Source organism: Perca fluviatilis, chromosome 12 (genome assembly GCF_010015445.1).
Source record: "Perca fluviatilis chromosome 12, GENO_Pfluv_1.0, whole genome shotgun sequence".
Taxonomy (NCBI): Eukaryota; Metazoa; Chordata; class Actinopteri; order Perciformes; family Percidae; genus Perca; species Perca fluviatilis.
The window spans coordinates 27,951,235-28,022,433 of NC_053123.1; the positions used below are offsets into that span (position 1 = coordinate 27,951,235).

The following is a 71,199-nucleotide window of genomic DNA, read 5'->3' on the forward strand; positions in this document are numbered from 1 at the left end:
AACGGTTTCTCTAAAGCATAACTACTAACTTTCTAACTAAAGCACAGTTAGAAAATGGATGGAGATATCTTTTGCACAGGCAGAAATGTTAACCTGCTCTTGACAGGTCAGTGGGTTTACCAAAAACACTGGGATTCATCTTCTGGGGGCTATGAAAATCCAAAATGGCAGTCGAGGTTTATCTTGTTTTGGACTGACGGATGGATTGATAGCCCGACCACATTTCTTATTTTTGTCAAAACATTTCGAACGTCTTGCTCTTATTATATATATATTTTTTTATTCCACTGATGAAAAAAGAACTGGCAAAACTAGTTTAATTTAATAGATGACACAGCAGATTGGAAAGAAGTTGCAACGTGTACGGAAAGGGAATGCTGTGAACGAAATGTGTGCAAGCAATAGGTCTCTGCAGCCGACGTTGAGAAATGAATACATTCTCATGCACACAGTTACGGTACAGTACCAAACACTTTCCTGTGTTCACATCCTGACACACAGAGACGCCCCACCCCAACAGGAACCCGAGTAATTAGTCAACAGTAAAACAACAATACTCTACATTCAGGTCTCACGGCTGCAGCCCTGTGAGGCCAGCTTAAAGGGGTTTGGCAAATATATCTCTTGCCAAATTTCCGTTGGTTTTTACAGCAGGTTTTATTTCACTCCTCTGTAGTTTGGACTGGCTTTAACAGTGCCAGCAGGGAGGAGGTTTGCCTGCATTGTTTATCATTAGAACAACTCAAAAGCATGGCAACCAAAATAGCTTGCATTTTCTGCCCTTCTCTCCTCACCTGCCTTAAACCATACAAAAGAAAACTTGGCAGCAGTAACATGCTTCATCTTGACTTTATCAAACAACCTTTGTTCCAGTGTTTCCAATTGTGTTTTGCATCTGTAATGCATCTTACAATTGAAAAAATAAGACTAATTGACGTAAAAGATAAACTGGATTTATAATGTGGTGTTGATGGACACTGTTGTTCCACATTGAAGCTTTATATTGTGGAAGATAGATAGATAGATAGATAGATAGATAGATAGATAGATAGATAGATAGATAGATAGATAGATAGATAGATAGATACTTTATTCATCCCGATGGAAATTGTAGGCATCCAGTAGCTTAGACAACCAAACACAAAAGACACACATATATCTCGCATACATAAAAATCACTCACAGAAATGTAAAGAGTTAAAGGTGCTAAGGTGGTAGTGTAAAAGAGAATAGTGTAGGGATTGATCAGTGCAATAGCTTATTATTAAATATTAACTGTGACTATGAAAAGAGAAGAATGTAAACAATGCAATACATTACAATAATAATAATTCTTTGAAATAATGTTTGCTGACTACAGTATTTATGGAGCAGTCTTTCCTAGTTGCAGCTTGGCTGACATCTTCGGGGTCACGCCTTGTATCATCTCCCGTTGTCGTAATTGTTGGTGTACTAACTGGCGAAATGGTGCACTCTCAACGTTAGACCATGTGATGTTACATAAAGTCTCCGTGTGAAAGTGAACAACGCAGGCGAGCAATTTTGCAGAGTTGCGTAATTTTGTGTGTGTGTGTGTGTGTGTGTTAAAGGGTTCATAGCATTTTGCAACAGTCTTTGGGATGCGAGTTATTTTGACTAGCGCTTAAACCATTAATCACTCATTAGTCCACTAACAGAAAATAATTGGTAACTGTTTTGATAATCAATTCATCATTGAAGTCATTTATCAAGCAGAAATGTCAAACATTCTCTGGTTTCAGCATCTTCATTTCCCAGATTTGCAGTGTAGTTCCATTTTCTTAGCAGCAAACCTTTTTAATAGGCACTTTTTGCTATTTTCTCACATTTTATAGACTAAAACAATCAACTGATTAATCAATAATGAAAATGCGGCCCCCAATATTGACACTACCAAAATGTATCTAAATGTTTTTTGGTTTTTTTCACTTATTGCATGTCCATTTCTAGCCTGGTGTTCAACCCTGATGCTAAAGCTTTTGGGAGTATCATCAAATCCCATAAATATGTTTAAGGGTTGTTAAGCAATAAGGAGGCAGTGTGAACCTCTGTGTAATTTTGATGTGCTTTTTGGCACATACAAAATGGCAGCCAGTGATTTAATGTCAATTAGAGGAAGCATGTGGCTGTCTCATAAAAATATGTAATGCCTTCAGATTTTTTTTTTTTTGATCATCACAGTGAAACATTTGTCAGTGTTCACATGCCAATGCAAAAAGTTTTCCCCTTAAGTTTTCCCTTAATGTTAAGTAGCCACATATGGGACACGGGAGGAAAATGGTAAGACCTGAAAGATTGTGTGCTGTATTTGCATATATTTGTTTTGTAATAATATGATATTGTGAAGTAGGGGCAGGACCTAATGAGCTATTTGCTTCTGCCTGCTCCTTCTCAAACTTATACTTTTTAATTATTTAAATTTTTCTTTGGTAAATTCTGATTGTTTGCATTTGAATTTTGGGGTTTTAATAAAAAAAACATTGTTGATTGTTCGAGATAAACAATAAAATGAAATGAAACCCATGACCGCTTGTATGTAATTCCTGTAAAGGTTACTGTTCCAGTGACACCATTTTTTTACTCTAAAAAGTGCATTTCTGCTCTACTTTCTTTTTTTATTTTGACTCCCAAAATATAAACAAAAGACACACAATATTGCTAATGAATCAACATTTAATGAGTCCTGCCATTTCTCACCCCCTCAAACCAGTAACAGCATGCACGCCTCAAACAAAATCAGCCACAGACATTACTTTCATTCAATTTCTTTTTTTCTCTTTCTCTTTCTTTTTGCTCTACTTTCTTCAGTCTCTCTGTCCGGCTGCCCCACCGACCACACAGTAGTAACTTCCATACTCGGCTAATGACATCGCACATGAAACTAATTGACCACACAAGTGCAAATGAACAGGAATCCTGACACTCACAGGGCGCTTTATTATACGACCTTCTCTTCATTTTAATGGCGCCGTGGTTGAGGGTGTAATGGATCACAGTTAGATCCCACCGTGTTAAAAACTACCCTCCTGTCCTTCACACGCGATTCTTCCCTTTCCCAGAGGGCAGCAGTTCTGCTTCATGTCAAGCCTCTGCCTGTTTGAAAAAAGGGACTCTGCAGTCCACAGAGAGAGAGAGCTGATGAGCCGACCGATGCGCCGCTGTTTGCTTCTCCTCCCCTTGTTACTGGCGCAGCATCAACTCTTATGGAAACCCACTCCCACCACCAAAATCAAATACACTAATAAAGTTTGAAAAGCAAAAAACAAAAAAGAAGAAAACTCAAGTTTATTGTAGTAAATCTGAATTATTACTTCATGTTAAGTGCCTCGAAATAAGGAGTTAATATCTGATAATTATGATAATGACTTGGAAATTATGTAGCAGAAATTCAGACACAATGTATTCAATTTTTATTTTTATTTTTTTTTTTTTTTTTTACACTTAATTCATTCAGGGTAGGTTTGCTGACCATGGATGGTGTGGGTACGCGATCTGTGCCGCCTGCCACGATCCGACATGCGCGAGATGTTCGCGCATGAGCAGACGATAATCCTGTTTCGCGCGCTGCACCACCTGTTCCACGCTTGCGCAGCTTTTGCAATGAAGCGCAAAGGGGGAGTGTGGAGGAAACTGACGGTTTGCAGTGACAGAGAGACTCAGACTCCATTCCACATGTAACCAAAACGGCTGTATGTTCATGTTCATGTAACATGTAACCTCTCCCTTATTATTTTGGTTTGGCAACCACGTAAACACCTCGCAATGCATAGCGTGAGCTACGTTTTAAAAACATCGCAACATCCCCACACCACACGTCACAAAAATTACAATGTCGCCAAGGCGTCGTACACGGACGTCGATATGCGGTTGTGGACCAGTGACGATAAGTACTTCATTTAAATATCTTTTATAAAGCAGACCGGCCGTGAACTGCATAATGAATAACATTGAATGTAGCCTACAAAAATATGCCGCCAGTTGTGCCGCCTGGCCCGTCAAGTGTTTCAACGCATGCGTGATACAAATGGTGTGGGGAAACCGTCAGGTTTTCTACTACGCATTTATGCGCATTCGCATATCGGATCGTGCAGGCAGCGCACATCGCGTACCGACCGATGGTAGTCAATTTAACAGTGTCCCGCTCGACACACACTAATTAGGACTAAGGGAGTCCAAATTGGGAGATAGTACCTCATAAACACTTCCTAGTAATATAGAGATATGAAGTCATACATTTGACTAGGAAAGTCATCATTGTTCAAATAAATGATTTTGACTTTGACTTTTATTAGAATTTTTATTGTTGATCATTCCTGACAAATGCGTTCATTTTCCCGGTGTGAATGATCTTCCATACCTCTTGCTCAGAGCAAAAGGAAATAATTAATCACACTGCTCTACAAGTGTGCTGCTCGTTGCCTCAGCTTTAAATACTTTGTCTCTGAGCGCAGCGGACCCCAGGACAAGACTGAACTGTTCGAATGAGGAAATCAAAACCGTAAAAAAACAGTGTTGTAATAAGTTTGAGGGAAGTTATGCAGTGGGTGGAGAACAATAAAAAGGCAGTGAGGTAGCTGGCCTTCCTGAATGGAAACCACTGCTGGCCTGAATAAAACATTGCTCTAAAGTTAGTGAGAAATAAAGACATTGAGCCGGGTGTTGATGGCTGTGCACCGGTGTCTGTCACACAGGAATGCGCCAGGGCCAAATAAACAAGCACCCAGAGTGGATTAAATGCATGGGAACAGTTGCACAGGGCTCACCAGCAACCACAAGCCAAATTCTGTGGCATGGCAGCTGCCATGTTCACATGTCCCCATTTCCCTCAGTGCTCGGCTGCTGTGTTCTCCTGCTCAACGTGTGGGTCTCGGTCCCAGCCCGTGGACCGGTAGGTTACAGCTATAACGAGCTCTCGGGGGAGCGGCCGGCTGGAGATGGCGATGTCAACATCAACTGATTTGACAGTGCTGCAAAAAAAAAAAAATAAACTCACCTCTTTCAAGTTGATTTTTCATGAACAATACTCCACAAAGTCGTGGAGTACTGTACAGTATTCCACAGTATATTATATAGCCTATTGTATTCCTATACTGTATTTTCAACTTCTGAACCATTTTATTATTACCGTTTCATGTCTTGGGTCTCGGATTGACACACATGTTGACACAGGCGTGACGTAGAAGTAGTTCTTCATTTTCGCCAGGCAGGATTGTCATGACTGGATACCAAACGCTACTACATAAAAGACAGAAAAGTAATGTGATTACATGCAGATTACCACTACGCTCATGAGCAATGATGATGGTGTACTGTATGTATCAAATCAATCATCAAAATTGTATTAAAGGGAAAATTGTTTTTTTCTCAACTACTTTCACAGATTCAGTTACTGTAGTATTTAAAAAAAATTTTTTTTGGGGGGGGGGGGAATAAAGCTACAAAGAAGTTCAACCAGGGATGTGCACATTACTACCTCCCCCCCGCCACCCCCTTCAGCCGACTCTTCAAAGATGGAGCTGTTTCCAAAAGAAACCTTACAATTCTGAATAAGTTCTATAATGTACCTTTTTAATTTCTCGTTAACGCACTTTTACTGACTTGGCCCTTTTTATCCGGAACACTTATCCGGTCATTAGGTAGCTGTCTGATTTGTTGAGTGATGCTCGGCATACTCTCCCTCACTCTCTCCACTGGAGCCTCGTGGTAGGGCCTTATCTTGAATAGAATTATTAGAATCATAATGAAGAAACTTATACAGTATACTGTACTGCTCACTGCTAAAAGACATCTGAACACAGACACAAGTGCTGCCAGTTGACCTTTAGACTGTGACTGCAATGATTCTGTTTGAGATAACTTTTTTTATGATTTAGCGCCATAAATATTTGTTTATATATATATATATATATATATATATATATATATATATATATATATATATATATACACACACACACACACACACACACACACACACACACACACACACACACACACACACACACACACACACACACACACACACACACACACACACACAATCAATGTGCAATGACAGATGTAGCTCTTTTTAGATCCAAACTCAAAACCTATTTGTTTAGACTGGCTTTTAATACGCAGTAGTGGTGTGACAATTTCCCTCTCCTCCTCCTGTTTCTATGTTACCTTTTTCTGATTTTACTGTTTTCAATGTTTTCATTCTTTTTATTGTATGATATGTTGTTTTATTCTTGGTTTCTGACGTAAAGCACTTTGGATACCTGCTGGTTGCTGTAAAGTGCTATATATATATATATATATATATATAAATAAATGTTGCTTGATTGATTGTTGACAACAATTAGCCTGTAACCTGTGCACGTCCCTGAGTTCAACACCGGTGATCAGACCAACCCACCGACAAACAAATGCCACAAGGTTAAGCTTTGTTGTTTGCCGACCGTTTCTAAAATGTAACGTCGACAGTTAGTGCCGGAACTCAAAATCAGCAGACTGTAACTATGACTGTGAACAGGTCCTTTTATAGATCATTCGTAGCTATTGCGAGGCAAAGAGTATCCTTCCTCAGAGGACAGAGACATGTCAGTGCTTCCATGTCAAAGCCTCCACCCCGGGCGTCTCTCAGTCATCCAGCAGTCAAACTGTCAAACGCTGCTGAAGTTCCTCGTGAAAGCATGACATGTCTGCTTTTTTTTTTTGTTGCCATGTGTTTGTGTTTTTTCCCTTCTGTTTATTCAGATGCTAATTAGGAAACAACAGTGCATGTTTTAAAGGTCCCATGACATGGTGCTCTTTGGATGCTTTTATATAAACCTTAGTGGTCCCCTAATGGCGCTTTTCCATTACATGGTACCTGCTCGACTCGCCTCGACTCTACTCGCCTTTTTTGGTTTTCCATTACGAAAAAAAGTACCTGGTACCTGCTAACAAAAGGTGATGTGAAAACCTGCAGGCTGCTGACTGGTCGGAAAGAATCGTCACTGATCACTGCATTGCTAGCGAGAGACGGCATTTTTAAATAGTTTAGCCAGTGGTGTTTTTTTGCTGCCGGAGGCTTCACGCAGAGCTTTCTCCGTAGCATACAAGTGGCCTGATGGTTATACTTGTGCGCTGGTGTGTGCATGTGTGATGTGTGTGTGTGTGGGGAGCTGGTGAGCGAGGGAGAAGTGAGAGAGTGACGGCGATTATCTCCGCCCGCAGTAGCCCACTTGGAGTCCATATATATGTGAGAGAAACAAAGTGTCTCCCCTGTTCTTTCTGACCACGGTGGGAAGTCTGGAGCAGTAAACGTTAACTATCTCTTTGATATCATGTTGTTTACGGAGACGGAGAACCAGGAAATGAGTCGGGGAAAAGCAACGCTACTAAGCCACGACCAGCTATGACGACCAAACACGCTGAGGCGGTACTAAAATCGGCAATGGAAAACTGACGCACAGCGCGTCGAGGCGAGTCGAGGCGAAGTCGAGCAGGTACCATGTAATGGAAAAACGCCATAATACTGTACCTGAAGCCTTGGTGCGGATCGGGACGAATTTTTCTGTCCGAGGCCGGCCCGCGTCCGACAGAGCCGTGACCGAACCCGGCCCGAGCCCGACAGGTATTAAGAAATTTGTGTCTGAGCCCGACCCGAGCCCGACCCAGTTAAAATCTAATTTTTTTCCCTCATACTAATGACACAAAGCCCGCTTTAGTTAAGCAACTGTAGGAAGGCATTCGGAAATGTCAACAGATGAGCGCATCAGCGCACACGGGGCAACAAGCGCACGTTAATCAGCTGTTAACATGTTCAATGGGTTAACCTTTCCTGATCGCTTCGTTTCCGACCGTGATCAGAAAACCAGGAGAGACTGGTTACCTCCAGGGCCGACGTTATAACACGAATAACCACTAACTCTGCTCCGGTCGCATCTACAACACGTCTGCTTCCTCTTTCTCTAGCTCTCTCTTCTGCCCACTTACCACACACACACACACACACACACACACACACACACACACACACACACACACTGAGCTCTCTTAAAAAGAGCCGCAGCACCATTTTACAACAAATGCCTTATCGCGCTGATGTGACCGACCCCGACCCCGACCATCATTTCTAAATATCTTTCCGAACCCGGCCCGGCCCGTCGGGACCCGTCGGCCTCGGGTCGGGTATCCATGCCTTACACTAGAGCCAGTCCCACAATGAGCTTTCCTTAGGATGTGCCATTTGTGTGTCTGTAGCTATTGAGGAGGAGAGAGGGGGGGAGGGGGGGCAAGGTGGAGGGTGGGGGTGCGGCCTTGACCAACTGCCACTTTTCTCATTTGAAAGCCATGATGTCTCTCTCTCTCATGGGTGGGCCAAATTCTCTGGGTGGGCAAAGCAGAGAAAGGGGAGGTAACCTTGCTCCTTATGACCTCATAAGGAGAAGATTCCAGAACAGCTCATCTGAGCTTTCATTTTCTCAAAGGCAGTGCAGGATACCCAGGGCTCGGTTTACACCTATCACCATTTCTAGCCACTGGGGGACCATAGGCAGGCTGGGGGAACTCATATTAATGTTAAAAAACCTCATAAAGTGAAATGTTCATGCCATGGGACCTTTAACAATATAGTGGCATGAACAATAAAACTGTGTCCGTAGAAAAACTGGCTCACCAAAGACGGCAAAACAAGAAACAATCCTCGAATCAAAGCGTGCATTTAGAGGTGAAATAATTCACTCGTGACACAAAAGGCAAAAAACACGTTGCTCATTGTGTGTGTGTGTGTGTGTGTGTGTGTGTGTGTGTGTGTGTGTGTGTGTGTGTGTGTTGTGTGTGTGTGTGTGTGTGTGTGTGTGTGTGTGTGTGTGTGTGTCTGTGTGTGTGCAGAATGCAGTCCGGATTTTAATGTCAGCCTGTCATGATTCAAAAATAAAAAGGGCTTTGTTTTGCGCCATCAAGGAAACAGAGTTTAGTATTTGAACTATTGACAAAACTCCAAGCGGGGAATGTGAACATGATAGACGGCTGTTATAAGGAAGTACAGTGTGCCCAAGACAAACACTATCTGTTTACAGATGAACGCTGGGGAGGGCTTAGGGGTGTGAATGGTCTCCATGGCAACTGTCGCTGATGTGTGGCGAGGTGAAGTACCAGGATTTCAATCAGCGGAATAAATCAAGATTATACAGATTTCTGTATTTATTTATTGTTTGGGTGAAAAAAAACCTGTCAGTATACAAGCTGTTCTAATTTGTTGTTTCCGATACCAATCGTACTGTGTGGTTAGGTGTCATATATTGTATTATGTTTTAACAGCTGTATACTACTATCCCTGTATGGATGTGATATGATTTCTATCTTTGTTGTCGTTTTGGCTCAGGTTAAACTCTTTGTGAAACATGAACAAACAATGAACGCCCCAGAACTTTCTTTTATTCTCCAGTTTAACATAAATAAACTACTTTTACGTAGATTTTCTTTAGGGCTTTATAACGTGGTATCGGATCGGTGCATAAACTCCAGTACTTCCCGATACTGATACCAGCGTTTTTAGGCAGTATTGGAGCCGATACTGATATAGTACTCTACTATACCAATACTGGTATCGGTATCGGAACATCTCTAATACACGGCACCACAAACTGCAGCCTCCGAAATGACCTTAAAGTCCAATCAACAAGTCGGTCTGGCCGAGAGCCCATTCAAGCCCATTTCCAATTTTTCCCAATCGAGGCACCAATCACAACCGTCGAGGCGGGCTTTACACCATGACGATACCGCAGCAATGGCGAGCAGCTTTTTGTTTACATTCAACATGACTGCCTCCAACCCGTTGATGCCGCTGTCGCTGCTGCGTCACCCGGATCGTTGGTCTGATTGGTTGAAGGACTATCCAATTGCGCCCAGAGGCATTTGAGCGACGTCCGTTGGCCACGCCCCCTTGGGAAATGAGCTGTGAATGAAGCTTGCACAGCCAGGCTAAATATTATAACTTTCATGATGGTGAGATTTGCTCAAGAACTGTTGTATCAGACTGCATTAGTTTTAGCTAGGTGTGTCTAATAAACCTGCCATGTCTTCATGTTTTCAGCCGGGAGTCCATTTATCATTTATAACGTCGCTGTCGGGCAATGACCTCGAAACGCCATATTTCATCATATTAATTTCCTTTCATAAATCATGTCTATTAATCACCCTTTACGTACATCTGTGGGTTTCACATATTTTGACGTGGTGACTCCATCTGAAGTAAATAGCTCAATTAAATGTTTTCAAATTAGCCTTTTTTTTTATTTCCTGAAAAACAACAGTTTTGGACATACAAGGTTTTCACCCAACGGCAATGATAGACAGTATAAACCGTTAATAAATGGTTTATTACACAAGAGTTAGTCGAAAGCAGATTTAGGCCTAAGTGTTTTAATGTAGCCTATTATCAACTCCATAGGTGGAGGCTGCTGTATATACAGATCATGAATGACGATATAGTAAAACCCAATTGAAAATATAAAACACGTCCTACAGGAGAAATTATAACTGACAAATATGCACATTGATAACACAAAAAATTCACATTATAGTGCGTTATAAACCATTCAGTGAATGTTTGTAAATGCTAAATAGGGGGACTTAAAGTAAAGTGTTAGTGTCCATCAACAGCACATTTAAAAATCCAGAATATTTGATCTGCATACTGACTAATTTCACCACTTTGTCAGGATGAATACACTACTACACATACTCAAAACCAGCTAAAAAAAAAAACCACATACTACACAAAAACATCATATGGCCAAATGTATGTTGACACATCTGTGACTACTTTTGGTCTGGGGCTGTTCTCTGTGGTTTGAGCTGTTCTCCTTAGTTCCAAGAAACTTAAAAGGGAAGACTTAATGCTACAGCATACGAGTTTAGACAATAGTGTGCTTCCAATGTTGTGGCAGCAGTTTGAGAAAGGCCCTTTCCTGTTTCAACATGACAATGCCCCTATGCACAGAGCCAGGTCCGTAAAGAAATGGTTTTTCAGTTTGGCGAAGAAAAGATTAAAGCGCACTGGGGAGGAAACATCGGCCAACATCAGTGCCCGGTATCGCTAATGCTTTTGTGGCTGAATGGGAGAAAATCCAAAATGTTGTGGAAGGCCTTAAAGGTCCCATGGCATGAAAATTTCACTTTATGAGGTTTTTTAACATTAATATGAGTTCTCCCAGCCTGCCTATGGTCCCCCAGTGGCTTGAAATGGTGATAGGTGTAAACCGAGCCCTGGGTATCCTGCTCTGCCTTTGAGAAAATGAAAGCTCAGATGGACCAATCAGGAATCTTCTCCTTATGAGGTCATAAGGAGCAAGGTTACCTCCCCTTTCTCTGCTTTGCCCGCCCAGAGAATTTGGCCCACCCATGAGAGAGAGAGACATCATGGCTTTCAAACGAGCAAAGTGGCAGTTGGTCAAGGTCACACCCCCACCCTCCACCTTGCCCCCCCCCTCTCTCTCTCCTCCTCAATAGCTACAGACACAGAAATGGCACATACTAAGGAAAGCTCATTGTGGGACTGGCTCTAGTGGCTGTAATTCTGCAACAAGGCTTAATTTCGGGAAAGAGACTTCAGATCCAGTATTAGGGGACCACTAAGGTCTATATAAAAGAGACTTCAGATACAGTATTAGGGGACCACTAAGGTCTATATAAAAGAGACTTCAGATACAGTATTAGGGGACCACTAAGGTCTATATAAAAGAGACTTCAGATACAGTATTAGGGGACCACTAAGGTCTATATAAAAGAGACTTTAGATCCAGTATTAGGGGACCACTAAGGTCTATATAAAAGAGACTTCAGATACAGTATTAGGGGACCACTAAGGTCTATATAAAAGAGACTTCAGATACAGTATTAGGGGACCACTAAGGTCTATATAAAAGAGACTTCAGATCCAGTATTAGGGGACCACTAAGGCCTATATAAAAGAGACTTCAGATCCAGTATTAGGGGACCACTAAGGTCTATATAAAAGAGACTTCAGATCCAGTATTAGGGGACCACTAAGGCCTATATAAAAGAGACTTCAGATCCAGTATTAGGGGACCACTAAGGTCTATATAAAAGAGACTTCAGATCCAGTATTAGGGGACCACTAAGGTCTATATAAAAGAGACTTCATATCCAGTATTAGGGGACCACTAAGGCCTATATAAAAGAGACTTCAGATCCAGTATTAGGGGACCACTAAGGCCTATAAAATTAAAAAAAAAAAAAGAAAAAAAAAAAAAAAAAAAAAAAAATTTTAAATTTTTTTTTAGGGGGAAAAAAAAAAAAAAAAAAAAAAAAAAAGAAGAAGAATAAAAGGGGGAAAAAAGGTCTATATAAAAGCATCCAAGGAGCAGCATGTCATGGGACCTTTAATGCCCCTTGTTTTGGAATGAGATGTTAAATCACATATTGGTGTCATGTGTGGGTGTACACATAGTTGGTTTGAGTGTTACCATAGATTTGGTCATGTAATAAGGTAAAATAGGGGCCTGAATAGGAGCATAGTTTACAAGTTAAAAGCCCCCATTATGATGCTTTTTGATTCGCCTTAGGGCAAAACCTTGTAGATGTTTATCATCTACTCTTGTATAAAATATGCAGGAGCTAGTGGCCATACTGGACTTTGTATTGCTTGAAGCTGAAATGTAAATCATTCACATGCCAAGAAGGGCTTTTAAACCCATCTCTAATAAGAGTCTCTTGGATTTAGTTTGTGTACTTTTATTAGTTTAAATAAATCAGTTATCATACACATTCTAAATAAAGGAACACTATAAAGTGAATGGGTGTATGCCAGAGATCCTTGCATAGTTTAGGTTTAAATTACAACAGCATACAGAGTGATATAGTGGGGAAAGGAGACTATAAAGCCAAGTTGTAGTGAGTTACAAAAACGATATCATATGTGCATCAGATATTATGGAAGTTATTAGGGAAACGTTTCTACAGTATTTCCTGCTGTGGTCAGAAAACTCAGCCAAAGAACATATTTTCCCAACTAAGTCCAAAAAATCACAGCACACTCTGGATATTACAAAAGCAGAAGCAAAACATGCTCGACAGGCACAAAGATTCCAGTCCACCTTAAAACATACAGCTCTGACAGACCGTTCATACACATTTCCTGAAAACGCCCCGTGCAAGGAGAAGAAAAAAAAAAAAAAAAGGAAAACTCAAGTGACTCTGAATGATAATAATAAGGCTGCGTTGTTTATCCAAAGAAGGGGGTTGGACTTCTGCTCAATTCGCCAAACTCTTCTAAATTTCCATTTTCTTCCCCTCTCACAAAACTTCACCACTTTTGTGTTCACACGACTGCCTCAATCTCACTTCCACCGCACCGCCGACCAAGGTCAGAGTCAGTGACCGCCCACTGGAACTGGCAACGCGGCACCGAACCTCTGCGGACCCCGGCGGCAGCTTTTTGTTTTTCTTGGGAGTTGGACTCACTGGCCGAATAAACGACGGAGTAACAGACTGTGACCTGTACGTATGGAGGAAGCCTCAACAACGAAGGAGTAGCTAAATAAGCCCAAACAAACGTTTGTGAAGTTATACGAAGTGACACCATGTTGGGAAACCCAGGATCTTATGCTAACAAGAAGAGGAAGAAGCCTGTTCTCAAACAGTAAGACTTACCAGTAACTATTGTTTGTGTTAAGAGATTTTCTCTTCAACGTTACTTTATGCATTCCGTTTTTGTGGCTATTTCGAGTATGTAAAACTATACACATACGGGGGAAAAAAACAACCTAGTACGTAACGTAACGTTCAACGCACCTGGCATCTGTAGAGCCTAATGTTGACTTTCAGTTTACTTAGATGAAATGCTGCAAGTTATATAAAAATGTGGGCATTAAAATGAATGTTTACATACTCGAAATAGCCACATAAACGGAATATATATATATATATAAGCTGTAATAGAGATTGGCTCATATTCGATAAGTTATTTAATCAAATAACACATCTTTGCGAAAATGAAAGATAGACCGAGTTAAGGTCGACCGCATCCTCCTATTTTCTGTCATCGATATATCAACTATATGTATCTATAACTCGAAAGCAAAAGTGGTCAGAATAACGAGGAACACCCGGTAAAGTGTGGTCTTGTTTTTTGCTTTGACGATTATGATCTCTTGTGGTTTTGTTTCTCCACTCTTGTGGACTACCTTAAGAATGCGTCTAGCTCAGATCTGGCATGGATATCTTGCACTCGCGCATTAATCACAATCAAGTTGGAGAGTCGGCTGCTGCTCTCACGCGATGCTCCGAGGAGGGCGGAGGGAGAGGGCTCGCGGGTTTCGAGTATGTTATTGTAATCTGATATGGCCTCGCGCTCTGTGTGTGTGTGTGTGTGTGTGTGTGTGTGTGTGTGTGTGTGTGTGTGTGTGTGTGTGTGTGTGTGTGTGTGTGTGTGTGTGTGTGTGTGTGTGTGTGTGTGTGTGTGTGTGTGTGTGTGTGTGTGTTTTTTTTGGAAGTACAGAAATGTGCTTAAATGAAAGTATACATATATACAACAACATAGAAATACTGCAATACATATACAAGTTGAGGTTTTGGTCAGTTGAAGCTCTCGGCAGAGTTGAGTTATTAATGCAGTAATGTTGGAGCTGGTCCAGGTGTAGTTTGACTACTACATTACAGTATTTTGTGGGACTCTTTAAAATGCATTATGTGTAAAGTTGCAACACAACAAACGATTGTTTTTTGTATTACTGATTCATCTTTAGATTACTTTCTGGTTTAGGAAACGTCAGGAAATAGACCCACTGTACGAAAAAGATAGTTGGTGGAGAACAGAAAAGAGCTGAAAGGAGAGTAAATGTTGGACATTCCTAGGTTGGCCCAAAGTTTCATACTTCAATTATGAAACTTTTAGCATAAAAGTTACACCGAACTCCTGCTGATTAAAGGCGTCAGGTTTTCTGGTCTTAATGTAAAACAAATGCCCTCCATTACAATTCAAAACACATTACTGCTGTTCATTTTAATTATTTGATTGACTTTTAATACAGGGGTTAACAATAGACAAGCTAAATCCATGCAAAGGTTGGTTTACATAAGTAATATTTGTAATGTGATGGCGATACTTAAAAAATGAATAACAGCGATAAAACTTTAATTTAAAATCATATTGTCAAACACAGATGGACGATAAGGCAACAGATATATATATATATGTATGTATGTATGTATGTATGTATGTATGTATGTATGTATGTATGTATGTGTGATTATAGTGATCTGGCAACTTGGGTATAGGCTGTTCCCAGTATAAATCCAAAAATAAAAAGGTGGCCTGTGTGCAGACGTCTGTGTTTCTGAAGATGTGGGACTGTGCAGTGAGTACTGAGGTTTCCTGGACAGCCAGCTGGGCTCAGCTGCACAAAGGCACCATTGAGCCTGACTGTAAAAAGCGGTGGTCACTACCCAGGGGCATTCCATGGCAGATCTAGCCATCCAAATTCTCTCTTTTATTACCATGGACGCCTTCTGTGTATGTTGCCAGTCTCCTCTGCCATGCCTCCTGATCCATTATTAAAATACCCATGCAATGTATTCTGCTTACTATGTCTTAAAGTGCTCATATTATGCACATTTTCAGGTTCATAATTGGATTTAGAGGTTGTACCAGAATAGGTTTACATGGTTTAATTTTCAAAAAACACCATATTTTTTGTCGTACTGCACATTGCTGCTGCTCCTCTTTTCACCCTGTGTGTTGAGCTCTCTGTTTTAGCTACAGAGTGAAGCATCTCACTTCTGTTCCATCTTTGATAGGAGTCGCACATGCGCAGTACCTAGGTAAGGACTACTAGCCAGTCAGAAGCAGAGTATGAGGGTGTGCCCTGACAGTACCGGTAAGGACTACTAGCCAGTCAGAAGCAGAGTATGAGGTTGTGCCACGCTAGCAGCTAGGCAAGCATTATAACATGTGTTACAAAGTGACCATGTTTGTCTCTGAAGTAAAGGCTGGACTACAATAGAGCTGTTTGGAGCAGTTTGTGAACAGTGTTTTCTGTTGGAGATGGTAAGTCCCTTTGGGGTGGACTTTGGGCTTTTTCACTTTGTAAACCTATAACGTGCACAAAAAAGATATATAACACAATAAAGGAAAGGGAAAAAAGCCAACAGCATAAAATGAGCACTTTAAACTCTTAGAGCAACTATTTTGTTAGTTTGCAAAAGGACTGGATCCGAATATTTGAATATTTGTTCGTTGGGTAATAATAATAATAATAATAAATTGAATTTATATAGCGCTTTTCATGGACTCAAAGTCGCTTAGGTATTCCATTTTCAATTTGGGGATTTGAATATTCTTTTTTTTTTTTTCTTTCTTTCTTTCTTTTAATACTGTAATAAAGTTGAGACAGATTCAACTTTTGGAGAAACGCAACCCGACGTCACACTGCGGTTGGCTGGTCATGTAACCGGCGATCAGACTCGTCAGTCCGTTTTGAGGCTGCGTGAGACAGTACAGTACAGTACACAGGAAACATCCCTGCCTCTATGGCTGCCACAGGAAAGTGTTTAAACACGAAACGTAAGCACTGAACTGCCCAGGAGTTTGTGTAACAGCTGACCGCAGCAACAAAGCACAGTCGCTCCGTCTCTTTTCTTTTTCGTTTTTCCTGAAATGAAGCTGCCTTCAAGCGCGGTCGTAAATGTCGAGATCTATAAACAATCTGACGGAAAACAATAACCGTGAAATATAAAGTCTGCTTGGTGCTACATTGGGGGGGGGGTTAAATAACACATAAACAGGACGTCACACAAATGAGCCATTCAGGTGCCACCAGCAAAGCTTTGAATATTCGCTGTTGATTAGTACCAAACGCAACAAATGGTAAACGGGACCGTTCTAGTTTGCAAGCGACATTATTGTCATGTATTAACACTGGGTCAGGTTTAACTTCACATGTCAAAAAAATAAGTAAGTTCCCCACGGGGATCATCATGTCGTCACAAGCCCACATTACTACTCAAACTATAGTCTCCCATGTTGACAAGAACCGACAGTGACTTATTGCATTGCTTTTGTCTTTATGTACCTGCAGCGCTGCTGAATACACACTAACAACACCGAAAATGGAATCTGCTTTGTCCTTCATGTGTATTTGAGCCCTGTATTGCTTTTTCAGCAGTAGCATCACTCCTACAGGTTACTGTGGAAATAGGAGTTCATTATAGTGTATATGGCTCATTAAAGCCCCCCCCCCCTCCCCCAGTGAGTACGGTACAGTGGTAATGTGTACTCAACACACAGAGTACGTGGATTATCAGTCATATGCTTTGTGTGACTAAGCAATTTTTTTTTTTTTAGCAAACAATGGCATCCTTAATAAGAAGGCATAATAAAAAAGAAGGCATAATATGCTTCACCAGTGCAAATGTGGGTTTTTTTTTGCACAGTAATCTCAATGGACCAAACACACACACACACACACACACACACACACACACACACACACACACACACACACACACACACACACACACACACACACACACACACACACACACACAGGCAGACATGCTGATAAGAGGTTTGGCAGAACGCCATAACAGTACGAGTGAACAGCAACAAAGTTGCTCTTTGTTCTTTGCCCTTTTGTTTCAGTTTCAAAGACGAGTCCTCGCTTAAATACTTTTCTCATTGTCTAACAGTCTTTCAGGAAGAACGTCTCCATCTATGCCAATGGTTTGAAATAAAACCTCTGTGCACAGCTAACAATAGAATGCCATAGTTTGTTGTGTATGTCGAAGCTGTGTTAGAAAATGAAACAATGTAGCTTACAGTAAAACTCATTTTATGATTGTTATATTATCATCATCTCTATAGAAGCTGAAAGCCGTTATGTTTATCTATCCGTCTAATATGTCGTCAGGTAGCCTTTGACTGTGCGGTGGATCAGGGCAAAGCAAACGAGGCAGCTGTCGCTCAGTTGGTAGAGCTGGAGGTTCGATTCCCCCGGCTATTATTGTCCATGTGTTGAAGGGCCCAAAAGGAAGACACAGAACCCCTAATTGCTTGTGTGGGGGGGGACTTTTTTCTGTTGTTGCTTTGTACAGAGTTCTCTGCCAAGTAAATGTAATCGAAATAATGACTCAGAACGGGAACTTGGGTTTTTTATTTTTACAGTCATGATGAGTAGCGCCAGAGTACTGTGGAACAGTATCTCTAAAAGTAAAAAAAAAACACAGCAGGGTTTGCGCTATGTAGCAGCGGCGCAACGCCGCTCCTTCAGCTGTTGTCAGAAATGTCATAAAGTCGTAATTATACACGGCTCTGCAGAGCCGTCTGCTCTACTGATCTCAGGCGAAGGGTCAGCCGCTCTCTCTCCCCTCTGAGGCTGAACAACTGGAACATGAAAACCGCACTCACGCGGGTCCCGTGAAATATGACAGCTACAGTTTAAAAAAAATAGCGTTGGGCACACTGACTTTGATAAATTGACTGTTTAACAGTCCCTCCAGAAAAGCGCGATTATGCGATCGCATAATTCAATGCATAATCAGCCAAAGTCCGCATATTTATGCGGGGGCCGCATTTCTTCAAATACGCCGCACTTTTTCAAATACGCCGCACTTTCGCTGCATAAATTGGCGATTTCCGCGCAAAATATACGGGGCTTGCATGATTTCATAATCCCCGCATTTTTGTTGCAAGAAAGTCCCATATATATTTTAGCAGAAAGTTGAAAAATGTTGCGTTTACTTCACACAAGAGCAGCCATTTTCCCCTGTTGCCATGGGAACGTTATGAAGTGACGTAATTACGCAACGTGAACATCATCGGAAAACAGGGTGTTGGGGGAATCACTTTTTTTCTTCTCTTTTTCATCAAAGTTCCCGCAATTTCATCACATAAAATTGCATAAATATCCCGCATATTCCATCGCATTTTTTAAGAAAACATGCCACATAATCAAGGATTTTTGCCTGCAACAATTACAAAAAAACACCACATTTTTCTGGAAGGACTGGTTTATCAGACCCCAGATGAGACAAGAAGCTAACGTTAGCGAACATACGTTAGGGAACGTCAGCGAACGTTAGCGAACATTAGCGAACGTTAGTGAAAATTAGCGAACGTTAGTGAACATTAGCGAACGTTAGTGAACATTAGCGAACGTTAGTGAACGCTGCGGTCCCTCGGCCTCTGACGCCCCGCTGCAGGAGACGCTGTGTTCCCACAACACGCTGTATTAACTTCACTGTTTAAAACGCTCCAAACCAACATTAAAAAGGTAGTAATCTTCCCTCAGCGTTTAGTTTTGTTGCTAAACTGTGTGTAAAATGAGCGGTGACGTTAAATCATCTGTTTCAGGTAACGGCACCCTTTGGGTACCGTCTATTTGCTGGATTGTTCCGAGGTAACCGTCGGTAGCTAACGTTAGCCGATAAGCCCGTTGACAGCAACTGTAGTGTTCATATTTATGCACCATGACACATAAAGCTAACTGTTGCAAAAAAAAAAAAAAAATGGAAGGTAAGGTTTTCAGGTAACATTACTGTTGACGTTCAAAATGGCTTGTTGATCTTTACATTGTTAGTTCAGTTCCTGTCCTGGCCTGGGCTGGGACACAGTTTGATAAAGTACTTATTGGACTTTAACTTATCATTGCACTTACAATAACGAGCGTAGCTGTCCTCAATTTAGGTCATTGTGTCTCAGCTCCGGTTTTTCATGCATCCACCGTGGCGCGCGCGTTAGTCGCTCAAGGGGGGGGGACTGAGCAGCAGCCCCGCCCGCTGCAGAGAGCCGACAGGATTGAAACAGCAGCAGCTTTCAGCAACTTTAGAATGCAAAATCGTCACAGCGTACATTGATGGTAAAATGTGTACAGGTATGCATGTATGCCTCGACGCAGAGGTCCAGGGTTCGAATCCGACCTGTGACGATTTCCTGCATGCCTTCCCCCTCTCTCTCTCTCCACCCTTTCTCACCTAGCTGTTCTATCAAAAATAAAGGTGGAAAAGCCCCCCTCCTCCCCCAAAAAAAAAAAAAAAAAACTGACCTGGAGCCAGTGTTTGTAAGTTGGCTCTAAAGAGTTTGTGGCTTGCTCCCTCCCAGAGGATGGTAGGTTCAGTGGACTCCAACTTTATCTCAGCATGAGCATAAAGTAACAGAAAACCTCAAAGTTTGGATTGATTGCAGAACGCTTCTCTGTAAGATATTGTTTAATACAACTGCCTTTGTTCACTCTTCATCTTTGTCTATGGACGTTTATGCACAACAAATTATAATTAGTTATTTGGTGTAAGTTCTCCATTCTCTTTTTTTTTTTTTTTACCTCTCTGTCTGGACAGCTCTTTGTAGGCTAAGGCCTGCTTTTGTAAACTATCCTATTTCCAAATTTGCAGTCTGTGTTTCCCAGCAGCCCAGTGTGTATAGAAAGTACGCTTCTCCTACTTCTGAGCCACACAGTCATCCCTTCTGGATCTGGCAGACGCTCCGCCTGCTTGGAGCAGACAAATGTGCGTCAGTGTCATTACAGCAGACTGAGAGCAACATGGCCTGCCTTGACTCTGAGACGGGGGTGATTGGGTTCAGAGTACTTCTCTTTTGCTCTCGAGATAAGAAAAACCAAATAGAAATTGAGGGATGAGCCGAAACATATGCCTTAATTCCTACAATTAACGTCTGCTGCTCAATCCCGTGATCCATAGCAAATCAAGGTGGAAAAAAATGGTTCTGAATGCTGGCTTTTGTCTCCGTTAGACATTTCTTGAGAGTGAGATCAGTCCTGCTCTATTTCTGAGAAGGTACAGCTCGGGTTTGAAGCCAGCAATCAAGTTCAGGCTGCATTCCCTGCAGACTATTCAGTGGCAGAGGAGGACATTTTATAGCCTATCATTAACCAAAGTTTCGGTAAAGAGAAAAATTGAGAGAGGAATTTAGGTAGGTAATTTGCAGGCTGAAACTGCAGATATGCTTTGGTAGTAATAGGCCTGGATAAGTTGTAATATAAGCTAAGGATGCGTTTTAGGGCTGAAACTAACTGATTTCATGTGATTTAGATTTGGCCAGCCTGATAAAGATCACTGATTGGTTCCTCTTCATAAATAGTTACAGAAAACTCCTGCTTAAGGACATCTGAAAGAGCCACAACCTTTTCCTCATGTTTAAGAGTCACCTGTAAGGCTTTGCAATACATTGATAGTAGTCTATATCCACGACGATCCACTTCCGGGATTGCTCTGTTGCCGACGGAAAATCCGCCAGATTTCACTCATTTAGGCCGGATATCCGTTACCTTGGGCTTCCTTTGTGTTGGCACTCTGATCTCTGGTGGATTTCTGAGGACTATGGTGAACTGCTCCTCAGATCTCTGCAGGGTAAATCCAGACAGCTAGCTAGACTACCTGTCCAATCTGAGTTTTCTGTTGCACGACTAAAACTACTTTTGAACGAGCACACGTTCCACCAAAACGTGGCTCGAGGCTATTTTGCAGAGGCGCCGTTGCTCCGTACGGCTCTTAGCGCCGCCCAAAACGATTGCGATTGGTTTAAAGAAATGCCAATAAACCAGATCATGTTTTTCCCCCATCCCGGAATGCTGTGAGGACTAGCCAGACCCTCCTCCACAGCGCTGTGCAGGAAGGTCTGGCAATGTGAGACTACATTGATAGCAATCATATCAATCAATCTATTATTGTAATCATACCATGGATTTATTTTTTTAATTCCTATTTCTATGCAGACCAGTATGACTTAGTTGACAACCAGCTGTCCAGAAGCATAAATCCAATACTTCAATAATAATTGTAAGGGTCTTTTAATGTCAACAGATCCAATCAAGCATATACAGATTTATTCTTGCTAGGTCTTGATCTGATTGGGTGTCCACATCATGTACATGTATGCAATTGGACAGCAAGTCTACCATCAGCCTGCTACTGTCAGCTGGGTCTCAGTCAGTTTAAACAGCTGTAGACTCTTTTTTTTATTATTATTTTTGTGGCCATTTTAGGCCTTTATTTGTATAGACAGCAGAAGACATGAAGGGGGGGAAAGAGAGGGTAAAATGAGCAAAGGGCCGCAGGTCACAGTCGAACCCGCAGCCGCTGCGTCGAGGAGTAAACCTCTACATATGGGCGCCTGCTCCACCAGGTGAGCTACCCAGGCGCCCAGCTGTAGACGCTTGCTTTAATACAAATAAAAACTAGAGTCCACTATCAGTTTCATGCTCAGGATGCGAATGTTGGCCAAGTAAATGTTTGAGTTTCCAATTAAGTTAATTAGCCTTGATCATTTCATATTTCATAACATTATTTAATCGCTTTCACAGTGCACACAGAGAGGCTTTTGTCAGCACGTAAATTAAAGACATGCTTTTTGGCAGAGGGTTGTGCACTTCAGGATTTGTTCGTTAAACGCTGTTAAACTAAACAACAGATTGGCCCATGCTTATTAACATCACATTCATCTCATTTGGTAAATAACCTCGTTAGCTCGTTAGACTCCCCACTCCTGCAAATTGCGACTGCTGTATATTTAAAACCTTCTGGTCTGGCAGAGGCAAGGAGACGGTGACTAAGCCCGGCAGCTGGCGCTTGTTTTGCAGAGATTTTGACGCATGCGATGGATCATTTTTCCCACCCATTTGAGGATGTGCGCGTTTTGACATTCACCAGACTCGACTAATTTAACAAATAAATCCACAAAACGCTAAGACCGTTGGAAACTAAATTATGAGATACTTATTTTGACCTAATAAGTCATAAATGTGAGATACTACGATTGAATCCAGTAGCTATCTTTTATACTATCATAGTTTTGGTTGACTTTGTCATAATTGTTATGTACTTAGAGACTCATCTTTTCCTTTTCTATTTCTTCCCTGGTAGGAATGAGTTTTCAATAAGTGTCCTTCATGAAAGGCACTATATAAATAAAACTTATTATTATTATTATTATTATTATTATAAGATGCAAGCAGTGTCAGAAATTAAGGGGGGAAAAAACAGCAAAAATGCCCCAAGAAAAATGTGATTGAGAGGCAAAAATTGCCCTTAAAATTTAGAGAAGAAAAAGAAGATATTTACCAGTTTAGGCCAAAATCCTAATCCTACACTAAGCCATCATTTTATTTTCATGTAATCCATCTAATTTCCATTCCCATCTCTAACACAGCCACACACACAAACAGTGCTGTTACATATAGCCTAAATGCCCTGATAATAGCAATAGCATGCTTTTTATTTACTAGTGTTGGCACAACGCAGCGATTACTGTATGCATTTTAATCTGGGCTCATTTCACACACAAAAAAAACAAGCAACTTTATGCACTAATTACAATTTTGTCCCCTAAAACCTTTTAAATGCCCTGATTTTTAGGACACTGGGGGGTGAAGTTGCCCCCCAAATGTAAACGTGCTACACTGGCTGTAAGTGTCTTTCTCAGCAGGTGTGTAGTGGAGGAATGATAACAGCGGTGTTGTGTGGCGTCCCCGTTGCACCCTTCCACTGACACTTGGTTTCCCTCCCGGTGTAGCCTAACACGTGTGTCTGATTTGGGAGTAAGACATGTATCTCCAGCGAGCCTCGTGACTTTTGATTTTGCACTTGGAGCATTGGGTGGTCTCAAACCCTTAAAGTGAAAGTCAAGCAGAACAAATAAAGCTGCTGTCATGGTAAAAATGCTTTCAGTTTTGACAAACGACATAAGTAGTCAGTGGAATGACTTGTGGTAACGTATGTTTTGTGCTATTTATTCTGGGCTGAAGATTGTGTCCTTGAGAAACTGTTGACATGTCCCATGTTTTAAAAGAGAGTGGACTGAATCTGCTGTTCAAAAAGCCCAAACATACCAGTCCATCTTTCACTAGAAACGACAACAACCTCGCTGATTGCATTATCTTATTTTCAGACAGCTGTCGAGTAGACAGACAGCCGACAATCCACCAGTTGACAATTTAAGCAGCAGATTTCATTGTTGTCTTATTTGAGACTTAAAGGATTCAGCCTCTGTGAAGCTAATGTCAGCCTGATGCGGCTAAATTGCATCATTATTCTTCATGACAAAACCTTAGCCTCAGCTGTTAAAAAGTCAAATGTCAAAACATTTTATGCAGCACAATTCAGTATCATCTGCTAAGACGCTGTGCAGGCCAATTGAACACAGTGCTATTTCCTTTTATATACTGGTGAGTTTCTACTTTTTTTCTTTATAGAGAGCTAAACTAACTTGAAAAGGTGAAACATGATACCGTTTTGTTCCAAGCTAAAAAACGTATCTTGTACCGTAATAAAAAATAAAATGATACTTATTGTGCTGCCATTCAACAGCTCCATCTTTCTCTCTCTCTCTCTCTCTCTCTCTCTTTCTTTTAGCATTTTTGTCTTACTAAATATCTTACACTCATCATGGGAGCTGTTGTTCTGTTGACTCAGAACTGCAGTTGAACTGCAGTGCTTGAGTCACATTCATGGCTGCGTCTTTATTCCCTGAGTCGGTTTGGAGCATTGCTAAAAGTTAATATGGGTCATGTTTAATTGGCATGTGTCACACTGCACCCCACAACAGATGGCATGCTCTGGCAGGGCCGGTTAGCCAGGGCCTGAACTGAATCCGTCTCGCTTTACAGGCTTTCTCAGTCTGCATATATAACACAGCAATCACCAACTATATGTTTTCTTCTTATTTTTACTCCACAGTAAGAAGGTCTCGTCGGACGGCAATGAAGTCGTTAAATCAAACCCTTCCAAGCGCCACCGGGATCGGCTGAACGGGGAACTGGACCGGCTGACGGACCTTCTGCCCTTTGAAGGGGAGGTTCGCACTCGTTTGGACAAGCTGTCGGTCCTTCGCCTCAGCGTGGGTTACCTGAGAGTCAAGAGCTACTTTAAAGGTGAGGGTCAGCCCGGGTCAAATACCAGCCGCCACTTACGGACAGTGAAACTGGAACTGATTTGATAGTAACGTGCGCCAATGTGTCTCGGCAGTACGTTTGAGAGCCAAGGCAGGAATGAGAAGCATGCAGGAATCTGGTTTTAGGAAACAACACATCCTCAGTACTTGTGGCCTTGCTCCACCCTCTCTATTAGCAACACATACAATAGCGACTGTAAAACAGAATTATGAAAGTTTTATTTTTTTTTTTTTAAGTTTCAAGTCTCCACACTGTAAGTTGATTAAACTTGCAGGCAGCCTGGCTTTGAAAACCTGATGAGTCATGTGGAAGCCAATTATGTGTGAGTCATGCATGTAACATCTCCACCAGCCACAGATGATAGTTTTCTTTGAATTAAACAGACATTTTAGCCAAGGTGTTGGCAGACTGGCTGCTGAGTAAGTTGCCTGGTTGCCTCAAGCTTCACTGATGTTACAATTTATGTGTCCCCGGCTCTGTTACTTTTTGGTTCATTTCCTGTGCATTGTCGTGCCTGTGTGGTCTTGTAGATGGACATGTTGCACTCAGTCGTTCGCTCTCTCTCAGGCAACAAAAACCCTCCTGAATCTCGGATGGATCAGAGACTAGTTTGCTAGTCAGTGACATAGTGACGTAAATGTGCACAGAATGTATTCCAACCCCAAGATTTCATCAGGATTAGACATCTTTATAGTCTTATTAAATTTCCTTTTTCATGAACCTACGCTTATTTGTGTAGAGGGTGCTAGTACATTATAGCAGCCGTCCTTCTATAATTTATTTTATGCAACCTGTTATTACACGTACTGTTATTACACAGCTAGTTTTTACATGGCTAGCAATGTTAACCCAGCGAAATGCGAAAGGTAAAAATAAAACCGCAAAACACATCAAAACATTTGTAGCTGCAGAGTGTTATTAGCCAAACTGTTTGCAGTGTGAACCTACAGTATGAATTAAGGCGTTCCATGCAGTCAGAGGAGTTGTGACATTCCAGCGCTGCTTGTTCTCACACCCTTTTGTCTACTTTTGCAAGATAGGCTGAAGTGCCGCGGTTGCGCCATCATGTAATCACTTCAGTAGTCATTTTCCGTAAACTCTGCAAAAGGGCTTTTAAAACTTTTCTTTTCTACATTTCTAACCTATAATAAACTCTCCCCCAGCTTTGATTACGTACATTTGCAGTGGTATATCTGGTTCACCATTAACAGACAGTTGGGATGAATATGCAGAAATTTCTTTCCTCAGGATGTGTCAGATGTCTCAGAGATAACATGCAACTGGTGGATACCAGGGAACATAACTCTAGTACGGATTTTACACTGTTACATCGAGTAGAGTACGTACAAGTGTACGGTACGTGATTTAAGTCAGTCAGCATATGTCTCTATCTAGTACCCTACGAGGAACAGAATATATCACACGTTCAAATAAATGGTTTTGAACCAAAAGAAAAAACTAGTTTTCCATGCATGGCAAGTTCTACATGGTTTTCCTCGCCTGTATTTACATATAGACAGACAGCACATGTGGAATATCAGTGGAGTCATGTCAAACTCCTATCAAACACCTGGGGCCAGATGCTTTATTGGTGCTTAAACACTAAAACTATGCACATGCAATTTCTCACCCGTGAACTGGTGTTGAATAATGAGGTGAACATGCAGTGAGAATGTGTGCAGCTCACGCATACTTCGAACATGCAAACACATGGTTCTACGTTGCCAGAAAAGTACTATAAAAAGAAGTCAAAATTAAAAAGAGAGACTGAATTCAAAATCTAAAGTTGAGTTCAGTGCATGTTGCAGTCCACACCCCTTGCCATTTAAATGAGGTCAGGGTAAAAGAGACGTGTGCATGTAGCTTTATAAATCTGTCAGAAAGAATGGACGTGCATTTTTCAGATTTTAATAGATAAGATAGACTTTATTAATCCCACACTGGGGAAATTCCTGTGCTACAGCTGCTCAAAAGAAAAATTTATATATATATATTATATATATTTATATATATATAATAACACTAATACACATAAAAAAATATACATAAACTATAGGAAATGGAAAAATAGAATATAAGTCTTACACAACTCTAAGCCGGCCTTCTTTGATTGGTCATCTGCTCCAAGTAGGCAGGACTGAGTGTGATTATTATTTTTTTTATTTGTAATTTTTTTTCAGCCACTGCGGTGTTAACATTGTCCCATAGTAACTACATGCTAACTGCAGTAAACAATGTCAACTTGGTTGCCAGCGTTGTTTAAATTTGTTAAATTGGTCACATTACTCCTGAAACATTTTCTGTTTATGTAGTATTTGGTTTAAAAGCCTTTACTTGAAATTGCTGCTAACTATAGTAGCTACATGGCTAACGGCATTAAACAATGTTCATGTGGGCTGCCATTGTTGTTAAATTCTCCCCAATTCTGTGTCGCATTACTGCTGAACCATGTCCGATTGGGTAGTGTTTGGTTCAGAAGCCTTTATCGGCGATTTTTGACGGTAGAAAGCGCTGCTTCGTGCCACCGCAATTTAATGTTAGCGTACTGCTAACTATTAAGTGGCTCCATGCTAACGCGACATAGCTGTAACCTCGACCAATGTTGGTAATTTCCCCCCGGTCACTTTACTGCTGGGACGTGTCTGGTTGTGTAATATTTGGTTTAGAAGCCTTTATTGGTGATTGTTCACAGTACAAAGTCCTACAATATACTCTGTTGCAGTAGCTCCAGCTTCAACTAGCTAGTTTCAAGGAAGCGCACTGGCTTTTCGGGAGGAGGGATTAAAGAGACAGCGCCTCATACAGAGGGTGAATACAGGTGCAGCAGCCATGGGCACTATGAGAAAGCTATGAGTAAAGCATGTAAACGTGTTGTAGTACAATGCAAGTATAATCCTGAAAATGCTATAAAATAGTTGCCCTTTAAAAGCCTTACTTAACTCCCATACTAGTCCTACTGTCCTTATTTTCACCCACAATGGTCTGGTCAAAGGTCAACCGAAAACATCCCTGCACCACAGTGACATTTGCCGACACAAACAAGCACAGAAAACAGAAATGAAACAGTTTCTTTCTGCAGCACTGGGTGAACTAACTGTGTTTCCAATATTAGGCAGCCTTTACAAAATTATTCAAAATTATTAATATTAAAAAAAACCTTTGGGGCACCTGGGTAGCTCACCTGGTAGCCCATTGATGCATTCCCCCTCTCTCTCTCCCCTTTCATGTCTTCAGCTGTCCTATAAAAATAAAGGCCTAAAATGGCCAAAAAAAAATCTTAAAAAAAAAAAAAAAATCCTTGAATTTCACATGGAAAACATGACATTGTTGTTGAAGGTGTGCTGATTTTAAAAGTCTGTGGTAATGGTGCATTTTCTTTCGTAAAAACAAATTACATCTCTAATCAATTTTGGTTGTGAATGCAGTGCTGCTCTCTCTCTCAAGCTGAGTTAGTCTGGTGTTTTCTGACCACAAATACACTTTAAAACTGTGGGAAGCTCTGACCTACTGCACATTTGAAATACCCAGTGGTGTTTGGTCTTTGCAGAACATTGAAAAAAAAAAGTAATTCTCTTCAGACAGTCATGGAGATTTCCATGGTCTGACATGTTATTTTTCTTCTTTGTGCAGCTTTATACATTGCACATACCTTCCTGCAGTTTCTCAGTGTTTACGCCTCTGCTCGTCTCCCTGACACTGCCTTACTCTTCACTCCCTCTCCTTCAGTTCATATGACATCAGCAGTAGTCAGGCACACTGAAAAGACGGCCTGTGCCCTGTAGCAATGGAGGGCAGGATCAAAATCACATGTCACATCACACAGCCCATGTGCAACCCATCACCCCATAAATACTGCTGCTTTGTCACTGTATATGTGCACTCACTGTAGACCAACAGTTTACTTCATTGTGCTGTCTCAGCAGTTAATAAGGCATCTCTCTTTTACCTAAGTTATTCATTAAATGCTCTGTTACTTACCCTGTGTAGATAGTCTGCTGGTTATTATCTTCGACTTGAAGATATTCATTGTGTTCTGAGACAAATATGCACCACTTAGTAAATAGCTGTTAGCTGGAAGAACAGGAAGTTTGTTGTAGCCTTGAGAGCTCTCACTTAAAAAAAAAAAAAAAAGAGAAAACAATGGACGAGACAATTTCGAAGCACGTCATTAACGGAGCATCTTTGGTTTCCATTTTACCGTATGAAAACGGATCCAGTCAGAGATGGTTTAGTGTTTTCACAGGTCCCTTCATGACGTCTGCCATCCGAGTTCTGCACATTGTGCTTCCTGCAATCATGAGCGTGATCCCGTTAACATATTTAGAATATGGGCTGCACATGGCTTCCTCGCCAATCCTACACATATAAATGTCCGTTTATGTCAGTCATACGGAGTCTGTGTTGTATAATGCCTTCTGTGGCTCTGGAGTTTGTCAAGTCTAATAGAATGATCTCAGCTTTTACAGAACATTTTAGTTACTAACCGGGAACATGGAGTTACAAAGCTGTTGGGTGTTTTCCTGGCAGTGAAAAGATAAACTTTGACTCCTTGAAGAAAGTTAGAGAGAGAAAGAGTCCACGTGTAGGTGAAACCGAAGAAGCGAAAGATAACGTGTAATTATGTAATGTGATTGTGCATAATTCTATGGTTTAGCAGTAAAATTGTAGCTTTCTAACTATACTGCAGACTGGAGTCTCTACGAACTGTAGCAGTCGGCGATTAACCCAAGATAGTTGTCCCATATGAATATGTCCAACGCCTGTCTGCCGTATGAAAGTGGTGTAAGGTTGTGGATTAAAACAGAACGCCCCTGAATGCTTTTTACCGGCATCAAACATGTTGTCATAGACAGCCTGTCTCACCCTTTCCCTGTTGGCACTGGCATTGACGTGACGTGATACATCTCTGACAATATGCAGTGTCGGCCTAGTGTATGCCAACTTTCTCCTTTGTGTGACACGGCTGTTCGATGCCAAAAACAGCCCGTTGTTCATTATCAGGTTACATAATAGATCTGCGTTTTGTTTTTCTACTTTCAATAAAGTCATCTTTGACATCACCTTTAGTAGGACAGGTTACTATCTGTTCCAACCAGGGTGTTGATTTCTCGAGTCAGACACTTGATTAGAGTTTGTTTAGAAATCGCCGTTATTATTGTTGAGATTTTGTTGTAGCTCCTCTTGTTGCCAGACAGAATATTAAAGGTGCCGTGCCGATCAAAACCATTTTTTCCTTGCATTTTTTGAAATATGTTAGGTCCATATGTGTTTGTGTTATGTCGTGAATGTGAAAATGAACTGCTACCTCGTCTGTCAGCTCTAGCCACTGAAAAGAAATAAGCAGAGAAATCAGGCCAATTACCAAAGCTGGTCAGTCTGACGTGGTGTTGCCTGAGCTCATTACTATTCATGAGCTCACCCAGTTGCGCTGGGTAAAGGATGCTGATAGCCAGGCTCTCATTGGCTAGCTGTTAGCCAATCAGAGTCAAGCAGCTTAGCTCGTTGAATATTAATGAGAACTGGCACAAATCGAGCCGAGTCTTCCTGCAGGCCTTCTATACCACGCTTGAATGGCTTGAAACAAGGTAACCAAGGCATTTTTTCCACAAAACATGTTACAGAGTCCATGGTAGAACTTCAGACATTACCACAAAGTAATGAAATACGTGTGGCAGGGCACCTTTAATCCATGCAACCTGTAATGCAAACTAGTAGAAGGGACATTATCATATTACATATTGAGTCTTTCAAGAACATAGTCATTACACCATACGCATTAAAATGTCTAAAAACGACAACGTATGTTATATATTTTGTTGAGTTGTGTACTTTATCCCAAATGTTTCCAACAATGTTCAATGTCTGAGAAAACTAATATTCTTTTCAAGGTAACAGTACGTTTGCACATGCATCAGCATAGTGGTTGTCTGCCAGAAGTTGTCATAAATAGTTTGAAACTGTATATTTTAACCGGATGAAGGAGTTTAGTCATCAGATGTCTGGATATTAAGTTATCAGAAAAACAAGCTGAGCAAACGTTAGCAGTAGGTCGGCTCGCAGCCCCTCCGGGAAGACCTCCTGAACGATGAACACTGAATGAATCCTAACCGACAGTGTCACGTGTTCATGACAGTGTCATGACACTCTTATGTAGATACCTTCAAGTATTCAAGTTACCCAAATATTTCTTAATTTTTCAAGACTTCATTTGTCCATGTGTTGGCGGAGAATTATGGAGGCTGCTGCAGACATGATTAATGAGAGCTCTAAAAGGATATTGGGCACAAACTGCTGCTCATGAAGACCCAGTCAAACGACCCCAAATTAATCCAAAGAGTGAAACCTGGAGAGCCAATGAGATGAATGGTCAAGTCAAGTCATCTTTATTTATATAGCACATTTAAAACCAGCATAAACTGACCCAAAGTGCTTTACAACCAAGGCAGATGGGGTGAAGTATGCCTCGATACATAGATAAGCAACAGCAGGCTACATAAATTAAAAAGTACATAATAAACACAACATCACAAAATGTACCACCAACAACTTGCATGGTAAAACCAACGGCAAAATAGAAGGAAGTTAGAAGACTGAATTGGTGGCATGTGGTGTGGTATGTTGCCTTATGGCGGTTATTGCTGGTACAGATGGCCATACAGATGTGATTCATGATATGTTCCATTATAAGAGACTTTGACTGTAAGCATGAGTGCAGCTCCCTGCATGGTTACCAGTAAGTGTACGCTTCCCTTTTTATGCTGAAACAAACATTGACATGTTAGGGAAATGCAGGTAAAGAAATGAAGACAGACAATGCTAGAGGCAGGATCAAATGATGAGGAAACTGAAGAAGAGAATGATCTGGCTTTGATGTAAGAATTAAAAAACAATTACGATTACACAGGCAGGAACGGCCTGAGTCAATGTCTTATCGTTGCCCTTGCAAGAAAAGCTAGCAGTGGAGGGATGTTACATAGATGCAAAGTTCTGTAAAGTGTTAAAGAGTGTGTTTAAAGACCTCTACATGGCTTAAAGTAAAGTTGAAAACACTGGATTCATGCAGTGTTATACAGTGCCATAAACATTTAGACAGACGGCCCCTGTATACAGGGGTGGATTCTCAAACACAGAGTCTTTGTATATGTCTAACAAGATCACCTAGGTTGACTCTCAGGGGTTATCCCAGTCAAAACATGAGCCTAGGATGGGTGTTTGGGTGGGGGCATGCCTAGAGTATAAGATAATGATCCCATAAATTGTTAGGTAAAAGAAAAAGGCTTTAGAGAAAAGAACAAACGTAAGCAATTTCAGGGGGATACGAGTGAGATTTAAAGACCTGATAATGGAAACGAGCTATTTACGGCTGCCTTAAAATGGCAGATCTTTTTGAGAAAGCTGGACTGTTCGACTCATAGCGTGACTTTACGAGGCAGCGCTGGATATTTTGAAAGGCTTGTAGCTCACTGCTGCTGAAAAATGTGGATTCACTTTCCAAGTTCATTGAAAACATCCAGGGCCTGTTAGCAATCAGAGTTGATGTGGTAACACTGTGTCGTGTGCTATAATTTGATATAATTTGGTATTTGGGATATCTGAACCATGTACACAGAAAAACCATACACATGACACAAGTGAACAGAAGGAAGAAAGAGGTCAAGAACAACGTTTTAAGTTCTGGCAAACGGTTGCAGCTCGGGAGGAGAGAGATTACCGGTCTTGTCTGTTTTTCAATCCTGATGGGCTCGATTAGGAGGGTGTTGTTTTTGAAAGAGGTGGAACTTACTTATACGTGCCCTTAAAAACCTCAGCGTAATTCACCTGTCAACTCCGTATCATAATATGTGAGAGGAGGACATCTCACTGGGGTGACAGAAGTTGCCTGTTGGCTCTTGATTCACGACTCGTCTTTCAGTATTTCGTGAGAATGCAAGCAACCGCTGGGAGACAGATTTAATCATGTTTTCATTTTTTTTCCAATTCCCATTCTCTGGAAGGTTTATTCTCAGTCTCTCCAGCTTTAAAACCACAGCGCAACATCTCCCTTCATACCCAATATATATATATATATATATATATATATATATATATATATATATATATATATATATATATATATATATATATATATATATATACATACAGTGCCTGCGAAAGTATTCGGCCCCTTTGAACTTTTTTCGACCTTTTGCCACATTTCAGGCCTCAAACATAAAGATATAAAACTGTAATTTTTTGTGAAGAATCAACAACAAGTGGGACACAATCATGAAGTGGAACAAAATTTATTGGATATTTCAAACCTTTTAAACAAATAAAAACTGAAATATTGGGCGGCAAAATTATTCAGCCCCCTTAAGTTAATACTTTGTAGCGCCACCTTTTGCTGCGATTACAGCTGTAAGTCGCTTGGGGTATGTCTCTATCAGTTTTGCACATCGAGAGACTGACATTTTTGCCCATTCCTCCTTGCAAAACAGCTCGAGCTCAGTGAGGTTGGATGGAGAGCGTTTGTGAACAGCAGTTTTCAGTTCTTTCCACAGATTCTCGATTGGATTCAGGTCTGGACTTTGACTTGGCCATTCTAACACCTGGATATGTTTATTTGTGAACCATTCCATTGTAGATTTTGCTTTACGTTTTGGATCATTGTCTTGTTGGAAGACAAATCTCCGTCCCAGTCTCAGGTCTTTTGCAGACTCCATCAGGTTTTCTTCCAGAATGGTCCTGTATTTGGCTCCATCCATCTTCCCATCAATTTTAACCATCTTCCCTGTCCCTGCTGAAGAAAAGCGCGCCCAAACCATGATGCTGCCACCACCATGTTTGACAGTGGGGATGGTGGGTTCAGGGTGATGAGCTGTGTTGCTTTTACACCAAACATAACGTTTTGCATTGTTGCCAAAAAGTTCGATTTTGGTTTCATCTGACCACAGCACCTTCTTCCACATGTTTGGTGTGTCTCCCAGGTGGCTTTTGGCAAACTTTAAACGACACTTTTTATGGATATCTTTAAGAAATGGCTTTCTTCTTGCCACTCTTCCATAAAGGCCAGATTTGTGCAGTATACGACTGATTGTTGTCCTATGGACAGAGTCTCCCACCTCAGCTGTAGATCTCTGCAGTTCATCCAGAGTGATCATGGGCCTCTTGGCTGCATCTCTGATCAGTCTTCTCATTGTATGAGCTGAAAGTTTAGAGGGACGGCCGGGTCTTCGTAGATTTGTAGTGGTCTGATACTCCTTCCATTTCAATATTATCGCTTGCACAGTGCTCCTTGGGATGTTTAAAGCTTGGGAAATCTTTTTGTATCCAATCCGGCTTTAAACTTCTCCACAAAAGTATCTCGGACCTGCCTGGTGTGTTCCTTGTTCTTCATGGCTCGCGCTTTACACGGACCTCTGAGACTATCACAGAGCAGGTGCATTTATACGGAGACTTGATTACACACAGCTGGATTCTATTTATCATCATTAGTCATTTAGGTCAACATTGGATCATTCAGAGATCCTCACTGAACTTCTGGGAGAGTTTGCTGCACTGAAAGTAAAGGGGCTGAATAATTTTGCACGCCCACTTTTTCAGTTTTTATTTAAAAATTAAAAAGTTTGAAATAGCCAATGAATTTCGTTCCACTTCATAATTGGGACCCACTTGTTGTTGATTCTTCACAAAAAATTACAGTTTTATATCTTTATGTTTGAGGCCTGAAATGTGGCAAAAGGTCGAAACGTTCAAGGGGGCCGAATACTTTCGCAAGGCACTGTATATATATATGTATATATATATATATATTTCCCCCTGGTTCCCTGTTGGCCCGAGCCGAGTTTGCCCACCAAGGCTTTCTGTGACATTTAGAGTCTTCCTTGTGTTTGTTTTGTGCAGAAACCAAATCGTCCCACTCAAAAGTTTGGTTGGGGGGGGGGGATCAGAGACGCAGAAGATGTGTTACTTGATTTATTGAAGGATCATGATTCAAATCTGTCAGGGTTTGGAAGAAATTTTCTAAAATATATAAAGTGATTTTTATCCAGAAGTGTAAATGAGCTTTTAATGTTGATTGCCATTTGCATATATTTCCAGACTTCAAACATCTGTATTCATCTTCGTCTATCAACAGCTTCAACATCTAAGTACTTACTATCTGTGGGCTAAAATTAGATATCTTTTAGAAGAAAGTGTTTGTTCTTCTGCCTCAGTCTGTTCCCTTCCATGATTCCTTCCCTCCGAGAGCTTTGACGACCGCCTGGAGACCGATAAGAATCATTTTGGCGATGTGATATGCGAGGCACGCCTAACGCGGCGACCTGGATTTGTCTTTGTTTGTTTCTTTTCTGTGCCCAGTTAAAAACCGATGACATTACTTTTGAAGCAGATAAAAGGAGCACAGACAGCCAAAAAAACAGCGTAGAGTATTGATTTAAAAAAACAAACCAAAAACCAGACGCCCCCAGACTCCGCTACCATCCACCACCAAACCAGACATTGTGACTTGAATAGTATATTATCACTGTTGATTTTGATCATCAAGGTTTGCTTGTGTGAGTTCTGTGCCGCAGCACGCACACACACACACACACGCACGCACGCGCGCGCACACGCGCACACACGCACCTTTTTAAACCTACAGGGCTGGCTCAGTGCAGCTTTGGGGGCCCTAAACAACACTATTCAACGTGCAGCCAACCATTTTGTAATAACATTTTGAAATCCAACAATATGCAATGTAATGTAATGTAACAATATGCTTTTTCAAATTGCTAAATATTGCCACCATAGTGCAGTCCAGTCTTTTTCTGCGTGCGACTGACTGTTTGCATCCCCCCCCCACCACCACACACACACACACACACACACACACACACACACACACACACACACACACACACACACACACACACAAACCTCTGCACACACTCCCAGAACCTTTTTTTTTTTTTTCCTTCTTCTCAGGACTTTGTTTCCATCCAAAGCTGCTGTTTCCTTCTTTTCCTTGACATGCCGAGATGACACTCTTGTCTGATCACGAAAAAGTCGCTTCCTTCCCCTAAAGTCATGGAAGTAAACGGGGACATTAATCAACAGACTGATGGGAGGTTGAACCTGTGCACCGAGTGACCCAGCTCATTGGCTGTTATTGGTTGCAAGCACTGCCCTTTCCTGCACATCTGCGTGAGAACAGAGATCTCTGTACAGGATCTACTGGAACTAAATGTTTTCAAATCAAGATTATATTCCCCTGTGCATTGCTGGCATGCTTTATACTCTCTCGAAATCTGGCAGACTTCCAACCTGTGACAGCGTTTCCTTTTTTTTTTAACTCCATACAACATGCTAATACTACTTCATAGATACATATGTTATTGAAATTAGTAGACACTGTGTCACATAGGTTGTTGTTGTTGTTGTTGTTTTATTTCAACTTAAAGCATTTCAAAAATGTAGTTTCAGGTTTCTTTGGCGCCGTTTGTTGTTGATCACTGCCCAAAAAATCATGACTTATGGCAGTTTTAGTCTTTGTTTAATTCTCACTATTCAGTGCTTCAAGCTTGACTGATTCTGTTTTGACTGTTTCTGCACTACAGTGGTACTGTTACCACACTGCACATATCTGTCTATATGCTTCATACTGAATATGCATATTTATTCAGTTTGTATTATACTAATACACTGCATATATCTCTATTATTCTTACTACTATTATAATGTCACTGCTACTACATTGCACATATCTGTACATGTTCATATATTGTTCATATTACATAGCCATATTTATTCTGCTCTTATAAGGTAACTGCTCCTACACTGCACATATTTGTATTTCATTTAGATTACTCTAAACCACCTTCTGTAAACCAACTGTACACTACTGTCTACACTGCACTATATCTCTTGTGATGTCTATACTTGTGTATATCACATTGCACTTTTCTGCTGTTTTTGCACTTCTGGTTGGACGCAAACTGCATGTCGTTGTCTTTGTACTTGCACTCTGCACAGTGACAATAAAGTTGAATCTAATCTAAAATCTAATCTAAACTGACACCACTTTATACTTTGACCTGTTTTCCTTTGCCCTGAATAGTCAGAGTAGATTGCATGTGGAAAAACACGTCGGCACCTCACAGTTCTTTGGATTTCACTTAATTATACCCCATGATGAAAAGATGTCAAATCCTTTAAAGGCCGCCTCATTCCCTGAGTGACAGGGATGTTTGCCTGGAGTGAATCTTGCATCAAAGGCATGCTCTACATTTCACCAATCCCATAATGGCTTGTTTTCAAGGAACAAGGAACAGGAAGCCAACCGTTTAGTGATGCTAAAATGTGACCTCTCTTGGTGTCAAACTACACCTTTTGAGAGTGTTGGAAGATGCTTTTAGGTTGGCCGTAAAATGTTTTGTATGGTGGCCGGGTTGGCTCAGTTGGTGGAGCAGGCGCACATATATAGAGGTTTACTCCTCGACGCAGCGGCCGCGGGTTCGACTCCGACCTGCGGCCCTTTGCTGCATGTCACTCATCTCTCTCTCCCCTTTCATTAAAGGCCTAAAATGCCGTGAAATGGATTCTCAAAATGTTCTGTCGATCTACTAATTGATTAATTGGCACTATACTCATCTGTCTAGTGTTGCAGTGGTGCTGGGAAAATCCCCAAACTGAACTGTAAATCAGTCCTTATGTCGTAGCTATGAACAGCGAGACCACCGGAGCAGCTGAACGAAGAAGAATAAATCCATCTTTTAGTTTCTATTCACACCCAAATACCGTCCGATACAATCAAATGATATCAATCAGTATTGAACAAAATATTGTGCAACAGGATTTCGTTCCCACCCCTGTCCTGCTCTGTGAAGGCGATGTGTGTATGTTTGACGTTAGTGGGAATCTGTGTTGTTTTTTTTTTTTTTCCCTCCTTCATTGCCTCCCACAAACTTACAGGAATGTCTTTCCAACTTCTGGTCAAGCTCTGGCCAAGTATCTTTAAACATGTTTCTCCTGCAGCTACACTGAGAACTGGAAGTGCACACGAGCGACTCTGCAGCGTCATAAACTGTTGAGCTGTTAGCAGCGTGGAAACCATGGGGAGGGAAAACACGATGCAGAGTCCCACACTGGGGAAGAAAACTGGAATGACCTCAAACAGGCGCCGGGCGGCCACAATGAGACCCCCACGCTCACGCAAACACTGAATAGAGAGAAAAAAAATAATTTGGACTTGAAGTCTACGTTTGCCTGTGTATGTTTGGCTGAAGCACTAAAAGTTAATTGTGTGAGTGCGCGCATTTCTGTTTCATTCTAATATGATTTAAATTGTTTGTCTGTCTGATGGGTTTGTATCCTGTACCGGCTGCACATGTAACTCCCATTTTATGCTGATAGTGGTTGTATGAAAGGGTTACATTGTGTCAGACCTGCAGCTTTGTGTGCCGTAGACCGGTGATTGTCAGGCTGTGCAGGTCTGGGTGTTTGTGTTAACACTGTGTGAGTTCTAGCTGAAGGATGGGGAGTGTCTGTGTGTGTTTGAGGGCGAGTGTTCAGGGCCCCTTCCCTCCTTAAAGAAGTTGCGTGACAGGACTGGACGGACGGGTTGGGAGAGGCCATATCCTGGGATTTTCCTGTAGTGGCCTTCCAGATAAGGGAAGCGCTCTTGTCGGCTATTGCTTACAAAAAACCCCTAGGGGCAGATACAAGAGGGCCGAGTGTGTTTGTGCGTGTTATGTCTGTGTATGTGTTATGTGTGTGCAGATATGCAGGCTGCCAGATCAGTTCTCCCAGCAATGAGAACTGTCTTCTGGCGGGGGACCAACATTTGAGATAGCTTGCTTTGCTTTTTTTTATAATTGCTGCACACTCATGATTTTACATTCATATGTCATATATACACCATGACCACAGTGCGGCCACATGGGTGTAACAGCAAAAGGCAACACACAATAGAAAAGGGAACAGTATGCCATTTTGTGTGAATTAACCTTTTCAAATCATACAAGCCATTGATATTCAGGATAAATCCTACATGTTTCAAACTTATGATAGTCAGGTTCAGAATATAACTCCAGTAAGTACATAAACTCAAGTGCTGCCGCAGTGATGTAAAAACAGACAGTTAATTTATACTTTTATTTACATATTTTTGCATATTATCAAGTTATAGGCTTAAAGTTTGCAGTACAAGCTTGTTCAAACATTGCAGCCATAAACATGCAAAATGATTCCAAACAATAGCATGACTCTTCTGAATTTGAGAAGCAATGATCTTTAACATGACATGACATGGCGGGGCTGCCCAGAGAACAATGACGAGCAGTGAGAAGGCTTTCAGCAGGGGCTGAGTGACTTTACCAAGATGCCAAGGTAAAGCCAAAACCAACAGTGGAGCTGAGTAGTTACTTGGTGCAGGCTGTCATTCGATGTGGACATGTACATGCACTGCCTGAGTAGTATTAACAAAGTGATGCAACTTCTGCCTACACTGGAAGTTTGGTTATGTGTTTGAAACAAAAGAACAGGCACCTCACATATCCCTAATATAAAACACAACAGAGACGTTGCCAAGAGTTCCGTAATCCCTTACCTGGCAATGGTTGTCTAAACTGGCTTTGTTCTCTGGCTGACATGTTTTCAACACCCAGCGGCTCAAATGAATGCTAGTGGTGTCCTGTTACTTCAGGTTTTGTAAGTCACAGGACCTCTAAAATAGCGTAGGTAGAGGTTGGGATCACTCAACAAGTTTGAGTACAGTCACATGATGTGATTGGTGGACAGGCCTCTTAAGTAGCCTCATTATATGAACAGAGGAGCGTCCATCTATGTATAGCCTTAGAGAACAAACCCGTTGTGCCTATCTCAGCCTTAAACATGCCGAGGCACATGTGAAACAAGTCCCATTCTCAGCTATCAAATAGACTTTTTACTTCCAAATGTCCAAGTGTGCATCTGGAATGTGTAAAAGTCAAGAGACTACAAACAGTAGGCCTATGTCTCCAGGCGAGATGCAAGATTTAGATGCTGCTGCCGAGTAAACTATATAATACCTCTTTCACACCGATGGCAACAATGATTGTTGTTTTTTCAAAGTGTGCGGCGTCCTGTGACGACTTTCACAGTGAAATCACCCCGCGTCCGACCCACCTCTCGCCCTGGGTCGCCAAGCCGAGTCGGTCAACCTGGGATAACCCTCTAAAACGTAAAGTCCCATTATCTATGGATTCAATAACAAATAAAACAAGTTTTCTTACAATACAAAGTTTATTTCAAGTGACGGTCATATTGGACTGGTAAAATATGAATAAATAAACAACGGCTATGTCTACAGAACAGGACATATAAGAAACAAAAGTAAAAATATTGCATACTTATTGCGACACCTTCGATAGAATATTGCGCAACGCGATATCGCGATAACAATATCCAGTCACACATATACAGTGACAGTGTTGGACCCAGAAACCAGACTACTGCCATGTATTACAACTAACAAAGTTGCTTGCATGCTTGGTTTGTGCTTTTTATTTGTCAGATACAACATCTGTGCTGCTGTAGTTTACTTAAATAATCCAATAACATATAATGTATATCGGTGGATTTGCAATAAAACCACATTTCAGACATTGTTTATCTTACATAGTACTGCATGAATGTGAGTTATGGCTCTCTACTTTATTAGAGTCAGGGATGAATGATAAGAAGCAGCTCTAAGAAAAGACATATTAAGAGTAGAGGAGATATAAAAAATAATTTTCCATTCACGTTGTTCCCTTTTAAACCAGCAGTTTTTAGTCTTGTAAAAATCCACTGTAGTGACCTGCTGATTTGACATATTATTAAAGGACAAATCCGGCGCAAAAGGACCTTAGGGGTTAATAACACATTTTATATGTGAACGGTACTGTCTTTATAAACTATCTTTTTAATAAACTGTCTGTACACTTACAAAGTTCTCAATGCTTCAGTAAAGTTTTACTTTACCCTCTGCCCCGACGACTAGCATTATAAGCTAATTAGCGGTTTGCGCTAAAACTGGTCACATTCAGTTAGCATGAAAACATATCCCAGAGAACGGTCGACTCTGTACACATATGTTATTAACCTCTAGGTTCATTTTGCGCCGGATTTGTCCTGTAAGAGAATTTTATTATTATAATAAAGACTAAGCTGCACGTTTGTTAAAGCTGCTGTAGGTAAGATTGTGAAGATCCAGGACTTTGCCAACAAATTTGAACATCGACAACTTCTCAGTCCCTCCCCCCTTTCTGCTGCAGCCCAAACCGTCTCCTAAGCCCCTCCCACACAAGGGAGTGTGACAGAACTAACAGCATGTCAGACAACATGTTCAATAACTAAACACCAACACAATGTTAACTTTACTCACCAACAGTAAAACGATGCTAACTAGCAGGCTACCGTTAGCCATTTCAGCATCATATCTGACCGACCACTGTGCTAACGTTACTATCATCCTCACCAACATAGCTTTGTGGACTTTTGACTACTAGTAACTAATAACCAAGTGAAAGATAAATCATTCATGGTAATTATGTTACCTGTCGAGAAGAAATGTGGCTACGTCTGCATCGTTCTTCAGATCTTTAAAATCCCGGAGCTCACGCCACCTCTGAAAAGCCACTCCAACATTCACCGGAGTTTTGGGAAATCTTTCTGCAGCTTGTGCGCGGGGAGGGGGGAGGGGAGAACGTGCCTGAGCAGTGATTGACAGGCAGATAGACCCCCCCTGTGGCCCTGATTGGAGAAAATCAACAGGGAGCGGTGGAATTTTGCCAATCACACTACAGGCTGTAGGTGGTGCCAGAGGAGCTGGATTTTTTTTTATATTACATAATTCATGTAGTTCTACTGGAACATAGGGTCAGTTTCAGCAAATATGACAAAGTTAGTTTTATAAGACTTACCTACTGCATCTTTAACTGGCCTTTTACAGCCTTTTTTGGAAGAAAACTGACTTTGAAAAAAGAATATTCTAATGCTATTCAGTTAGCCTAAATAGCACGGGACTCTCCTATGTCCAGATGTCTCACTTTTCTTGGGGCTCATTTAGGGAAGACCTGTTAAAGTAAGTAAAGGTCAGGACGTGGTGTATCGTTAGAAAGACGTCCAGTAGGGCAGCGAGACAAGAAGACTGACAGACAAACCAGCTGAACTATATTTTCTGTGTGAAAGGGAAACAGTCCGTTGTGTCGAATAGATTTTGCACAATACCTGGTAGTAACTTTGACGTACTGTTTTTTTTGTTTTTTACCGTAGTCTTTTAGATAATGTGGTTAAAATGTGGATTTGCGTACAATCAGCCTCCAACACGAGGGACTCAGTTCCAGTGATGTTGGTGTGTTCATAGATTAGAGCAATTAGTGTATCTTGGTGGGAAGAAGAAAAACAAAAAACTGCAGTATGACTAATAAAAAGTAAATTAAGCTGAGGGATACAATGTGTAACTTTGCTATGGAAAAAAAAAAGCTTAAACTGTGAAAGATGTTAATGTTCCATCTGCTGACCCCTGCCCTCGGTTTTGTCCCCCTCTGTGCAGCGACCATGAAGAACAGCAGCAGCAGTCTGATGTTCTCTGGAGTGAACGGGCAGAATGGGAACAACGCGGACACCGCAGGCTTCTCTGAGGGCGACCTACTGCTCCAGGTAAGACAAGTTAACCTCTGAGGGGGAAAGCACCCATTCAGACGCTACTTGTAAATGTACCTTAAATGGTCACATTTGCCATAGTCTCGCATTGCCAGACCTTCCTCCACAGCGCTGCGGAGGAGGGTCTGGCTAGTCCACACCGCATTCCAGCAATGGGAGAAAAAGGTGCTCTGGTTTATCGGCATTTCTTCAAACCAGTCAAAATCGTCTTGGTTAAGCGCCAGACGCAATAACGGCGCCTCTGCAAAATAGCCTCGGGAGGGAACTTGTTTTTGTGGAATGTGCTCGTTCAAAAACTCCGATTGGACAGATAGTCTAGCTAGCTGTCTGGATTTACCCGGCAGAAATCTGAGGAGGCAGTTAACCATAGTCCTCAGAAATCCACCGGAGTGTGCCAACACAAAGAAAGCGGAAGGTGAGGGACATCCGGTGGATCTTTTTTTTTTATCATAATGCTTGCTACTTTTGGCATTTATTTTTTTTACAGCAAGCATTTTAGATGCAGATGAAAACAAGATTCTTCAACACTGATCCTAGGTAGCAGGTTTGGTCTTACACCCTTGTAACAAGTGTCAACCAAAACCACAGAGTGCCAATCCCACGAGTCCAGCTATTCAGATGAAGCTACTTGAAATCCTTTCATACAGGAGAACAGTGTGTGACTGGTTGTTGTAAATGCATATTTGATCGATTTATATAATGCTGCTGTCACTAATTGTCACTGTTAACAGAGACTTCAGTCTGCAACTGTTGCTCCACACTTACAAAGCACAATACCACACATAATTGCATTAGATACAATACAATCTGATATGATATTAAATGAAATAAAGTACAAAAGTAAGTTTTGCATAAAAGTAAGTTCTCCAACATGCTTTTCTTTTTCTCTTGGACTTGTCCTGTAGTAGTTGCGTAGACTGAGTGCCATTTAAATGTAAAAAGCAATAGAGAAATCCCCCATCCCTGAAAGAAACACCTATTCTTCAAAGCTAACCAATTTCAACTGGGGTCAGGAGGAGCAGGTCAAGAGACGTGCAATTACCTTCTCAGATCGACTGCCACCACAACTTTCAGTTGTAAAGGCAACTCTAAACAGCTCACACAAAGATCACAACGAGGCAAAGAGCACCGACTCAGATTCAAAATAGTCTAAATACACCTTCATTCAGTTTCAATGTTACTGCTGTACGTGGAAGAAAAAGTCTCACGGCCCGATTGATAACTGAATTGCCTGGGGCTAGCAGGTGCATTAATGCCCAGTAAAGACTTTGTTTATTTGTGCGCTAGTCGTGCTGTGTAGACCTAATCCAGGTCTATCCATGTCGGGGGAAGTTTTGACAGGTGAGGCAGCTTGCCTTGGTGACTCTTGCCAAAGCGTGGCCACGCTCTGTGGCTCTTAACAAAACCAGTGCTTTGTCACTGTTTGTTTTCATGCTCACCTGTCAGCTAGATTTTCACACTTTATTCTGCAAAGTGATCACAGCAGGCAGTGATTGTGTAATACAAAGGGCCTTTGAGAATCAGCAGCTGTTGGTGTTATTGTGAATTGAGTGTGTTCTCTGCAAAGCAAAATGGACAGTAGTTAAGAGTAGCATAACATTACATAGCGATTTACATTATTTTTTATTTTGACAGAATGGGATTTAAAGGGATAGTTTGGATCTTTTGAAGTGGGGTTGTGTGAGGTACTTCACCGTAGTCAGTGTGTTGGCTGCAGTAGATGGCGGTCGGCATGCCCCCAGTTTGGAAAGGCAGACAAAAGTACTGGCACATGAGCTAAAGTGATGTCCTGCTGTGGACTGGAGCAGCGGCTAAATGTATATTAGACACCTACAAAAAATCCGTATCAGTCTACGTGTACGCTATATTTAGAATATTTTCACTGACAGGGAACTGTTGCACGTATAGCGTAAACTGATATTGAATTCTGTAGGTGTTTAAAATGTGTTTATCTGCTGCCCCCGTCCACAGCAGTACATTGCTTAGCTTCCGTGTTTGTTCCCGACCACCATCATACTAAGACTCAACCACACTCAAAAGACAAGAACCATCCCTTCAATCTGTATTTATTTTGACTGTTTAGACTCTAGGGGTGTTAATCTTCACTGGTCTCAGGATTCGATTCGATCAATTCGATATATCACGACGCGTCAACAAATTCAAGTAGTCAGATCTATATGAACTCCCGTTTTGTTGCATCTGGTCTTAACCCTTCTGTTGTCCTCGAGTCAAATTTGAACCATTTTCAAAAAAAGTTTCTATATTAGAAATTTGGATTTCAACCAAATTTTCAAAAAAAAGTACCGTGGATGGTTTCATACAACGCTCTTCACCAGTAAAATAAATGATTTAGTTCACTACTTTCATTTAGTTTTTAGTTTTCTTCAATTTTATAGCATTTAAAAAAAATATTTTTTTATAAAAACGTTGAGAAAAGTGACAAAAACGTTGGGGGTGAAAAAAAGGCACAAAAATGCCAACAAGCGCAGAAAAACATCGACAGAAACATCCAGAAAAAACTTTGCTTAAAGCGACAAAAACTTTGAAGAAAGTGACATAAACATTGAGGGAAAAGCAACAAGAGTGTTGAAAAAGACGACCAAAACGTTGAAAAAAAAAATTCTAATTTTAAATTTTGACCCAGAAAAAAACAAAAAGTTGCATGGTCGACGGGAAGACAACACAAGGGTTAAAAAAAGGACACTTCCTGAATGTAGCGAAGTCTGAACACAGCAGACAACAGACAGACAAAAGGCGAAAAAAAAAAAAACAGCGACCGGAAAAACAACAAGTAATCATTCGGCAATAATCGACTATAGTCTGCTTTTTACTTTTCTTTTACCAGGATGTCATGTTGATAAGGCGGCTTACCCTTACTGCACGTATTATGACGACTATTATGATGTGTTATACAACGGGGCAGTGTGCAATTTAGTTGGTTAGTGGCAGTCTCTGAATGCAACATGAGCATGTCCATGCAGAGTGATGCAACTGTGTGTGTGTGTGTGTGTGTGTGTGTGTGTGTGTGTGTGTGTGTGTGTGTGTGTGTGTGTGTGTGTGTGTGTGTGTGTGTGTGTGTGTGTGTGTGTGTGTGTGTGTGTGTGTGTGTGTGTGTGTGTGTGTGTGTGTGTGTGTGTGTGTGTGTGTGTGTGTGTGCGAGCGCATACGAGTATGTATGATGGGCGGTGATGGCGCAGTGAATATAACAATAATAAAATCTGTCCTATCGTGATGCATGCGTGACCTGAACGATTGTGCATCGATGCAGTAAGATAGGACAGATTTTATTGCAGTGATTAATTCCAACACCCCAAACTAGAAACTGGTGTAAGTTGACATGTAAAATGCTAATTGCAAGTCAGAACTGTAGTTTCCGATTTTTCTGTGGGGACTTCTAGATAGTGGAAGCATATTCGGAGCTGTCCTTGCTATTTCAAGGACGCTGTTTACTGTAAACGTGCTGAACTGCTCCCCTGCTAACACCAAACACTACTGACTTAATGATACAATTCCAGATAAAAACCTTTTACCAGCCACTGCTCTGTGAGACACCAGCACCTTCATTCACTGCTAGTATTGTGAAAAGTTACATGGATATGAACAATGCACAATAGCAATACATGTATCGATGGATTAGACTTTCCTCTTTTTGATTAGTGTGGTCATTTTCAAAATGAACGACCGTTCGTACCAAGCTATTCCTTTTAGCAATTACAATTACAATGGAAAAAATAACACCGCTTCTTGTTACATGAGGTTATTTTATATGTGTTTGCGCCCTTTGGCACGCGTATCTGCTTGTCCTATGAGTGATTTTGTGCCCGTTACAGTTGCCATGTATATCTGATATGCATATGTGCATGCCGCCTTGGTCTGTGCGTGTGTGTGTATGTGTGTGTGTCACTTACATACCTGACATGTACATGCCATTTAAATCTACTTTATGAAAGCTCTGAGTGATGACTGTCTGTCTGTTCCCTGTGCAGGCGTTGAACGGGTTTGCGATGGTGGTCACGTCAGAAGGATCGGTGTTCTACGTCTCTTCCACCATCAAGGACTACCTGGGCTTTCATCAGGTGAGATGCTGGCTAACTAGTATTAGATACAGTATTTGTTTAGGTTCAATTAGTCCTCCTTTAGACTTGAAAGATTGCGGTTCAAAGTTATTTTTCCTCATTTGAATTCATGTCACAGCCACAAAGAGAGGGGAGACAAATTGAAGTGGGGGTGGAGAGGGCTGTCTAACACTCGGGTCTCAAAATCTCCCATCGATGTTTAGGTCGGTTGAATTATTCATCAAACCATTCAGTGACCCCTTGTGGCCTATATGGAGGAGTATGTATTCGTCATATTTTTCTAATTTATTCATTTTGTCATCCCATCAAAAACAAATTTTCCAAACATCAATAGAAACTTATTATACCCATCCACTCTTGAGCTGTCATTTTATATGGTCAATAAGCTCTCTGAACACTAATGGTTTAACAAAAAATGGCTAAATACATTGCTCCTGTTGTAAAACCCTGTGGAAGTTAAACTCAGGAAGTTTGGAAATTTAGCAAATTCTTAATATAAAAAACATATCTATTTAATAGTGAACTCATTTGGATGGGTAAAAAGCAATACAAAGTCTTACCTTGGCATGTTTTGGGTAAAAGTACGTCCATTTAACTGAATTGTAATCATGCACTGCATTCAGCAGCACACTCTGCCATCACATGTACATATCATTTGCCAGCGTCTCATTAAACAGCAATTCAGCTTGGATAGTGAGGAAGAGGCCTCGGAGTCTGACATAGAGGGAGTCCATGGAGAGGATATCAAGTCTTTTTTCTTTTGCAGGGGGATATTAATAGCGATTTTTTTATATATTTTTTTCTCACTGAAAGTTCAATACAATGTTAAATGAGTCCACTCATTTAATAAGGTTCAACTCAAACTAATTTTAGGGCTGCACAATTAATTGCAATTTTATCAAAATCACAATATGGACTAGTGCAATATCCAAATCGCGGGGGTGGGGGCAACTGTATGGCAAAATAGATGTCAAACCATTCTGAATTGAGTATTGTGGTGCTGCAGAGACATCCCGGCCTACAAATCGTATCCTACAGACTAAAGAGAAAATCTTTGTTTGGTACAGATCCTCGCAAAAATCCCACAATAATGAAAATAACAATAATGATACAAAAATGATCATTCCCTCCAATATCGCGAATCATTTCGCAATCGCAATAACAGCCAAAATAATCGAAATTAGATATTTTGCTCATATCGTGCAGCCCTACTACATTTTTTATATATATTTTTTTCATTTCTATTAGAAGGGTTTACAATTAGGTCTGCCAAAAAAAAGGTTTGTTTCTATCTGCATCTGCATATGACATGGAAAATATAGTTCCATTTTATTGCTGTTATTTCCCATTAATATCCATGGAAGGTTTCCACCTTGAATTTTGCAACCCTACTGCTGTTTCACCACAAACCCTTTGATAGGAGCTGGACCCTGTCCTCGGGTCTAAATGACTTGACTTGCTGACGAGGTGTTGTTCTGTGTTCTCTCCTCTGCCGACAGTCGGATGTGGTTCATCAGAGTGTGTTTGAGCTCATCCACACTGATGACCGGGCCGTGTTCAGACAGCAGCTTCACTTTGCTCTAAACCCCCCATCTGTTGGCACGGATGTAGATGGTAAGAACTGTGAATGTAAAAAAAATGAATGCCTTTTTTCCTTTTTTATTCAGGTTTTCACATAAGCTCAGTCTCCACACCTGTGTGTGTGAACAAGACACAATATTAACATAAATCAGTGGATCAGGTAAATGGTTCTGACATGTACAGTAGGGCTGGGTATCGTTCAAAAAAATTCAACACCGATACCAATACCGAGACTTTGATACTACTACGCTAACGCTTTGATACTTTGATACTTTTTTTTTTCCGATACCAATTTTATAAAACCATAAGAAATGACAACATTACACATTACGGCACAAATCTTTTTTATTTTACAGCTCCTTCAATGTCAGCCCCGTCTCTGTGCGACAGCCAATCACAGACATTATTAGATTAGATTATAGATTAGAAGCATGCTGCGTGCTTGTTGAGGTTTACTCCTTAGGTATAGAAATTTGGTATTAAATCACGAGGCATTTTTTGATACTCGATACTATAGAGCAGGGGTGTCAAACTCCTTTTCACTAAGGGCCACACTGGAAAAAGAGAATCCCACCAAGGGCCAGATATGTAAAGACTTTTCTCAGACATTTGTCACCTTTTTGTAAATTTGTTGCTTTTTCTGACATTTTTGTACGCTTTTTGTTGCATTTTTGTTGACATGAAGCCTTTCAAAAGTCATCAAAAGAGTTCCTTAGCCATCATAGAATTTAGCAAATCAAGCAAAACAATGATTTTTTTTTAAACAACAACCTGTTTCATGAAAAAAAACCTGAATATGAAAACTCTCTGCTGCAGCTTCTGGGGGAATTTCTGAGTCTGAGTCGGCAAATCTGCCAAATTCTGCTTTGACACGTAATTGCATTTAAAAAAAAACACTTTCCTGTGTTTTTGGTTCGGCGCACAACTAGGCGAGCCAAAATTTATTGTGAACCCAAATTGATATACGGGCCGGATCTAAATCTTGAGTTTGACACGTGTGCTATTGAGGCATTTCGGCAGTGCCTAAAGAGTATTGAATTCGGTACCCAGCCCTTCTGACGTGTAATGTTTGATTTTCTACCCGTGTTCTCAGTGTTGAAGAGTTGTGGTAGTACGGTGATGTACAACCCTGAGCAGCTTCCCCCAGAGAACTCGTCCTTCCTGGAGAGGAGCTTTGTGTGTCGCTTCCGCTGCCTCCTGGACAACTCCTCTGGCTTTCTGGTTCGTACAATATTTGGAGTTATTGTCACACATTTGGTAAAATTGGGTGTAATGTGACTTAATTACTTCAGCTTGAATTGAAAAAATAAAACAAATTTTACCCGGATTTTCCACCGGGTGCGTCTGTGCTGCGTTCCGGTTTTTTTCCGTCCTCCGCCACGCGCCATACCCCACCGGGAGCATCTCAAAAGCGGTGCGCCTTGCCTGCCCGACGATTTTATTGTCTCCACAAGTAGAGATGTTCTCTCGTTTTTAGGCAGTATCGGAGCCGATACCGATATCGGTATTGATACTGCCTAAAACGCTGGTATCGGTATCGGGAAGTACTGGAGTTTATGCACCGATCCGATACCACGTAATAAAGCCCTGAAGAAAATCTACGTTAAAGTACTTTATTTATGTTCTTTTTAAATAACTGTCAAACTGGAGAATAAAAGAAAGTTCTGTGGCAGTCATTGTTTGTGTTTGTTCATGTTTCACAAAGAGTTTAACCTGAGCCAGACCGACAACAAAGATAGAAATCATATCACATCCATACAGGGATAGTAGTATACAGTTTAGTGTTTCCTCTATGTTGATAGCTTAGTGGCGGTGCGCCACGGTAAAATTTCCAGCGCCACGGTATCAGAAATAGGGTAGACGCACAACAGGGTTTCCGCTATGTACACCACGCACCACCGTTCCTTCGGCTGTTTATGAAAAGTGATAAAGTCGTAGAGCCGTCTGCTCTACTGAACTCATGCGAACTGTCATCCGCTCTCTCTCCCCCCTAGGGTGAGCAGAGCAACTGGAACAGTGACAGGACGTCATCACTGGCGAAGTCATGGCAACCAAATAAACAACAAGGGCGAATACTACTTCATTCAATAAGTGATAACGATGGCGACGAAAGCCGCGACATGAAATCCGCACTCACAGTGTTGGGCACACTGACTTTGATGAATTTACTGTTTATCAGACCCCCAGATGAGACAAGAAGCTAATGTTAGCTAACGCTGCGGTGACGGTCCCTCTGCCTCCGACCCCCCGCTGCAGGAGAACGCTGTATTCCTCCCACACGCTGTATTAACGTTACTGTTAATACTGTAAAACCGTTTTCCAGGCTAGTGGGGGTGCATACCGCTCAAAACCAACATGAAAAATGTAGCTAGTAATGTTCACTCAGCGTTTAGTTTTGTTGTTAAACTGTGTGTAAAATGAGATATGACCCACTGGTATCGGATCGGTACTCGGTATCGGCCGATACGCAAGTTCAGGTATCGGAATCGGTATCGGGAAGCAAAAAAATGGTATCGGGCCATCTCTATCTACAAGTACTTTACAGAACAATCTTGTGTTTATTAAGCTGGTATCTACCGCTCCAAGCACTCCTGGAACTGAACGCCACACCTTCTCTCCTCTGGCGTTGTCCTGATAAAAAGGATCTGTGACGTCCTGTTATGTTTTTCTAAGATGAATCTCTCGTCGTCCGTGGTGTTGTAGAGGAGACATAAATGATATTGGGGGGGGTGTTTTGGTGACTTGACGGGATACTCTCGCTGTTTCACTTCCTGCCCGGCTGTCCGAACGCCTCGCTGCTGGCGTGAAAATAGACCTGGCGCGTATCTTCAGCGGAGCGGAGAGCCGCTTCACGCACGCTTCTGGGACGCACCGTGACGCGACTGGCGTGATATCAGGCATTGACTTGAAAGGCCGCGGCGCATCCAGCCCGCAGCGCAGATGCGCCCGGTGGAAAATAAGGGTTTTAATGCAGTTCTTTTGAAATATTCAGGAAACAAACACAAGAACCCTTTTTGTTTTGTTAACCTCTTTCTATGCTAAGCCCCCTGAGTTAATCATGTTCTTTTTTTTTTTTTTAACCCAAACCAGGCTCTGAAGTTCCAGGGGCGACTGAAGTACCTCCATGGCCAGAGGGTTTTGAACGGGGACTGTAACAAATCTCAGCTGGCACTCTTCGCCATTGCTATGCCCGTCCAGGCTCCAACCATTGTGGAGATCCGAGCTAAAATGCTCCTCTATCAAACCAAGCACCAGCTGGACTTCACACCCATGGCCGTTGATAGCAGGCACTGTCTTAAAACGACCTCTTCCAATGTTTTCAACTGTTGCTCGTTAACTGCAGGTCATTCCAGCTTAACAAACGTATTTTTCTTTTTGTTTCTTTTGTCTCCCTCCAGGGGAAAGATTATCCTGGGCTATTCAGAGACTGAACTGTGTACGAAAGGCTCCGGCTACCAATTCATCCACGCAGCCGACATGATGTACTGTGCCGACAACCACTTGCGCAGTACGTTTTACGTTAAATATGAGTGGTTTGGTATTTGATGGAGATGCAACAACACATTCACATTGTTTATTTGATGCAAGAGGTAATCAAACAAGAGGCAGCTGAGTCTACTTCTATGTATCTACAAGTGTTTCTCACTAGAAAGGAAAAAACATATTTGTTTAGGACTTCTGTTTTGAAGAAAATATGATGAGAATCATAGTTACAGTTTTCAGCAGCCAGAATGATAATCTGTGGAATTTAGCAGACAGTTTTTCTGCTTGTGGTGGAGATGTGTTAACATTCTGAGTTCAATTTTATTTATTTAAGTCTGCGTGCGGAAAATCTGCAGAACTCTGCGTCCGTCATCAGCTACTTACTTAAAAGCTTTAAGAAGAGCACATCACAGTATATGATAAATAAACCACAAAGGGCACAACAGAACATGCCTAGCTGACCTTTTTAAGAATAGTTACAACAGCCGTGTTCTGCCACTTTCCTGACAACCATCCCGCTGTGTGCTGTTTTTGTCTTTACATCACAGTGATGAAAACAGGAGAGAGCGGTCTGACGGTTTTCAGGCTCCTGAGTAAGTCGCGTGGCTGGGTGTGGGTGAAGTCCAACGCCAAGCTGATCTACAAAGGAGGAAGACCTGAATTCATCATCGCATATCAGAGAGCTTTATCGTGAGTGTTTGATCATTTAAAAACTTCACTGGCTCTCTTGGTTGCTGAAATTATAAAAAAATAAATAAATTGGATGGCACGGGCAAAAATAAACGCCTCCTCAACGGGATTGAAGACTGATCTTGGCGTCAGTTAGGGCTGCACGATATGCAATATGCGATAACGTTGAATATAGCGAGAAGGTAACTTGCGATAAATTAACAGATATTAAAGTGTACTCCCAGCTCACGAGACGAGTTTGGGTTCACGAGAACGAGACAGGACCAGATTTTAGTAAACTTAAATGAGGAAATCAGGGCTGGGCAATAATTCAATATGATCATTTATCGTCCTTCAGTGGAATCATATCGTGATGAAATCATACATCAAGATATCGTGATATAACAAGCACATACTGACTCAGTTTTCTCACAAAATCTGTCATTTTGAGGGACTATCATTTGAAGAATTGCAGATTTGTTTTAACATCACACTATTTCTGTGCATGCAGGTGAACATAGTCCGTACGTAGCTGGCAATCTTTTATTTATTTTTTTCTCCAGAATTTCACTTGAAACTGTTGACCACATTATTGAATATTTATCTTAAATCTCAACCCAATAGTCAACCCTACAATATCGATATCGATGTATTTGGTAAAAAATATAACGGTATCTGATTTTTCTCCATATCGCCCAGCCCTAGAGGAAATATGACTGGAAAAATAATGTTTTATTCAATCGAAAGTCACAACATGAAAAATGAGCACTGTGGAAGGTTTTGCAACGAACGGCTTCTCTCCTGTATTACTAACCTCTTCAGACCTAGTAACTGTGGCCTCGCTCTCTTCTTCCAAACCCATCACTACAACCTATTAATCAAAAAAATATGAATTTCTTACACCGCACTGTAACTATTACTCTTTTATTTGTATCTTGTTCTTTTTTAATTGCTCTTTAATGTTTTTATGTAAAGCACTTTAAATGGCCTTGTTCCTGAAAGGTGCTATAGAAATAAAGGTGCCTTGCCCTACAACCTCAGCCTGTCAGACTGTCACCAGGGCAATAGAGAACACCTGTCTGTCTCGGAACTTAAACAAACTGCACGGTGATCTCGCTATCATGTTATATGGCAGCAAACACTGTCTGCCTGAAGTTTTAAAAAGTCTAACCCACTTGCGTCCCGCTCCCGTGTTGTTGTGAGAGTGTGTGTGTGTGTGTGTGTGTGTGGGGGTCCGGACAACAACTTTTAAAGGGCTGTTTGAGCGTTAAGACTTGGTTTTAGGATTAGGGTTAGAATTAGGTTATGGTTGAGGGTGAGGGTAAGGGTTAAGGTTAGGCATTATGTCAATGACGGGTCCCCCACAAAGATAGTGCCATGCTGTGTGTGTGTGTGTGTGTGTGTGTGTGTGTGTGTGTGTGTGTGTGTGTGTGCGTGCTGAGCCCCACCCTCTGTGAAAGATGCAGAGAGGACAGAAAAGCTCGCGCTCTGACGTACCGAAATTTGGCACCGTTTGATTTAACCTGAATAGGTCCCCAGTGGCACCGACATAATTCTGCACTTGTGTACCGATATCGCGAGGCAACTTTTAACAGCTTGTTGAATTGAGAAAAAAAAAAAATGAAAGGAAATCATTTCCAACATTCTTTTATCGAACAAATTGAACTATAAAAGGCACCACTGAAAAAACGAATGGCAGTTACATTTTAAAGTTTTCTACTGATACTTTCTTTCAACTAATACAAAAAAATCTCAAAGTGTCTTTCGCAACATGTCGCAGCCGTTTTGCGATGTACGTTTATTGCGCCAGTTGATACCTCGTGCAGCCCTACTGTCAGTGATGTAACGTGTTCTATTCTGGTCGGTTTCAGCAACGCTGAGGGCGAGGAATATCTGCATCAGAGGAGGCTGCAGCTTCCCTTCAGCTTCACCGCAGGAGAGGGCATCCTCTACAACAACGACGCCACCGTGGACGTTGAACAGTTTCAGTTCAACAAAATGTTCAGCGACGTTAACAAAGTGAAGGAGGACGTGACCCCCCGCTCTTTGCTGGACTGCTTCCTGAGTCAGGATGAAACCGCCTACATGCCGCGGACGGTGGACACCCCTCTACCCATGGACCAGGTGTTCATGGACAGCCAGGCGCTGGTCAGCATCGCCAGTGACTCGTGGCAGGATGACGGCACCACGGCCACAACCAGCGAGCCCGTCGTCGTGAAAGAGGAAGCCAAGCAGTCGGTGATGGCTGTGATCGACAACCTGGAACAAATGGCTCAAAACGGGGACTTCTGCGCAGCGTTGGAGAACCTGGAGGTCGGTGACGCAGAGCTGATGGAGTGGAATAATGCCCTCAAGAGATTAAGCCAGGACCAGGATCAGCAGAGCAACGTCAGGTCCGAGCTGGACAGCATCCTCACGAATGACATATTTGACTACATCGACACGGTTTTGTTCAAGGAGAAGGGAGAAGATTGTCTAAAAGGCGGCCCTCCCAGCTGCCTCACGGCGGTCCACAACAATCAGCAGGACCCCACCGCTCAGGCTGCCCGGCTCTCAGCCGCTGGACTCGGTGACCCACAGCTGTTCCAGACCCCGAGCCCCGATCGTGTTTACTCCCCAATGAATGGTCTCTATGCCCACCAGCAGGACGCAATGACTGGCCCAGCGATCGCAGGGCGTAGCTTAGTAGAGCCCACGCAGATATTCAGCGGCGCCCAAAAACTCTCCCACCACGGTCCCCTGATCACTCCGGTTGACACCAACCTGCCCCCTCTTCAACAGCTGCAGCTCCAGGACATTTTCAGCCCGTCCATAGAGCTTCCAGAGCTCACCGTCCCTGACGCCTCGGGCCCTTTTCAATCCTGTGGGCAGGCGTCTATCAGCCACATGGGCCGCCCTCAGGGGACTTCAGCACAGACGCAGTCCAACCGGCTTCTGCAGTGTCTTCAAAACAATGCGCACGCTCCTGCAGTAGCAGCGAATGGACCGCTGCTGCAAAGCTCCGTTCCACAACCAAACAACGTAGCGCCCGGCATAATAGACATGTTGCCAGCCCTGATTCCGTGCAGTGACTTTAATTCGGCCAGCACGCCTAATATTCCCATTCCCTTTGCCTCAACATGTCTGCAAGGAAGCCCCTCTTTTGAAACGCACAACCACCAGGTTCAGCAGTGGCCGCAGAGCCACATGCAGAAGCTGCCCCACACTGGCATCGTGCAGAACGGACACAAGCTGATGCCAGCGTGCCACAGCCTAACGCCAGAAAGCCAGACGTTCCCACATGCCGCCGGCCTTTGGCCAAGGGACGTCAGCGGACTGAACGCCACTCAGCAGCACGCAGGGCTGATGTGTGGCCAGGCAGCCACTCACAGCAGCTGCATGTTCAACCAGCACTTTTCATCCGGGCCAGCAGGAGGCGACGTCCTGGCTCTGTCCGGGCCTCCAGGCCCCCTGAGGGGGGCTGACGCGTCTCTGGATCAGAGTCCTTCTCAAGGTTCCTGCTACTTCCAGTGGAGCCACAGTGAGCACGTGGTGGGCACGTCAGCCATCAACCAGGAGAACGTCAACATCAGCCCTCTGACCGCTCCGGCCAACATGCCCGCTACAGAGCACGCACTCAACATTCAGAACTACCTGGAATACCAAAGACACACACAGGTAAACCCATCATTTCACCCAACAAGATAATTCATTAGGAATAATTATTTTCAGACCATATTTAAATGTATGGCCTCAACTAATTAATTATTTTATTATATTACTAATTATTTTTGTCAATTCTGTGATTTTTTTTTTTTTTAATTAATGAACTAATTGTTTAGTCTATATAATGTCAGAATATAGTAACAAATGTCATTTACAGTTTGCCAATTAAGAACCCAAATTTAAGTTGCTTGTTTTTAAGTACACCCCAAGGAAATTGTATTTGTCATGATATAAAACAAAAAGAAATGTTTGCACATTCTCCTAATTTTAGAAATAAGCTGCACTAATATAAAGTATAATATAACAATTTTAAACAGTAATTGTGACTTATTGTTTCAGCACTCATTAAATATGATAAAGAAAAGAAAATTGAAAAACAAAAGCAGAATTTTATTTTTTTTTATTTATTAATTTTTTTTATCCAGAAGAAAAATCTAATTTTTGAAGCTAAAAGCTTAAAGGTCCCATGAGATGGCGCTCTTTGGATGCTTTTATATAGACCTTAGTGGTCCCCTAATACTGTCTCTGAAGTCTCTTTTATATAGACCTTAGTGGTCCCCTAATACTGGATCTGAAGTCTTTTTCCCGAAATTCAGCCTTGGTGCAGAATTACAGCCACTAGAGCCAGTCCCACAATGAGCTTTCCTTAGGATGTGCCATTTCTGTGTCTGTAGCTATTGAGGAGGAGGAGCAAGGGGCGTGGAGGGTGGGGTGTGGCCTTGACCAACTGCCACTTTGCTCGTTTGAAAGCCATGATGTCTCTCTCTCATGGGTGGGCCAAATTCTCTGGGCGGGCAAAGCAGAGAAAGGGGAGGTAACCTTGCTCCTTATGACCTCATAAGGAGAAGATTCCTGATTGGTCCATCTGAGCTTTCATTTTCTCAAAGGCAGAGCAGGATACCCAGGGCTCGGTTTACACCTATCGCCATTTCTAGCCACTGGGGGACCATAGGCAGTCATAAAGTGACATTTTCATGTCATGGGACCTTTAAAGGCTTTTACCCAAATCATTGAAGTGTATGGTGTGCTACATAAAGCACATTTGATTTTATGACTTAATTATCACAAATGACGTGAACTATTATTTTACGTTTTTCAAAAAAAAAAAAAAAAAGAAACTCTTAACCGCATTTTCCGTTAACCACGTGTCCTCTCTGCTCTACTCAACAGGGGGAACGAGTCTCCGCTGAAAGCAACAGGATTTTCGACGCTCCTGCTCTCGATGTCTCCACTGTGTAGCCGACAGTGGAGCCAAGCCACGTTGTTATTTCTGTCGCGACACGTCCAGGAGGCCAAAACTCAGTATAGTTTGCCTGTATCAGTGCTTATCCACAGACTCTCATGTCTACCCTCGTCGTCATAACTTTTTTTATCTCCGTATCATTTATACTTTGTCCAGTCTGTAATGTTTTAGAATCTGCTGCTTTGTGAGTTTTTAGTGAAGATACACTATAGTAATAATGAAGTATGAAGCCACAAGTGCATTTACCAGGATGGAGCTTAAGCCAGCTAGGAGGATTGGTCAAGTAAATCCAAATAGCCCAAGAAACAGGTTGTTATAAGGGAAAGCAGGTTTTAGTCACGTCCTTGTTTTCAGCCAGGGACAGCGTGTATTTATCTCCCAAGTAAAAATACCTGAAAATGGGGGGGAAAAAAACGAACATTTTAAATATAATCATTCTAAACTTTGATGCTTACAAAGTGGAGACTTTTTCTAAGAGAAGTTGTGATCATCTTTATAAATATCAGTGTAAAGACTCACTGAAAGTGAAAGCTACCTGAAAGCACAGCTGTACCTTGAAATTAATACTATTACAGATAAATAAATCTGTAGATTTTAAATGGACCCCTTAAATGTGGTTGATGTAAAGTGTGTAAATACACGCTGTAGTTGTACTCGTATTTGTTTCACCAAAAGGTTGGCTTTGGCTCACAAAAGTCTCCTATGTACAGATTATGCCTCAGCATGTAATCCACGTGTGCAGCGTAAACGCATTTTTATGGAGAATGCTTTCCGGTCGGAGATGCAGAGATATCTCAAATCCCAACAGTAAACGGATATATATATATATATATATATATAATCAGGAAAAATGTTTTGCAAACTTCTGTCAGGGATGCAAACATTTTGGTTTGTCACATTATTTCTATTTCAGTGACATTTTTAAAACTAGAAGCATAGCTGCAGTTGGGTTAATGTGAATGCACCGCTGCTAATTAAGACCTGTACTTGTGCTGTTGTTTTTTTAGATGCACCTTACTCATGTCTAAAAAAAAAAAAACTAAAAAAAAAGCAATGGAACTAAAGGTAAACTGCAAGTGTGCCACTGAGCTTTCAGAAATCACTCCATCAAAAATCTCTTCAAGCTCGTCAAACGTACCGCGCCACATTCCCCAAAACTGTAATTATGCGCTCACTCGTCCAAACAAAATGCTCAGTGATTGCAAGAAAGAAAGTCAAATAACTAGCATGAGTTACAGTCAAAGAGTGTTAAAAAAAAGAAAAGAAAAAAAGGTTACAGTAGAAGCCTAAATGATCTCCCAATATTCTATGTCAAACCAAAAACGGATGTACTTTTAGGGAAAGCTTATTCTTTCTCAAAAATGCTCAACCACACTGACAAAAGGGCCAACTCCTCAGAATGTGTCTCCACACTAGACACGGGGCCCCCCCCCTCTAGATGAGACATTTAACAATACTAATGCTGCATTTAGGTGCGCTTTATCAACTTTTAAGTTAAAAACATTCACATCTACCATTCACTGCAAACCTGCCCTAAGATGGATACCAAAATGATGAAAGCCAGTGTTAATTAAATGAGCACGTGATGGACAACTATTAAGCAATGTACAGTATCGGTTTAAGATAATATATCGCTACAACTTGTGAATTCTTCTTACATTTATTCACATCTTTCAAAGATGTGAATAAATGTAATGTCTTTTACTAATCTTCTACCACCACCACAATGGAAAGACTTGATAAATACAACATGGAATCAACTGACTTCACAAGTTATTGCCTGAATCCACTTTTAAACAAATGGTTGATGGACTTCTTCAAGCCTTTAAAAAGAGTCAGCCCTGTCAACCTGTTGTAATGTTCTAAAAAATAAAAAAAATAAAAAGCTAACTTGAAAGGATGCAGTCCCTAAATTTGGACACAGGTGATCCTCCCTACCTTCAACTCTGTCCTCACCCATATAGACTTCTGTTCAATTCTCCTATATATTGTTATACAAAATAGAAACACCCTAAAATATATATATTGCCTTAACCAAACATTCATTTATATGATCGCATACAGCATGGTCATATACATTTTCGTGTGCCTTCATGCTGAATCGGCAGCTTAAAAGTATCTTCATATAAATATATCCGTGCCTTCATGTATAAAAGCATCTTAAAATTATATTTTACGCTTGTAGCGCTTGTTTTTTTTTTTTGCAATTCTTAAGAGCTGCACTAATTTGAGTGAAGCCATGTCCATAGGAGATGCAGTATCCTTACTGTAAATTTAAATTTGTATCCTTAAGTGTGCTTAAATGCTCTGAGGACTTTCTTAAAGTCTATTTTCCATTACACAAACGTCCTTAACAATAGAAACAAGGGAAACACGCTTAACTCAACCTATCTCCATAGAGATGGTAAGAGTTCTTTCGTTGATAAGCAAGCAAGTATTTAGTACCAAGAATGAGAAGTTTAAACTGGTCTAACAATGCATTCAGATCATATTTACTTTGCTTTGTCGATTTCCTGTTTGTGCTCTTCATGTTGGCTCTTTTTTTATTTATTTTTTTATCTGCTTTTCACTAAAGGTTTGTTTTATCCACACTACAAAAAAAAAACACGCAAAAAAAAAAAACAGCATTATTGGTTTGGATTAGCTTTTACATGGCAGCTTCACCGTATTCTTGCTGCACTGTGGGAAATCACTCAGTATTTTACCTCTCCCTAGCAATCTATTGTGTATGTTTTTGGAAATAGCTTTTTAGTACAACGCCTAAAGTTAGGGCACAGATTAACACGGCTTCCTTTCCTGTGTCCTTTTTCGCTCATTGTTCTTTATTGTGTTTAAAAAAATATATATACATAAAAAAAAAAAAAAGCTGTCATGGACTCTTGCGGCTGTAGAGGATCTCAGCGTGAAGCTTTAAGGACAGCCAATAAACGGCCTTTTGATATTGAACTTTGATACGGACACGTCATGACTGTAGCCACTATGAAAAAAAAAAAAAATACCTGGAGCCAAATGTTTTATTCACAGTGGTGTTGATGTTTTTATGCTAACATGTGCCTTGCAATATTTGTTATTTGTTAAAAAAAAACAAAAAAACACAACTATTCAGTTTCATGTAATCCACGTATATATTTAGTCAATTAGTTATGTATATCATAATATATGTTAAACAAATAACCAGCCTTTGTATATTCTTAAATGCTTTTTTTCATAAATATGTGTATTATGAGTAAAACTGTGTTTGGCTCATTTCTTTATTAAAAACAATATCTATGTTGATGATGAGATGGAGCTTTATTGAACCATGGAGGGAACGCTTTTATACTGAATATGGATTCAATTACAGTTGTCATCAACCGGGGAATTCAGTCCCTCCAGAAAAAACGTGATTATTCGATCGCATAATTCAGTGCATAATCAGCCTAAAGTCCGCATATTTACGCGGGGGCCGCATTTTTTTCAAATACGACGCACTTCCGCCGCATAATTTGCCGATTTCCGCGCAAAATATTATATATATATTATATTTTCGTTGCAAAAAAGTCACATATCTTAGCAGGAAGTTGAAAAATGTTGCGTTCACTTCACACAAGAGCAGACCAGAGTGTTTTTTTTTTCTTTTTCAACAAACCGCAGTTTTTGCAAGTTCCCACAATTTCATTGCATAAAATTCCATAAATATCCCGCATATTCCATCGCATTTTTTAAGAAAACATGCCGCATAATCAAGGATTTTTGCCCGCAACAATCACAAAAAAACTCAACAGCATTTTTCTGGAAGGACTGGGAATTAAACTTGATCGCCTAAATCACATGTGTCAAACTCAAGGCCCGCGGGCCGAACCCGGCCCCTGGCAGGTTTTGATCCGGCCCGCGTATCAATTTAGGTTCACGATAAATGTCGGCCCGCCTAGTTGTGCACCAAAACAGCACCAGACAGGAAACTGTTTTTCAAACGGCAACTACACGACTCTACTTTGGTAGATTTGCTGACTTTGAGACTCCCAGAAATTCGCACAGAAGCGGAGAGTTTTCGAAATTAAAGCTGGGAAACAGGTTACTGTGAGTCGACTTTTAAAATTGATTTGCTAAATTCTGCAATTTCTAAGGAACTATTTGCTGCCTTTTTTTAGGGCTTTATGTGGACCAAACTGTAAGTGAGAAGACTAATTTAGACATGGAATAATAGAGTCAAAGATATTTGACTTTTCTTAAATAAAAGCATGAAAATACACTCTACGTGTCTGGCCCTTGATGCGATTCTCCTTTTCCAGTGTGGCCCTTAGTGAAGTTGAGTTTGACACCCCCGACCTAAATGAATCCCACTTACATTAGTTTAAGTGTATGCTGTATTTGTACCCCCTTTGCCTTGCTGTCAGATGGCCCTTTCTGATGCAGAACTGACTCTGTAGCCACTCTAAATTTGAAATATGAGCTAATAAATGAACTGTTATTATTAGCTGTGAGAAGTAGGGTGTTGCCCCATAGACCTTTAAAGGGATACGCCACCGTTTGTTGAAATAGGACTTATCACGGTCCCCCCTAGCTGTAGATAGGTGGGCCAATGCATTTTTTGTGCATGCATTGTTTTAGCGCCGCCGCTAGTTAGCTTAGCGTAGTGAATGGAATCCTGTGTTGCCGGTTAGCATGTTGTGAGTAAAAGTGAGCCAATAAAAGACAAAAAAACAACCTAATTACTTGCACTGAGACAAAAAATGCGTTGGCCCACCTATCTACAGCCAGGGTAGACCGTGATAAGCCCTATTTCAACAAACGGTGGCGTATTCCTTTAAAGAAACTGACTTCTCTTATGCAATCTGTGGAGTCGCCACCTGCTGGAGATGAGATAAATGCAGGTTTAATGCACTTCCGGTTTGTTTGTTTTTCACGCCCTTGGGAGTTGCCGCTTGGTCAAGAACAATTAAGCTTTCAGGATCTCGAGCATCTTTCTGAGAGGATAACTAAAGCAGCAGGACTGAGCGTTAAATATGGGCAAACAGCAGTTGCCCATACTGACATTCAAACGGCGAATTAAGCATCTAAACCGCACATGGAGGCAAGCAGGTATGTGCTCAGAATAGATTATCACCTGTTTAACTGTGTGGGGAATGTTAAATAGTGCATTATCGCAAATTGTAAAATTGTGTAATTTTCTGGTTTAGCATGTGTGCACAGTAGGTGTTGCTCCCACCATTTATGACACCTAAAACGCAACACTTATTAAAGCTTAAACAACTTAGCTCTGAGTCAATGTAACGTTAGCTAGCTGCCCTGAGTTGGGTTTACTTTACCTACATTGTTTTTTGCATGCTGACTGTCCACTGGAAACCATGGGTACATTACATGTCATTTAGCTGACGCTTTTATCCGAAGCGACATAAAATTGCTATATATCGGAGGTTGCATGCCTGTGGAGCAACTAGGGGTTACATTGGTTGATGTATCGCAGTGGGAATCGAACGCGGATCTCCCACACCAAAGGCATGGGTCATATCCTTCTTCTATAGCCTACGGTCTATGGTCATATCACTGCGCCATCACCGCCCACCCATGGCTGTATTGGAAACTCTCGGCTGTTCTTAATATAACAATACATACACGGCTGTTGCTCCGGCGACAGCTGCTGAGCCAAACGAATGACCAAAAAGACTACACTGGGGAGGAGGGGAGGGGGCTCTGTTTCCGTTCCGTCGGCGCTTCGCTCCGACCGTTCTGTTTATAACACATTGGTTCCTACCCAGCGGTTTAGTACAAAAACTAATACCCCGCTTGACAAACAGTTAAGATTCGGACTTTGCTGAAAATATTTAATGATAAATTGTCAAACAGTAACATTTTCATTATATCAATTATATGTACAGTATTTTGATATGATAAGAGTTGAAAGAGAAGGCTGCGTTTACAAACAAATACTGTTTAAATGTGCATTTCATTGCATTATCTATTATTATATATTATCTATTTGGTCCAGTGGTGGTTTTTGGGACGGGCACCCAGGGCGGCATTTTTTCATGACTCACGGGGAGCGGCACGAGAACTTTAAAAAAAAAAAATGAGCGAGTCTCCTTGAGCTCATCACTTTTATACATGACAAGGATCTATATCGGAGATCTACCCCAACTTTTGGACTGCTCTCAGGATTGCACTTAGGCTACTCTGTCAGTCACTCACTGTGGCTCAAGCGGAGAGGAGCTTTTCAAAACGAAAGTTGATCAAGTCCTACCTGAGGTCAACCATGTCCCAGGAACGGCTCACTGGCCTTGCCGTCATCAATATCAGTCACTCAGTATGGGGAGCAGATTTCATACAATGGCATCATTGATGATTTTTGCATCAAGGAAGGCCAGAAAGGTCAGGTTTTAGTTTTAGTGTGGGTTTTCTGTTCTTAATGCTATAGTGTAATAATTAGATCCTCTTTAGTGTGTTTTCACATTTGTGTGATGAAGGATTTGTGCTATTTAGAATAGGCCTATTTATTCTATATTTTATTTGTATATTATTCTTAATATTTTATATTATTGTTGCTCTCTGCTTTTGTTAAATTTTTTATATATCTGATTGTATATATTCTTGGCACATTTATATACTCTAGATATCATTATAACAACATAAGTGAAAGAGAAAATTGTATTTCTCAATTGCACAAATCCTTCATTAGAACAGTCGAAAAAACACACTTAAGAAAATCCAGTTATTTAACTATTGCAATTACAACAGGAAATAAACTTTTTAAGGTGCACAATCTCCACCTCCAACATTGCCGAAAGACAATAAACACAATTCTGCACAAAATATGACCGTATATGTTATCTGAACTTAAATAAATAAACACAAATTTCTTTCTTTTTCGAAGGGGGTCTCGCCCTGGGCGTAATTCAAATTCACTGAAAAATGCGGTCTCTGGGACAGCCCAGGCTCCACAAACACCAACTGCGCCAACCTGCCCCACCAACCATAACAAACAGCGTTCCAGCCAATAACCAACAAGAAGGAGCTGGTTGAGTCATGTGGAAGTAGCCTACGTGCTAACGCTGCTGCAGTGATGGCTCAACCAGCTCCTTCTTGTCGGTTATTGGCTTTTTTTTGCCGTTTGTGGAGCCTGAGCTGTCTTCAGAGACCGTGTTTTTTTTACAGTGTGTTCAGGGGGCAGGCAGCTAGCGGATAGTGAGGAGATGTTTGCTGTATGTGACGAAAAAACGCGTCACATCACTTGGAGCACCTTTTAAAAATATTTTATAATAAAGTAATTTCCTACACTAACTGGTCGTTTGTGCTGCCTAACATCAGCTTAGCTGAGAATATTTTATTATCTTATACATAGCTGTCGATTTTGAACATCCTTTTTCACTGATTTATTTATTTTGAATGTTTTCTGTTGTTTGAAAAAAAAACATTAAAATTTCTTTTTTTTTATTTCAGACATTACATTTTAAATTTTAGGCTACTCCACTGCGATAGCACAACAAACCGTATAGAAAATCAAGGGCGGTATGTTTTCTTTACACCGCATACGGTACCGCAGTAACTAATGTTGGCCTTGATACTTATGTTATTTAGTGCTCCAATAGTTATTGGTACCATAAATAATGTGAAGAATCCCTAATCGGCTTTTATTTGCCTAAAGAACTTTGAAAAATATTCATAAAGTACCATATGGCTGCAATATATCAGCTGGCTCAAGCCTTGTTTTCCTTTGTTTGTGGTTTTATTCAGAAGAATAGAAATACATATTTGTGGCCTGTGTATTCATTGAGTATACATGCAGTTACGATGGTCACAATGCTCTTACTGCCAAAAGCCCACTTGCCAAAGTTATTAGTTTGTATTTTCTTGAAAGCTGTAAAATAACAGACCGTTTTTTTCCCCCCCAATACCAAAGCAGACCCCAAGCCACAAATTAAATGACTTACAAAGCAACAACCCTCATACATTTTTCAGTAGTTTATTTTTTTTCCACTGCAAAGGCACAGTCTAGGGTTTGAGGACAAAGAGCCTGCGTGCTAATGTAATATTGTATACAGCTCGATTTGATTTCCCAGTACACTTTGACCGCCTATTCCTTTTCATTAAACAGTGCCGACTGTGTTTCGTCAGAAAACAAATGTAGTTAGAAAATGAGTCCAGATAACATGTTGTGTGAGCACAACATGTACAATAGGTTGAAGGATTGAGTGACTGTTTGTGCTTCCCGTATTTGTTTAAATGTTAGATACAAACCACAGACTGTATTATTTACCCATTTTTGACAGATTGTCAATGTTGCATGCAAGGTATCTCATATTTACAATGGTATATTATGGATAATGTCGTGTAGTGTAGGATAAAGTCATATTTTTTAAATAATCCCAAAGCGATAGGGGCTTGGGGCATACAATAAACATATTAACATAGCCTATACATTAATATATAAGCAAGGCTAGTTGCTTGCTAACACTTTAGCCAACAAACATGGACTCACAGAGCCGATAATCGGCCGTCGGACAGTCTGGCGAGGTCAATGACTCGAGTGTGTTCGGTGTGTTCCGTCGTCCGTCCGGGGGGCCATCGTCCTTCATTTTGTCCGATTTGACATGTATAATCGGGGGCGGGCACTGCCGTCAGTCAGACTCAAATGACCCATCTGATTGGTAGAGTGCTAAGCTGGAAACGGGGAGCGGAATGAGCGTGACTAGAGTCTCTCAAAATCTGACAAAAATCTTTTAAACTGCCCTTTGTCGATCTGAAATGAAGACAGATTCAGCAACCGCATGGCCTATTACTCGCTTAAAATGTTTTCAGAAACATGTTTCAGTGAACTATTTTAGTACAATATGAGATCGTATTCTGAACAAGCCGCCATGAGAAAACAGACCCACGTGACGCGTTCGTCCAATCGGCTACCGGTTTTAATTTTTTTGAGCAACCATACAGATTAGCGCTTCCTGCTGTTATGGAGACGTATTACGTCCGATTACGTCTCGTCTCTTCGGTGTGTTCTGAGTAGGGGTGGTACGGTTCATGAAAAAACACCCGAACCGCTCGGTTCGCTCGTCTCGGTTCGGAGCATGTGTGTACCGCACGGTCAGAGGTGTATAGTCCAGGTGCCAGAAAGTAAAAATCCTGCCATGTTTTTGGATCTGCCTCTACATCTAGAACAGGTGTTTTCACTAACAAGCTCATCTACCTGGTAGAGGAGCTGGTTTAGTGATGGTTGGGACAGCTGCTGGACAGGATTTCTACTTTCTGGCACCTGGACTATACACCTCTGCGCACGGTTCGTCAGTACACTGTTAATGTGCACTAACCTCTTACTGCCGTAGTGCCCACTTTATACACCTATGTTAAAACACTTACTGGAAATGACGAGCGGGATGGGCGTGACAAACGCAACCCATGGCAGCTGATTGGACGATTGCGTCACATGGGTCTGGCTGGTCCCAAATTTCATGGCGGCTCGTTCAGAATCATTGACATATATATTGTTCAGAATACGATCTCATATTGTACTAAAATAGTTCACCGAAACGTGTTTCTGAAAACATTTTAAGCGAGAAATAGGCCATGCAGTTGCTGAACCTGTCTTCATTTCAGATCGACAAAGGTCAGTTTAAAAGATTTTCATCAGATTTTGAGAGACACCGAGCCGACCGCTCCTCAAGTGGAGTGGGGCGCCGCTGCAGGTCACGTCACGTCACATGCAGAAATGTCCAGTGGGAGAGAGGCTGACCGGAGCTGGAGGATGCGCCAGCGTCGTTTATAGTCTGGTGTGTGGGAACATTTTGGATTTCACGTTACCTATGATGAAATAAAACAATATATAGAACTGCCACTGTGTGCACGTTTTGTGCAACATGCATTCAATATGTTAATTTTAGCTATATGCTGAAGTATATTCTGGAGTGATAAAGAAAAAATAAGAAACCGTACTGAACCGAAAACCGTGACCCTAAAACCGTGATACAAACCGAACCGTGGGTTTTGTGAACCGTACCACCCCTAGTTCTGAGGCATTTTTTTTGACCAACTCGCGGAGACTGATCAGTCCAACTGCCTTTTCTGCCGACGGTTGGCCGTCTGGTTGGTGTGTAAGCAGCTTTGCATGTCAGGTCAATCATCTTATTAACTCTTCTGCCCCCCAAGTGGTCAAAAAAGAAAAACAGTTAATGCAACTGCTGTATGCTAGATAATAGTTAGCTTCACACTAACACTGTAGCTTACCTGTTTTATAATAGACAGACAGTGTACTATATCAGATTGCCAAATACTTAGCTAGGAACCGCTAACCTGTTTCCACATTAATTGACACATTAAGTCACAAATGTACAACCATGTATATGGGTGCGACTACAACAGTGGAAATATATACGTGTTTTAAACAAAAAGTAAATCTAAAATGGATCTAAAACATCTAAAAATGGTAGCCACGCTGTGCCAAACCTTTTCTCAATAAAATTGTTTTTATTCCCGAGTCGTGAAGCATCTCCTAGTGTAAGTACGGTTCTCTCAAAACATGGGGCAAAAGTATTAACGATATACAAGCAAACCCCTAACTACACTTTTGTATGTATGTTTTCTAAGAACCAACTTGGAGGAAAACGTTGAATTATGCCTGGGAAGACATGTGGTGGTTGTCTTGTGGGCTAACTATATGTCGCGAGTGGAATGGGTACAACATGGAAGAATAACAAAAATTGTTTTACGATTTTTAAAAAATGCACCAAAGCGTATGAGCTTGAGCCTTCCTCAGAGTGTAGTCACTTTGTCTCTTTGTGTCACCACACCCTGAGGAAGGCTCAGTCTGATCCTGCTAGAATTATTCTGAATCATATTTCTTTATCTCTATCTGTATCAGTGTATGTGTCCAAACCGGCAGTGACAGATGCCGCCCACAAAGAGCCTGGGGGGGCGACGGGACCCAACGGGACCCAACGGGACCCAACGGACCGGATTCGGACAGATATTTAGAAATGATGTTCGGGTTCGGGTCAGGCTCGGTCACATCAGTGCGATAAGCCATTGAAAATTTTAAATTTAAAACAGCGTATTATGTAGGTAGCCAATGGGTCTGCAAAGGTTAGTTTTTGTGATTAAAATACATTTAAAATATTACCCTAACATCCGTCTTCCTTGTTGCCCCGTGTGCTTTGATGCGCTCATCTGTTGACATTTCCGAATGCCTTCCTACAGTTGCTTAATAAAAACGGGCTTTTCCACACAAACATAATGTGTCATTATTATGAGAAAGAAAATGAGATTTTAACTGTGTCGGGCTCGGGTCGGGCTCGGACATAAATATCTTAATGCCTGTCGGGCTCGGGTGGGGTTCGGTTACTGCTCTGTCGGACGCGGGTCGGGCTCGGACAGAAAAATGCGGCCCGATCCGCACTCTATTCTGTCTGAGGTTTCTGCCTAAATGGAAGTGTTTCCTCGCCACTGTCGCACCAAATGCTCGCTTGTGGGAAATTGTTGGGTCTTTGTAAGTTATAGTGTGGCCTGTAAAGTGTCTTGAAATAACTCTTTGTTATGATTTGATACTATAAATACAATTGAATGAATTGAATAAAATACCCACAAGCTTGATGTACCTCTTCCAGTCTGAATGGATTCCTTCAGGAGGACCTTGACCAGCAGACAGACTAAAAAGCCCTCTTAATTCTTCGTTCTGTTGGGCTCAGAGCATGAAAAACACATTTACAGCCGTGGCGGTCGCTTCCCCGTGGGACACTAAGTGTCTAAACAAACACAAAACCTCTCTTGTCCCCCCCCCTTCCCAGCTCCTGGAGGCATGAAGGGCAATAGCTTTCTGCAGTGTATAGGCCTACTGTACAGGCAAAAAAATAAAATACACAGTCAATTCAAAGTCAAAGGAAGGCTTATACAGTATACGACAGGTTACATAAATACGTGTTTTGCTGAATGTCTTTGTGTGTCGCTTTGTTGTAAATAACTTACATGCAGTGAGGTGATGGTAGCTATTTGTACAAAAATACTCATTGGGATGAATGGGGGGAGGCCATGGAGTGTCCAAAATGAAAGTGTTAATGCTCTGGGAACGTTGAATATCCAAACCTGAGTTTAATTTCATGAAAGACTGGTTACTTATTGTCAAGATTAGGGCCCGACCGATGTGGGCTTTTTGAGACCGATCCGTACATTGAATTTAGAAGGGGAAAGATTCACCGATCATGACTGCTGTCATAGTGAATTTTTGAGAGGAAATACAAAATAAAGCTAAACCATGTCGATTGTGTATCGATTTAGCACCGGTTTGACTGCAAAGGGAGATGGCTGCTTTCCTAAACATTTAACTTTATTATAAAAGAATAGGCCTAACCTAATCCTATTATACGTTATATATCACATTATCGTCAAATTCTAGAAAGGAACATTAAGAAAATAAAGAATAGATAAAGAATAAAATAAATGGCTAAATAAACATCATGTTCAATATCAGTCAGTTGCTGACCATTTAAATAAAAGAATAAATAAAAATAGCTTTCATGACACCATTTCTGAATCACCCCAAGCATCGTTTTCTGCATTATATGTTGTGTAAAAAAAAAAAAAATCGGCGCTTATCAGAAAACATAAACATAGATACCGATAGATACCGACACGTCTGGGATATAGGCCAATATTGCTCGATAATATCAGCCAATGGATACATAACAGTGCAGCTCCAGTCAAAATATCTTGCTTTGGACTGCATGAGGTCAAAGTAGACCAGAAGACAGACCACCATCCCCGCCCTTGGGTCACAAATTGATGACTCTAAGCTACAAAATCGAAAGAGAAGTCCTCCTGAAAAGGAGGAGAGGTCTGCTTTACAAATGAATCTGTAAACAAATGAAGTGGACTCCAACCTATCGGCACGTTGACCTAGTTTTCCTTCTACGCGTTGGGGGTCTTGAGCACCCTAAGGGGGTCCTGATGTCATGTAACTCATACTAATGTATTGTATTCTATAGCATCAACATCTAGACGCGGCTGTCTTTGTCTGCTGTCAAAACACACTCGTGTTGAAGCTCTGTCTTCACACAATGCGACAAGATTAAAGAGAAGACAGTCAATTCGGAGTACTGACTAAAACCTGAGTATGTACAGTACGTAGCCTACAGTTTGTATCAAACGTTGGTATCTAACGCTTGATCACATTCTTGGCTCGTTTCTTCTTTTTTTTTAATCAAAGAATTGAAATTCTTATATATATTTTCGTGTTTAAAGGTCCAGTGTGTAACGTGTTTAGTTGTTCATTATCAAAATCTGTGTTGCTCGTTCACAAACTTGTCCTTTTTCATGAATATTTACCACCACCATCAATTCCAAGTATTCCTATTGGCTTGAAATTTTACATTTGCATTCGCATGAACTGGGGCAGACGCTCCATGTTCATGCGCCATCTTGAAATACGTTAGCCTGTAAGGGACATACAGGACATACTGCTCCGCCTTTCGTGTTTTTGCTGTCACATGATAAACTCACAGGTGCTGCTAATGCTGCTAATGGCTATCGTAGGTAAGTTTGAAGAAGGAAACATGGAGGACAACAAGTATTCAAAATCCAAATTTCAGGAACAGGAGTCTTCTTCTTCTTCTTCACCCAGAAAAAGAAAAAGGAGATTGAAAAGAGCAAGAGACCGGCATCATCAGAAAAAAGCGTGAAGGCTACCGTAGCTGTAATACGTACTTTGAACAGCGTGGCGCGAGAGAGTTGATTGCGATATATGATCTCAACAATAGATGGGAGAAATTCCCACACATCGGACCTTTTTAAATCGGGGAAAGTCTTTTTAACTTTATACTATATTTTACTTTCACTTACAACTGGAATCACCTTTTTGCAGTCAACAAATAATGTGCTTATCAATGTGTTATTAATAGTTCTATTTAATTCTATTTAAAGGAAG

General features: G+C 41.3%; 1 protein-coding gene and 1 long non-coding RNA gene across 2 annotated transcripts; one reads left to right on the plus strand and one right to left on the minus strand.

Annotated features, from left to right (window-relative positions):
* Positions 1–3,463: 3,463 nt before the first annotated feature.
* On the minus strand, positions 3,464–13,812 carry LOC120569524. Its single transcript, XR_005640885.1, has 3 exons — positions 13,663–13,812; positions 5,144–5,253; positions 3,464–4,985 (listed from the first exon to the last, which is right to left on the minus strand). It is a non-coding gene; the product is annotated as an uncharacterized LOC120569524 (long non-coding RNA).
* LOC120569522 (aryl hydrocarbon receptor-like) lies at positions 13,187–60,410 on the plus strand. Its single transcript, XM_039817381.1, has 11 exons — positions 13,187–13,651; positions 24,697–24,890; positions 42,451–42,557; positions 46,547–46,636; positions 48,136–48,250; positions 49,311–49,438; positions 51,308–51,504; positions 51,616–51,725; positions 52,249–52,390; positions 54,241–56,026; positions 57,245–60,410. Exons 1-11 carry the CDS (start codon positions 13,593–13,595, stop codon positions 57,311–57,313), a joined length of 2,997 nt encoding a protein of 998 aa, XP_039673315.1. The 5' UTR covers positions 13,187–13,592; the 3' UTR covers positions 57,314–60,410.
* The last annotated feature ends 10,789 nt before the right edge of the window (positions 60,411–71,199 follow it).

Bases quoted from the DNA above. Each gene is read 5' to 3' on its own strand.
- LOC120569522 (XM_039817381.1), top strand. From the start codon at position 13,593: ATGTTGGGAAACCCAGGATCTTATGCTAACAAGAAGAGGAAGAAGCCT. The intron at 49,439-51,307 runs GTTCGTACAATA...AACCCAAACCAG, and splicing joins ACAACTCCTCTGGCTTTCTG to GCTCTGAAGTTCCAGGGGCG. The intron at 51,505-51,615 runs GCACTGTCTTAA...GTCTCCCTCCAG, and splicing joins CCCATGGCCGTTGATAGCAG to GGGAAAGATTATCCTGGGCT.